The following is a 56112-nucleotide window of genomic DNA, read 5'->3' as shown; positions in this document are numbered from 1 at the left end:
ATGGCAGTTTTAGTATTTCAGGAATATTTATCTGGTGATAATGGTCAGGATTAACTGAAAATGACGAAAGACTGGGGGCAGGAGTAGAAACTATTCTGGGCAGGAACATGTCTGAAAATCTTCCCTGGTAAGATGTCACGGAAAAGCCCGAACGAACTTTTTGGCCAGCCCAATATTTTTGAGGGGAAGAGGTTTGTTTCCAGTTTTCCTTCTGTTATTACAGAGGACTCAAAATAAAGGAGATTTCTGCAAATGGTTCAGCAAGGGCACAAGTATGCAAGCTCTCCATATAGGCACTGTGCTAGGTACTAGGCTAGAGTGAAGAACACGACAGGATCCCAGTCTCTCAAGCATTCATGGTGTAGAACAGTGGTTCTTAACCCTCACCATATATTAGAACCACTGGGGAAAATTTCAAAATCACAGTTGCCCAGGCACCTCCCCAGGGATTCTGATTCACCTATCTAGGATGACATCAAGACATATTTATATTTTACATTGTTTTTTGCTCTAAATAATTTTTGAGGAATAATTTTAGAATTATATAAAAGTTGTAAAGGTAGTACAGAAGTTCCTATATAGCTCTCACCCAGTTTACCCTAATGTTAAGATCTCATATAACCACGGTCCATTTATCAAAACTTAAACTAAGATTGTTACATTACCATTAACTAAACTACAGATATTATTGGGATTTCATTAGTTTTTCTGCTAATGTCTTTTTTCTGCTTCTGGATCCAATCTAGGCTACAACATTGCATTTAGAGCAGTGGTCCCCAACCTTTTTGGCACCAGGGATGGGTTTCATGGAAGACAATTTTTCCACGGAGGGTGGGGGATGGTTCAGGAGGTAATGGGAGCAATGGTGAGTGATGGGGAGCTGCAGATGAAGCTTCACTGGCTCGCCTGCCCACTGCTCACCTCCTGCTGTGCGGCCTGGTTCCCAACAGGCTGAGGACCAGTACCGATCCATGGCCTGGGGGTTGGGGACCCCTGATTTAGAGTATTTTAATGGCTCTCCAGATGATTCTAATGTGCAGCTAGGGTCGAGGACCACTGGTATGATGGGAGGTTACAATGCTATTTCCCTCCTGTTTGCCACACCCTCTCCCACAATAAAATTTCCCCCCTCAGCATATATTAATTGAACAATGATTACTCATATCCCATTGTATTACTCAGGTAACAGTAGATATTGAGGACAGCACACCATATGATAGTCCCTTACATCTGGATGGCACTTCAGAACTTGTACTTTCAAATACACTTTTTAAAATTTGATCTGCACAAGAATCTTTGAAATAGGCTGGGCAGTGATTATCATTCCCATTTTACAGATGAGGGAATAACTGCAGAGAGGATGGGTACTCACCCAAAGTCTCATCTAACTTCCTCAGTGTTCTTTGTGATGGTTTTCAATCTTTGGAAATCTTGTCTCAATTTTACCTGCCAGGGTGGGTCAAGATTAGAGAAAAAAAGAGTAAACTGAAACCTCAAGTTCTAAAAGTGTTTCATTAAGATGAATCTTACGAGATTTGCATATGTACAATGTACAGGGGCACAAAGGTGAAAGAGATAAGGAAGTAGATGATATGAAGAAATATAGTACATTAGAGGAAGAGGGGTCTTCTCTTTCTACCTTTTAGGACCCTTTCTGCTTGCCTTCTTATCCCACTCCCTATATAGACATACAAACTCTGCTTTCTAACTATTCTCATTCAAACACGAGTGTGTATCTAAAAATGTTCCAGTTTTCTTCTTGGCTTAGAACCTTGATGTCATAGAATTAAAGTTTTGCAAGAATCCATCTAGCCCTACTTTGTGCTACCCTCCACTTGTGGGTAGAATAGTTGTTCTTTAAAATCCATGAATCTTATGATATTAAATCTAATATGATGTGTGAGAAGATCCAAAGCTTTAATTGATATTCAAAGGGATCCTTCACTCAGATGAAAGATTAAGAATCATTACACTGAGAAGTGTTTCTCAAAGTGTAGACAGATGACCACCTGCCTTGAATCATTCGGGTTTTTTTTAAGGCAGATTCCTAGGTCCTAGCTCCAGAGAAAGGGTTGTCTCATAAACTAAAAATAATCGTATATAATGGTTATTCATACAATCATATATACTCTAGACAGGATAATAGAAATTTCAAATCATATAATGAAAGGGCTACATATTTAAGTTCCTGTTTTCCATAAAGAGAAATTTTTCCTTTAAATGAAGTAGCAATCTACTTCATCAGTGTCTCCAATTCTGCTTTGCATTTCAGAACTTGTCACACTTGGTAATATATTTTTGGTGTGATTATCATTATATATGTTATCTTAAGCCAGGAGGGAAAATACCTCATTTTCTACAGGAGTCTGTCCACAAATTAAGCAAGACTATCACTTTTAGCAACACCCCCATCTAGTGGCAATTTGCAGCTATTACGGCCTCAGTTTTACAACGTGTATAGTAGCTCAGTGTTTCTCAAACTTGTTCTTGTTTCATCAGCTGCCCAGAATTGTTCCCTCCTCGAAAAAGAATAATGGTATTCTTTTCCAAATTTTCACGTGGAAAGAAACTATCAGAGAACGCGTAGGTGTATGAATTTTATCAATTTTAAGGTTTTTGTTTTAAAACCTACAATCTTCTCTATTTTTCTCATGATTTTAAATACACTGACACGCTACTGTTGGTTAAATTTAAACATGTTTTACCTGCAGAAATTCTCTCACAAATAACCTGCAATAAATTGAAATGCATACACTTTTGAACACTTCCTTTTCTCATGTATAAATTAAAATGTTTGCTGAATTTTGCAAAATGTCAAAACAAAAACCCATAATCTTCTCTTTAAATCTTTGGCTCCTTATGATGGTTACTTTCTGCTAGTGGTCTGTTAGTTCATGACAAATGAACAGGTTTAGGAACAGCTTTTCATGGTTGTTGAATCTTTTCAATCTGTGGAGTTTTACGGTTTTGAATAATTTATTTTTCAGGCAGTATGTCCCCCCTCTCCCCATGAAGCAACAGGATAAAATGCTCAGAAGTAGAATTATATATACAGAGGAACTTGATAAATACACAGGTGAGAGATGACGTTACAAGTAAGTGGGTAAAAGGCCAGGCTAGCTGTGCAGGGATAATTGGTCATCGCATGGGATGAAAACTGACTCTTGTTGGCCCTCAACTTTTTAGAGCTGCCCAGAAACAACGACTACAATTCCCTCAATGTGTATGGCATGTTGACTCAGTTTCATTCTCGCTTCATTTCTCGTGAGATATGGAGCACAAGGAACAGTCCCCACTTCTTACCCGTTAATTTGGTGTGGGGCTACCCATCCATTAGATTTGAAATAAGGTTTACTTGGGGTTCCTTTCTGACAAAACATCGTTTTTCTTGTGGAAAAATGGGAGCATACAGAGAAGTATAAATGACCATCTGTGTATTCCCACCATTCAAGAAGAATTAACGTTTAATAACATCCGATCATCTTGCTATGTGCTAATTGTATATACATATTCTTTTTATTTAAAAATTAGCGTCATGCACTGGATATGTAGGTTGCTTATTATTTCGAGAGAGACATCTTTATGCATAAATCTTCATCGACGTGCCCCCCTTGGAAAGGGTGGTAACTTGGAGCTTCTGACTGCCCTGGAAAGGCGGGCAACTGCAAGGGGTCCGCGCGATACAGCAGACACACGTTCAGAAGCAGAACGAGGGATCCAGGCCCTAATCGCCACCTAGCGGTGGCCTCCGGCTCCGCCCGCCGCGCACCGCACTTCTCCTGCACTGCGCAGGCGCCATGCATGGAGACCGGAAGCGGAAGGCTTGAACGCGTTGGGTGGGCACCTGTGAGACCACTAGCCATGCGCGACTTGGAGGAGACCGGCCCTCGACCCACAGCGACCTCGTGCGGGTGCGTGAAGCCGGCTCTGGAGACAGGTAACTTATAAGAGGCTGAAGGTTCCGCACTCCGAAGAGCCCTAAGTGCAGGGAGCCGACTTCACTGCAGGGAGGGACGGCAAATGCGAGACCTAGAATGGACGTGGGTCGTTTTTCCTGGTTATTGGAAGGCACGGGTCATGTGCTTAGGAGACCACGTGATGTGTCTTAGGCGAGCGGGATGACATCATCTCTCCTGTTCTGTTCTTGGTAGCTAAGGTGGCCTGGTCTTGGCAGAACAGCCACGTGCAGTGTAGCAGCCTTTGTCTTGGGGAGTTCTCACCCATAAATGAGAGATAGGATATATACATCAGGTGTTCTGCCGATTCGGGATTAATGCCACAAGAGAGAAGCAACCTGTGCTGCAGGAAGTGTAGGAAACAGTTTTAAACTGGGCATTGAAAGATGGCATGCGTTTGTTTCTCTTTATTTTCACCCCTATTTTTAGGGCAGAATATATTAACTTTAGAAATCCGAGGAAGCAAATGGAAAAAAAGATGAAAGTAGTTGGCCATTACCCAGAAAAAACCACTGTTAACATCTTGGTGTCTACTTTCCATAATAGTTTGAGTGCCTACATATTAGAAACATGAGGTGATATGCGACACCATTGTTTTATAACTTCAAAAAAAAACTTGAGGACTTCCCTGGTGGCGCAGTGGTTAAGAATCCACCTGCCAGTGCAGGGGACACGGGTTCGAGCCCTGGTCCTGGAAGATTCCTACATGTTGCAGAGCAGCTAAGCCCGTGCACCGCAACTACTGAGCCTGCGCTCTAGAGCCTGCGAGCCACAACTACTGAAGCCCTCGTGCCTAGAGCCCATGCTCCGCAGCAAGAGAAGCCACCGCAATGAGAAGCCTGTGCACCGCAATGGAGAGTTGCCCCCACTCACAGCAGCGAAGACCCAATGCAGCCAAAATTAAATAAATAAATTTAAAAGAATAAAACAAAACTTTGATTTGAATCCCAGCTCTACATTTATTAAAAACAAAACAAAACTTAAGATTCATGAAAATCTTTCCATGGCAGCAATTAATAATGTTAATTTTGAGAAGTTGCACACTATTTTGTTTTATAGATGTGCTCTTATTTAACCAGTTCCCTATTGTTGGGCATTTAGGTTATTGCTGGTTTTCATTGTTCTAAATGAAAGTTTTGAAACTAAAATCTTTGTGTATGTTCTAAATGTTTAACTTGAATTTCTAAAAGGTATTGTTATGTGGTCAACGGTTGTGCCTGTTAAAAAAAAATTGTTGCATACTGCCAGATTGTAGGTCTGATAGTTTTTTTAAAATTAATTATTTATATTTTGGGCTGCTTTGGGTCTTTGTTGTTGCACGTGGGCTTTCTCTAGTTGTGGCGAGTGGGCTGCTCTTTGTTGCGGTGTGTGGACTTCTTGTTGCGATGGCTTCTCTTGTTGCAGAGCACAGGCTCTAGGCACGTGGGCTTCAGTAGTTGTGTCATGCAGGCTCAGTAGTTGTGGCACATGGGCTTAGTTGCTCTGCGGCATGTGGGATCTTCCCGGACCAGGGCTGGAGCCCGTGCCCCTGCATTGGCAGGCAGATTCTTAATCACTGAACCACCAGGGAAGCCCCAGGTCTGATATTTTGACAGGCAGGAAAGAGCAGGACTCAGAGGTCTACAGAGCATGGGGTCCGGGAGCTGTAAGTCAGAAGTGTTGGATGGGGGACTTCCCTGGTGGCCCATTGGTTAAGACTCTGTGGTCCCAGTGCAGGGGGCCAGGGTTCAATCCCTGGCCAGGGACTAGATCCCGCATGCATGCCGCGACTAAGATCCCGCACATGGCAACAAAGATCCCGCATGTGGCAACAAAGCTCCCACATGCCACAACTAAGACACGGCACAGCCAAATAATAAATAAATAAATAAACAAACACAAGGAAGAGTAGCCCCCGCTCGCCGCAGCTAGAGAAAAGCCTGTGCGCAGCAACAAAGACCCAACCTAGCCAAAAATAAATAAATAAATAAATTTAAATAAATAAATAATAAAAATTAAAAAAAAGAAATATGACACTGTTAATAGTGGGAAACAAAAAGTTTAGAGAGTAGCGAGACATAAGGAACTCAGAATCTGGAGGACTGGTGTAGTGTGTTTTCAGGAGGGGAGGGACTGGCAGAGGGAAGACAAATTATAACAAGGGTAATTTAATAGTCTGGGCAAGAGGTGGAAAGGACCTGGACATTTCTGTCTGCACAAGACTTGTTGATAAGACTTGTGTACAGAAAGCCTCTGCGTTAATAACTTGTGGGTTTTTTTAAATTATATGGTTAGTACAGTTGTAATATTGTTAAATTGAGGGAAAAGCCTGTGTAAGGGCTTTAAAAATCTCTCCTTGCTGAGCACCTTCTGTTGTACTAGGTACTTTACATATTTTAGTCATCTTTCCAAGATAGGATGATTATCCTTGTTTTATAGCTGAGAAAACTGGATTTAGAGAGGTAGGCAGTTTTGCCCAAGGTCACACAGCTAGTGTTACGGCCCTGTGTTGTTTTTGTCCTTTTTCTCTTTTCATACCAGCCATAGGCCCCAGGGAAACTTCTCCCTCTTTCCATGTGGTTCTCATGCCAGTACTACTCTGGCATACCTGTGCTCTCCCTATTCTGCATGTATGTAAGGCAGTTTGATTTAATTGTTGATTTACTTGTCCACTCTGTCAATGTACTGCACACGTTGATGGTGAGAACTGGTTCTTGTTTATGCCTGTTCCCAGGCACTCAGCACAGTGCTTACCAAATGGTAGGTGCTTAATGTTTTCTTTTTGTTTGTTTTTTGAAATATGAGGCAAGAGGAAGAAGATCAGAATTCCCTTGGGTGGACGTTCTCAGGCCTCCACTTCAAGGAGAGCATTCAAGCAGAATTTATATTTGGAAATTATTGAGCATTTATATTTCATAGCATTTAATATCCCAAGAACCGGGGCACAGAGAATAAATAAGTTCCAGACGTATTAGAATATGGTTAAGTTCCGACGTTTATTAGATGGATAGTTGATATGTTGAGAGTTGTCCCAAACATTTGAGAGTGACATAGCTGAGGGACTCCTTCCAATGTAGCTCGTTCAGTTTATTGCTTACCCAGTATTATCTTGCTTATGTTCTTACAGAGGTGAACAAACAGGGTTGGAATAAATCTAACTGGTTACAACTTATATTTATCATAGCATATGTATAGCCTGTGAAAAACAGGTATAGACTGATTCAATGAAATGATAGCTCAAGTTAGTTATAAACTTGTAGACCCCCAATCAGATAGTCAAAGGCAAAAGTCTTTGATCATTACTACAGATAAGACATTTCCCATGATATTGAAGCATATTGTGAGTTTCTCTCAATCAACTGTTAACTCCACTGTGAAAAGAGTTCTTGTTTTGTATTTTTTCCCAAAACTTAGCACAATGTCTGGCAATTGTAGACACTTGGAAAGTGTTTGTTAAATAAAACAGAACATAACTGACTAGGGTAGGAGCCCTTTTTGGCCATTTTTCTTCATGATATTTTTATGAACACCAGAGAATTGTTTGACTTCAGTTCCTTCACCTTTAAGATGTTTACTATATCAATTCCACAGAGCATAGGTGAAGGTTTAAAAAAAAGAGTGCCTGTAAATGTAGTTGGAAAGAAATGTAAAGTCATCAAAAACGGACGCAGTGTCGATGGATCTTAGAATCATAATATTGAGAGAGAGAAAGCAAGTCTGAGAACATACCAGTTTTTATAGAACTCAAAGACAAAATAAATGAAACGTTGTTTAAGCATGCATATGCATGTGATAAAATCATATTTAAGAAAAGAAATGAATGATAAAGACCACATTCAGGCTCTTGTTCAGGCACATTCAGGGGAAAGGTAGGGAGAGAGGCAACATAAAAAGATGCAAGTTGTTGGTAAAGCACTAGTTTTTGGGCTGGGTGGTGGTACACAGGATTTCATTTTAACCTTATGCTTTATTATATATATGTTGCATGTAATATTTTATATGTATCACGTAATTTAGTTTTTATAAGTGAAAAGTCACAAAAGGTGCTATGAAGGACAGGCCTATAGTCTCACTGCCCACCTGTGCTGATAGGATAGATTTAATGGAAACTGGAAATAAAATGAGGTTCTAGAATGTCTTTATATCATCTCTTAAAAGAAGCTAATACAGCCTTCATGAAATGTGGAAAAAAAAGTTATCTATAAATTCAAAATGCTAGTTGCAGATACCTACTTTAAACCTATATTGATGTTGCCTGGCCAGTTTTTTCTTCTTTTGAGTTACTGGTTTAAAACATTTTAAAAATGATTTGTAATTATTGTAAAATTTTCAAATATTATAGAAATTACAGAGTTGAATATAAAAATAATCCAACAATCCCTCCACCAGTTTTTTTTTTAACTCACAGTTCCATCTTTATTACTTCTAACAAAAGATACTAGGATGATACTTTTGTCTCTTCCTTGGTATTTGTCTACTGTATTAACTTCGACCATCCCAATAGAAGAATGTGCCAATAAATTATTGATGACTTTTTACTGTTGCCTGTATGGTGCAGTGATACCAATATCAGAGAGATTACAACCAGCCTAAACAGAAAAGGACACAGTTTAAAGTCTCCACCAGTTTTAACCAATGTTAAAATTTTGGTGAATATCCTTCTAGATAGCTTTCTAGACATACATATGTACATGTTTAGTTAGGTAAATACATAAAATTTTCATAAATAGGATTATGTTACACACATTCTTCTTTCACTTTTTCACTTTCCATTTTAATCAGTTTAGACTTACATAATCCTTTTCTCCATGTAGCATGAATTTTTAAAGTACCTATCCTCTTGTAGGCAAGTACTAGACAATGAGAACGTAGCAATCAGTAGGACAGAAAAACTCCTGCCCACATGGAGTTTACATTCTAGTGGGGCAGAGAGCTGCTGGAGCAAGCCTAACCTGAAATCTATACTGCCTCTAGATATTTTAGTACTGTGATCCCATACACTCCCTTTATTGCTTAATTAAACTAGTTTTTTTCGTGTGTTCTGTTGTTTTCAATTGAAAGCATTTTAACCTATATACAGTCTCTGTCTCCTTATCTTTCATTATTCTTTGCCTTGTATTTTCATACTCCAGGCAATCAAAATGGCTTGTTCCCTGCTTATGCTATAAAATTTCTCGTTTAACTTTGTGCAGCTTATTCCCTCTGTTTGATATACCCTCTTAGCCCTAACCAAGGTCACATAATGTAGTAATGGTTGCATAGAATTTGAATTATAGTCATAGTAGTTCTTCTAAAAATGAATTTTTCCTTTCATTCTTTCTTAGACCAATACTCTTTCCAGTTTATTATCTAAAGGGATGTATTGATAACAATGATATATGTAATGATAAGGATATTTATATGTATTTTTGAATACTATAAGAATCTTATTTTATAGTTGTATAACATCTAATAGATTTTAGAACTATGAAATTGATGCATTAAAGAAAACATGTCTTCCTACATCTTTGCTTGACCTTTTCATTAATGATTTCTTATCTAATTTTCTTCTGTAGGGAATCTTTTAACTGAGCCAATTGGTTACTTGGAATCCTGTTTCTCGGCCAAGAATGGTACTCCAAGGCAGCCATCCATTTGTAGTCATTCACGGGCTTGTTTGAGGATTAGAAAAAGCATCTTTAATAATCCTGAACATTCCTTGATGGGCTTAGAACAGTTTTCTCATGTTTGGTAAGTTGTTTTATAGTTAGAAATGGTACTTTGGACCATAACTTGCCCTTGAGTAAAGTACTCCAGTTGGAGGCAACCCTGGAGACTGCCATCCAGACCACCCTTGTCTATTGCATGGGATTTTTGTACTATATTCATGCATGTGATTGTCTGCATAACTTGGACACCCTCGGGGAAGCTTGGGATCCACTGAGGGGCACATTCCATCTGCAGTTGGTTCCAGTTTTGTTGAATGACTTCTGTTGAGCTGAAATCTGTAGACCTTCTCGATTCTGTCCGTGGGTCATTATTCTGTCCTCTAGACCACAGGTCAGCAAGCTATGGCCTGTGGACCAAACCCATCGCATCTTCTGTTTTTGTAAGTAAGTTTATGGGAACATAACCACGTGCATTCATTTATGTGTTGGCCGTGGCTGCTTTTGTGTTACAACAGCAGAGTTGAATTATTTATAGCAGAGACTTGTTGACCTGCAAACCCTAAAATATTTACCGCCTGGTCCTTTACAGAAAAGGTTTGTGGACCCTGCTCTAGACCCATGAAATATTGTTTATTCAGGTACTTGACAAAAGCCTGTTAAGGTCCTAGCATGTGCCAGTCATTGTGTTACGGGCAGTGGATATAGAGATAAGACTGTCTTCTTTCAAAAAACGGGAATGATATTACTCTTTTTTCCCCCACTGATTATATTTTAGTATCATTAGAAGCATTCTTTCTGTTTTAATTTGTGGGGAATTAAAGTTTTTTTTCTCGCTCAAATCATTATGATAGATTGACTGTGTTCTTTTCTTACTCAGTGGTTTGGTTTATTTTCAATAGGATTTTGTTTGTTTTTCACAAAAATGGTCATTTGAGCTGTAAGGCAAAAGTGCAGCCTCCTAGGCTGAATGGTGTGAAGACTGGCGTTTTCTCTACAAGGAGCCCACATCGTCCCAATGCGATAGGACTGACCCTGGCCAAACTGGAAAAGGTCGAAGGTAATTTGTACTTTTACCACTTTTTCCTTAACCAAAAGAAGTCTTATAAAATCAACATAGTATTCAGCACTGGCTGTTATTGAGACAAGTACCAATGGTGTTAGCCCCTGTGAACCACCAGACATTGAGGAAAATGAAACGATTAAAAGAATGTCAGCATTGAAACACTTTGGAATAAGCTCTCATAGGATGCTCAGAGTTAGTTTATATCATTATATTTATCAGAAGTTATTAAATTATTTAAAAGTAACTCTTAAGATTTTATAATCATTAAATTAGTAACCAAATTTTTTCTGACTTGGAATGCAGTAAATATAAAATGATCTAAAAATTACTGGACACTCTCAAAATTTAACGCACAGTAACTGGTTGCACATGCATATATGGTCAGCACATCTGACCACAGTGTGGTGGATCATTTCTTCCTTGCAGCCCTGAGGAAATGAACGTGCATCGTGGCTGCAGTGCCGCTGTCCACTGTGATGTGAGGCAGAGGGTCTGGGATGAATACACCATAGGTTGAACATTTGTCAGATTGTGGGAGAACCTGTGTAGAATACCAGATTTAACTACGTGTTCATATATAAACACGTTACTGAGCCGTTCATTTCTGAAAGCCTCCCATTCTTGAATCCCTTGGACCTGATCAGCGCATTTGGGTGTGCTGGGTAACACACAACTTGGGTAACAGTACTGGAACGTTTTATGATCGTTCGTGCAACCCACACGTATTTTCTGAGCACTGAATATGTGCCAACCATTGTTCTAGGTGCTGGGGATATAGTGGCAAGCAGATTAGATAAAAATCCCAGCCCTGCAGAGGATCTTAGCATTCTAATGGGGAAGATCAAATCAGAAAGGTGAAAGGCAAACACAGTAGCGCTGTAGACACTCTTATAAATAAGCGTTATGAGGATGACTAGTGCTTGTGTGGTGCTTTGCAGTTTATAAAGAGTGTTCATGTATGGTATCTCACAGTGGCTCGTGGGCTTGATAAGGTAGCAGTCTCCATGTTATGGATGAGGGCACTGAGGCTCTTTGATGTTTGATAATTTACCGAATAGCATCCAGCCAGGGGGTTGTCTGACTTCAAATCCCATGAACTCTCACCTGTGCCCCAGTGCTTTTCTTTCTTTTGCAGACATTATTAGGCATAATCCATCACTTAGAAAGTCCAAAATCTTCTTTCCAAAGTTCCAGATTCATTCCCAATAAGCATGTTTTAGAAATCAGATTCCTTTGTTAGTCATGTTTTTCTCAAATGGAGATAGGATCAAATGTGATCACATGCAGTTTTTGATTCTCACTGGGCCAGTTTTCCAAGGATCAAGTTAGTAGACTTTACCCCAGTAGAAGGAACTGAACAGCAGCTGTATAAGTGGGACAACAGGGGACCTTTCCTTAATATTTGGTAATGGTGATTTATGTTCTGTTTAATTTTTTTTTTTTGGCTGCATTGGGTCTTTGTTGCTGTGCGCGGGCTTTCTGTAGTTGCGATGAGTGGGGTTTCTCATTGCCTCTCGTGTTGTGGAGCATGGGCTCTAGGCACGCTGGCTTCAGTAGTTGCAGCACATGGGCTCAGTAGTTGCGGCACGTGGGCTCTAGAGCGTGTGGGTTTCAGTAGTTGTGGTGTGTGGGCTCAGTAGTTGTGGCATATGGGCTCTAGGGCATGTGGGCTTCAGTAGTTGTGGTGCATGGGCTCAGTAGTTATGGCTTGTGGGTTCTAGAGTATAGGCTCAGTAGTTGTGGCACACAGACTTGGTTGCTCAGCAGCATGTGGGATCTTCCCGGACCAGGGATCAAACCCATGTCCCCTGCATTGGCAGGCGGGTTCTTAACCACTGCGCCACAGGGAAGTGCCCTGTTTAATTATTCAGTGGAGTATTAGATTCCTGTTGCTGTGTAACAAATTAGCATGCACTATCAGTTTAAACAGCACACATTTATTATGTGTTTAAAACATTACAATGTTTCTATAGGTTAGGAGTATGGGCACAGCTTAGCTGGGTCCTCACTTAAGAGTCTCACCAAGCTGCAGTGAAGTGGAATGAGTTCTTTTCTGGAGGTTTGACTGTAGAAGAATCCATTTCCAAGCCCTCTCTGGTCATAGGCAGAATTCACTTCCTTGCAGTTGTGGTTCTGAGGGTCCTGGCCTCTTGCTGGTTGTTGGCTGGTGGCTGCTCCCAGCTCCTAGAGGTGGCCCCCAGTGCCTAGAGACCTCTCGCAGTGCCTTGCCACACAGGCTTTCCCAGCAAGGCAGCTTGCTTCTTCAAGCCCACAGGGAGAGTCTCTCAAGTGAACCTGCCAGCAAACACAGGAGTCTTAGATAACATAGCGTAGTCACTGAAGTGATATCAAGTCATACTCAAGAAGAGGGGATTATACACCAGGAGGTGACATCATGGGGCCACCTTAGACTCTGTTTGACACATTGGAAACCATCATCAGTCCCACAGAGATATATTGAGGACTCTGATGTGTCTGGAACAGAGTTAGAAGCCCCCAGTGATGCAAAGGTGAGATGGCCCCACCTAGTGCTCGAGGACCTACTTACTGTCTAGGGGGAGAGACTCTAAGCAGGTCATTGCTAGACCATGTGATGAGGGCTTCAGGAGAGGTTCAGGCACAGGTACCTCTGTGGAACCCAGAGGAAAGAATGCTTATGTCTGGAAGAGCCAGAAAGGCTCTGTAAAGGAGGTGTTTCGTGAGAGCCTTGAAGAGCAAGTAGGAGTTTGACAGATAAAGAAGAGAATGGGTTTCTAGGTAGAAAGAAAACTGTATGTTGGCACCAGGTATAAGAGGGCCTGGTGCGTAAGAGAATTGTGAGTAAGCTTGGTGGGCTTTAAGCAGATGTTGTTGATTCTCCTGTTGTTTGCGCTGTTCTTCATTGTTAATATTTCTAAGAGGATGTTTTTCACATTACAGGTGGAGCCATATACCTTTCTGGAATTGACATGATTCATGGCACACCTGTACTAGACATAAAGCCCTACATAGCTGATTATGACTCGCCACAAAATTTGATTGAGCCTTTAGGGGACGTTAATTTACAGAATAACCAATGTAAACCAAATACCGTGTCCCAGTGTGACGGCAAGACTGACAGCTGTGACCAACAGCTCTCAGGGTACGAGGAACCACAGCTCTACAGTTGTACTAAGGAGAAACCTAAATGTCCTGAAGATAGAACTTCGGGAGAAAACAACGCAAAACACGACAACTCAGCAAAAATCCAGCAAAGCTCACCTGAGCCCAGGGAGAGAGCAGCAGATTTGGGTGAAGAATCAGGAAGTGGTCCGAGTCCTAGGGTAGCAGAAGAGCAAAGTGGCCCACGTTGCCTGGAGAAGAGCGTTTCAGAGGAACAAGCAGACAGCAGGCTGAGGAGAGGGGAAGCAGCGGTGGTCGCACAAGGACACAGCACGGAGATGCCGCCCGAGGCTCTTCTCTGTCCTTCCAGGGCGGCCGGTGCAGCCCACTGCAGTGCAGTCCCCACCTGGGTGAGAGAGGCTCCCGTGGCCACCTTGGGAGTCCGGTTTACTCCTCACGCGGAGATGGACCTTGAGCACCTCAGCTCAGGTGAACCAGGTACTTTCCATTTCTTGTTTCTGAATGAGAGATGAGCTTTTACTTGGAGGTTCAGGCAAACTTGCTATTTCTGAGGGCAGTTTTTTTTTTTTTTTTTTTTTTTTCCCCCGGTATGCAGGTCTCTCACTGTTGAGGCCTCTCCCGTTGCGGAGCATAGGCTCCGGACGCGCAGACTCAGCAGCCATGGCTCACGGGCCTAGCCGCTCCGCGGCATGTGGGATCTTCCCAGACCGGGGCACGAACCCGTGTCCCCTGCATCGGCAGGCGGACTCCCAACCACTGTGCCACCAGGGAAGCCCTGAGGGCAGTTTTATATAGAGTATTTGTGATTATGACTTGTAAAGAAACGTAGACGTATAAAATCATACTTGGGCAACGTCATCATCTGATGGCTTTCAATCAACAACTGTTTGTTCAGCACAGTGAATGCCAGGCACTCAGTCAAGTGTTCGCTGAGAACGGCTGCTGCCCAGGAATTGGGCCTCTTGTTTGCGTGTGGCAGTAGCTCTTGGAGTTCTCAAACAGCGTTCGGAAGCTAAATTGTGCTTGCTCTGTACCTGTGTAGATCGAGCTTTTTCATCTGTTTCACTATCTGAGTAGAGAAATGTCTCATCTTGTTTCACCTATTGGGTGATGGATAGCTCGACCTCTGTCACAGAGCCCAGGAGTAAGAAGGAAAGAGTGTCTTAGCAAAGAAATTGTCCCCATAAAGTCCCAGCACTAGAGGCACGCACTTCACTGCAGAAGAAAGAGGCCACAGGGCTTTTAACTTGGAGCCTGTTTACTCTAATACATGGTTGTTAAAAAACATTGTTATCTGGTTTTTCCAGCCCATAAGCAGATTCCAAGCAGCTGTCCAGAGTGAAGGAGAGGCCCATTAAAAAGTGGGTGCGGTGATTCCTGTAAGAAGTAGCCAGTTAGCTGCCAAGGAGATGTCAGATTTCACCTGCCCCTGGATGGTTGTTCTACTCATTCTTTCCTAAGGCTTTATGTTTAAACAGAACATTTGATTTTTAAATCAATCTCTTTATTTTCAAAGTTTTGTTTATGAAAGTTGTTTCATCACTGTGTACAGTTCATGGGAAGAGGAAGGTCAGTTTTTTTTTTTGTGTGGGGAGTGGGGTGCATCCCACACGGCTTGTGGGATCTTAGTTCACCGCCCAGGGATTGAACCCTTGCCCTCAGCAGTGAAAGCGTGGAGTCGTCGCCACTGGACCGCCAGGGGAATCCCCAAGTGGTGTTCTTCTTATTGCAGGTATTGGTCAGGCTTCATTTAACTATTTTCAGTCAGCGGAGGAAGCAAGGTGTGCCATCGAGGCTGTGCTGTCAGCCGACCCTCGGTCTGTATATCGACGGAAACTCTGCCAGGATCGTCTTTTCTACTTTACAGTAGACACAGCACATGTCACGTGCTGGTTTGGTGATGGCTTTGCAGAGGTCTTAAGGATCAAGCCGGCTTCTGAGCCTGTTCAGATGAGTGACCCTGCGGAGTCCTTGGTGCCTCTGGGATCGTGAGTAGCCTCCGTCGAGTCTTTAAGGCAGCCTAATTGACTTCGGTGTGGCTGTTGGATTTTCTGTACAAGCTAGTGATGTGCCTTCTTTGCAGAAAGAAGCAACACTCTGTGATCTCACTGCTTTGATTGATTTGGGTTGTTCAGAATATTTATTTGAAAAACATGTATTTTAATAAACTAAGAGATAAAGAATTTGGAGAAATCGCCATATCATGATCGTTTTTGATCAGTTAATATTGAAGAATCCAAAGGTGATGCTTTATCACTGTTTTCTGAAAGAAGTCAATTCTTCTTGGCACTTGATAAAACTAACTGGGCAGAAGCTGGGTGGATGTGTTGAACAATTCATGTTGGTTTTTTTGTCTGAAAAAGCCTGACCTCTCTGTTTTATTCTAAATCAAACTAAGTTATGATATCTTAAGAAACTTAACAAATCAAAAACCAAGTAGTTATAAAGATCTTTAGAGATTAAACCCCTGTGTTTCAGACTTTGCCATACACTCACGCATGCACACATGCACACACACTTATGTGTAATATTTAATCCTGATTCCAAAATTAGAGAGGCTAAGGTTTCTTTGGATGCCTTTGTATCAGAAAAGAAAGTCATTCTGAGAAGTCCAAGAAAATAACTTAATTACTGGTTTATTTCTTGTTTATTCTATGACTGTTTACTGAGAACTATCGTGAGTTAGGTTTTGGTGATAGAATGAAATGAACAGGATGCAATTCTTGTTGCAGGTCATAGTTGTGGAGGAAGAAGACACAAACACATTGTTGTATTACAGTTAGATAGAGTAATTAAGTCCATACATGATTCCTGTGTAAGCACCACACGGGAAGCAGTTGTAAGAATGTATTGCCTATAGGTGACTTTAAAGATGTGATCCCAGATAACTGAAGGTTTATGATCAGTGTAACCAAATTAGGCACCTGTCAACATGACGTAGGCTTTCCTAATCGCAACTGTAGATCTTAATAGCTGCTTGATCATGGTTTTGAAATGAGCCCTGCTGCCTGTGGATACTTGCACAGAGTCATTTGTGGCTGATGACACTGCACTCCTGAAACAAACTGGGTTTTATTTGAGTTTACTTAGAACCTCTTGGGGAGGTATATTTAATTTGACTTTTAAAAGCTTTTTATTTCTAGATAATTACAGATTCATAGGAAGTTGCAAAAAATAGGGCAAAGGTCCCGTGTACCCTTTACCTAGCTTCTTCCCATGGTAACATCTTACATAACTATGGTAAGGAAGTTGACATTGGTACAATCCACCCTTTTGGATTTTGAATTCTTTTCTCTTAAAATTACTTTGAGACTGAGTCAGGTCTTGAAGCACAAAATGTTGATATTTAATATGGAAAAAATAACTCTTAGGACCATACCAACTGGCCTTCTAGCAAGAGGACTGTTCTGTTGTTTGGGGTTTTAATATACATTCTCAGGATTTTAAAACTAAAATCCTGAATATAATCCAGCTTAGTTCTCTGCCAGCTCACCAGTCTTTTCATTATACCCAGTTTTTGGCCCTCTCCCCCTGCTTAAACCCCTCGGTGATGACCCTTCATGCCTGCCCTGTGTAGCTCATTATTAAAGTGTTCTTCCTTTATATGAGATCAGATCTGTTCTCTGATAACTCCACCCTCTGGCCAGGCCACATAGGGTAAAGCTGATCAGGCTTCCATGTTTTCTTCAGCTGTTTCTCATATAATGTGTCCTTGAGCCTCACCCCACCCTCAATCCTTGAGTCCCCCATGTGAGCTTTTGTCTCCAGGCAAGTGTCATATTGTGAGGAAATTTGTATCTCTGGGTTACGAACTTCCATCCCTCAGCAAGATTAATCATTTGAAGTAAATCTACTATTCCTTTTCATCTTGGAAACTTTTTCAAAAGAAAGGGACACAAATGACATCCACCTTAGAGTTTAGCCTTTGCTTTTTGGTGCCTGTTTGGGGAGCCCTGATAGCTGATTATTTTCACTAGCTTGGAGATAAACTCCAGGAGTTCAAGCTGTTTAGGTAATTCTGGCTTTCGGCCCACCTGCCCCAGCTTTCCAGAACAGTCACTTCCACAAGAAACACTGATACTTGTCAGTCACATATAGGAAGAGATTAGAAGGATGAGTGCCATTTATTACATTTTAAAATTGTATCCTGGCTTAAGGAGGGGGATGGATTATTCCAGCATGCGGAGGCTGTGCACAACCAGGTAGACTCATTAGCTAAACCCATGAGCTCTTGTTGGTAGTTTTCTTTTTATGATACAGTCCCAAAGGAGGCAGATGAGGACTCAGTAATAATGAAATGTGCATCAGTTACTGAACTTTTAGCACATCCTGGGCACTGGGCTACATGCTCTCCCTACATTGACCAGAGGTTAAGTGACGTGTTCAGGCTCACAGAGCTGGTCAGCCAAGCATCGAGGATTTCAGCCCACCCGCCTGGTCCCAGAGTTGGCTCCCTTCTTAGCTTGGCGCTCCTGCCTCCCCCAGTGCAGGTGCAGACGCTCAGCCAACCATGCTGCTTTATTTGAAGCAACTCCATATGCTTCATAAGCACAGGATGCTTCACTTAGAGTGATGCTGATGGAAATCTAATCACTAAACGAAGAACAGGGAGAGGAATAAGGGCAGAGATGTCCATTCCCACTAGATCTGCTTGGAACCTCCTGGGAAGCAGCATGGGAGATGTAGAGAGCACTGAGGCTGGCCTCAGAAAGTTCAAGCACTCTTTCTGCTCTGCCCTGTGCTTGCTGTGTGCCCGTGGGCGAGTCACTGAGCCCATCTCCACCTCCGTGACCTTACAGAGTTGTTGTTACAAGGATAATGCCTGGGAAAGTATTTTCTAAACTCTTCCATGGTCTGTAACTTAGGTCATTTTTTTATTGTGCCTGTCGTCATCAACACCCTTTCTCTGTCACTCTGCTCTGGCTTACCTGGCTGGACAAGCAGACTCAGGAGAATCAAGGGGTCCCTAAAATCCAGTGTATGGAAGGTCTTGTTTTATTATCATTACAGAATTTTTTTTAAAAAAAGAACTTCTTTTAGCAAGTTATAGGACGTTTTACTAAGGGAGCTGTCACAAAGTGCCCCACCTTAAGGACCCAGTTGACATTTTGCCACCTGCCCCCCCCCCCCCGGCTTTCCCTCCTGAGGTTGCACATGTACCAGGAACCGCCTTCACTGCCCATGCACACAGTCCCCAGCTCAGTCCCTTTCTCACGCACGATCCTCTTTAGGACCCTTTCTCTCTCACCTTCTTTCCTGATTCCAGCCCAGATATTTCAGGGTAAGTCTGCATTTCTTTTATTTATTTAGCTTTTTTTTTTTTACATTTCTTTTATAAGAAAATAGAATTAATCGTGATGTGAAATTATTAAGTTAAGTTCTACCTCTGTGACAGAGAAGAGACAAGTTGTAAGGATTAAAAAAGCTCAATGAAATATAATAGGGATTTTTGGTCATTGCTAAAAATAAGGTTCCTCATCTGGGTAGCCACCAAACGACGCTCCAGCATCCTCTCTGATCTGCTCTCTGCCCCCTCTCTGCCTCTGTGGGTTCCAGGAAGTGGGACTCACAGAGGGCTCAAGGTTTAGGTCAGTGCATGTGACTGTGAGTGACAAGCACAAGAAAAGCCTTTCCAGTACCCACAGTGACGGCAGGGGGTGGGGGGCAAAAACTCAGCGGTACCCTCTCTGTTTTCTGATGGAGGGTGCTACTTGGCCTATGAACTCAAGCCACACAGACCAATCAACTTTGAGTCAATGTATGTTTATGTTGTGCTGACAAAAACGGTAGGGTTGGATGTAATGCAGGGTTTCCTACTTTTTCTACTTTGTAGATAACTTGAGAAGTCTATTCAGATTCCTCACTAATGCTTCATGCAGTTCAAGATGTGTAAAACTTTTTTATTCAGTGTTAACTAATTTTATTTTTAAAAATCACCACATGCTAAACACTGAAGAAGTCTAATAATTCTTCACAGTGGTATAGACGTTATAGTTTACAAAGCCATTTAAAATATGTTGACTCATTTGGTATCTTAGCAACATTTTGGGTGGATTTTGCTTCTGGGCACTAAGCTGGGAACCTAACCGCTATTTAGAACAGGGCTCAGCAGACTATAGTCTGAAGGCCAAGTTTGGCCCACAGCCTGTTTTTGTGTCACCTAGGAGCTAAGATTGGTCTTTATATTTTTAAAAGATTGTAAACAAAAGCAAACAGCCCCCAAAGCTGAACCAGTGACAGAATATGGCATGCAAAGCTGAAGATTTTACCATCTGGCCCTTTACAGAAGACGTTTATGGACCCTGATTTAGAACATTATTTCTCTGAAAAGGTGTTGTGAGTTCCAGAAAGCTTATTTATAAAATAGGTTTTTGGGTTATTGCATGCTTTTAAGTCATGGACTCTCTAAATCCTTTTGAAAGGATTTAGTCATGTAGCCATGTGAGAAAGCTCACCAAATACAACATAAATAGTAAAGTATGTGTTATAATGTTCTATTCATACATGTCAAATGAAGTTATACAAATCCATGTTTATACATATGTAGAAGACTTCTAGAAGGATAAATACAAGTATGCTAATGATGGTTGCTTGGGGGTGGGGGCATGTTCTCTGGGGGCTTATTGGGGAAGGGAACTTTTCACTTTATTCTCTTCAGTATGCTGTGGATTTTTTTTCTAATCATGAGCACATGTTATTTTTATAGGTGGAACATAAGGAGAGTTAAATGTCCTAACTTGAATAAGTTCGATTTATATAAATATGTAACTTTGTCCTCGCGCCCCCACCCCCCCCAATCTGGTAAATATAGTTAGAGATATATTTTCCTGGAGCATCACATGTGGATCACAGAAACAGACATCACCCAGGTCACACATCAGCTGTGGAGCTGAGCCAGTTTGGAGCAGGTAAACTGGCTGGGCCTGGGCAGCTTGTCCCCAAGGATGCACTGACTTTTTCTCTTCTTCCCAGACAGGGTTTTGGATAAGGCACTGGGCCTCCAGGCAGAAGACAGGCGCCTGTGCGGGATGGTGTTGCTGGTAGAGGGCTGAGCTGCTGAGAGCACCTTAGCTCCGTACTTGCCAAACCTGTGCAGTTCGTCCAGGCTAGACAAAGGGATGGGTCTCTGCTTGCAGGATCATTTCACTCGTCAGCTTCTCCCACTGGGTCTCTGTCTGCTTGCATTTAGTGAGCTCACAGGCCATTTGACTGCTGGGGATTGCTCTCCCTGGATCCCCAGGGCTGGCCCTTACCCACTGTCACAAGCTGAGCTCAGTCAGCAGGAAAGGAGAGGCTCAGAGCTGGGGATCGACTATTCCCACTGGGTCAGGGGACTGTGCTGAGATGGAGGTGGGGCAGACTAGGAAGAAGGGCAGGCTGGCACGGTCACAGGTGGCAGAGCTGAGCTTGCGTTGGCGGTGGAGTAGGGCTGTCAACAGATTGGAGGCTCAGGCTCTGCCTGGGTTGGGGAGGAGTCAAGGTCAGAGAACTGGCAGAGCCAAGGCAGGACCGAGTCCCAGAGGGGTTAGGCTGGTTATCCAGGGACCTCAGGGACTTCAAGTCAGGGACCCCCTCATATTGGAGCTGGAGATTTCTCTTCCTTAGTTCTTTGCCCAGTATCCTGTCTTTGCCAAGATAAAAGGTCACATTCAAAGATACCGTCAATCTAGGAGGACAACATGAGTAAGAAGAGCTTGCAAACAAGGCAAGGAGAAATCAAGTGACATAAAATGGATTGATTAGTGAAGCCATGCACAGAATATCCGCTGGGTCCTCAGGTGGGAGGAGCTTGGTCATCAGAGCTTGCCCTCTCTTCCTCTTGGGACTCCTACTACCACACAAACAAGCCTGAGTTAGCCTGCTTGAGATCATGGCTGAGTCTCAGCTGATACTGAACCAGTCACCAGACATATAAGTGAAGCCATCCTGTATCATCCAGCTATATCTGAGTTGGCCTAGATGGCCAGCCAGCACAAAGAATCATGAGGGGAAAAAAATGTTTATTTTAAGCCACTAATTTTGGGATGATTTGCTATAAAACAAAAGCTAGCTTGTAACATTTAGCTACCACACTCTTGAGCAGTGGAAAGTGAGTTTATTTAACAGGAGGGGTTAACATGACAAAATCCTTAAATGATAAAGGGGTTTTTAGGGCAGGATGGATTTTTGTGATGAAAGTCATGAAAAAATAGTAATAAATAACAGCTAACATTTATTAAGCACTTCAGGTTAGGTACAGAGCTAAGAGTTTTAATTAACATGGATTATCTCATTATGAGGAAAGATACTGTTATTTCCATTATACAGTTGAGAAGCTGAGGATCAAGGACATTAAATTACTCTACAAGGTCTCATGGTTAGAAAGGGGGAAGAGTTAGGATGTAAATCCTGAGTCTGTAAAACTGCAGAACCAACATTTTTTTTATATTGATTTTGAAACTTAAAAAAAAATTATTTATTGGTTGCACTGGGTCTTCGTTGCTGCTGGCGGGCTCCTTAGTTGCAGCTCTCAGGGTCCTTAGTTGCGGCTTGCAGGCTCCTTAGTTGTGGCATGCGAACTGTTAGTTACGGCATGCATGTGGGATCTAGTTCCCTGACGGAGATTGAACCCGGGCCCCCTGCATTGGGAGCACGGAGTCTTATCCACTGCGCCACCAGGGAAGTCCCAGAACCAACATTCTTTTTTTTTTTTTTTTTGCGGTACGTGGCCCTCTCACTGTTGTGGCCTCTCCCGTTGTGGAGCACAGGCTCCGGACGCGCAGGCTCAGTGGCCGTGGCTCACGGGCCCAGCCGCTCCGCGGCATGTGGGATCTTCCCAGACCGGGGCATGAACCTGTGTCCCCTGCATCGGCAGGCGGACTCTCAACCACTGCGCCACCAGGGAAGCCCCGAGAACCAACATTCTTAAACACTAATAACTCTAGGGTTTCCAGCCTAGGAGAATCTACAAATGGCTATTCCATAAATTCAAATGGAAGAGCCATGAAGTGGAATTAAAACTGAGTTGACCAGGGAACTGAGGGGGAACTGAGTTCCCCTCAAATCACATCTCTGATTTCTGGATAAACATGGAGTGAACCCATGCATTTGTTTCTGTTGCTTGCTAAAATCCCAATAAATTGCAGCAAAAAGAGCAAATTAAACCCAAAGCAGGAATCAATGAAACAGAAAATTTTAAATAAATCAATAAAACCAAAAGCTGGTTATTTCAGATTAACTTGATAAACTTCTGGCTCAGACTGATTAGAAAAAAAGAAAAAACCAATTAATAGTATCAGGGAAGAGAGGTGACACCTCTATTAATTATACTAATATTTAAAAGGAATATTATGAACAACTTTGTGTCAATAAATTTTAAAAACTTAGATGAAATGAATAAAAAATATGAATATACAAATTACCAGAAGTCACTAAAGAAGAAGTAAATAACTTGAAGAGCCTTTATTAAAGAAATTGGAATTGTAGTTAAAAACCTTCTCTCACAGAAAACTTCAGGTGCAGATGACTTCCCTGGTGAATTCTATCAAACAAGGAAGAAAAAATAATTCTAAATAAACTCTTAAACTATTGAAAAGGAGGGAATACTTTCCAGCTCATTTTATGATCGCAACATTACCATGATACCAAAACCAGACAAAAATATTACAAGAAAGAAAACTACAAACCAATATCTCTTATTTGCAAAAATTCTAAAGAAAATTTTAGGAAGTTTAATCCAACAACATATTAAAGGATAATATATCATGACCAAGTATGATTTATCCCAGGAATGTGTAGTTGGTTTCACATTAAATAAATCAACATGATTCATCATATTTACAAACTGAAAAAGAAAAACGCTATGTTCATTTCAATAGATGCTGAGAAAGCATTTGACCAAATATAATATCCATTCCTGGTAAAAAAAACAAACAAACAAACTCAAAACCAGGAATAGAAGGAAACTTCCTCAATCTGATAAAGGCCATCTACAAAACAACCAGCCAGCATCATATTTAGTGGTGAAAGACTGAATACTTTCCAACCTAAGATCAAGAACAAGACAAGGATGTCTACATGTACCATTTCTATTCAATATTGTACTGGAGGTACTAGCTAATGCAGTAAGGCAAGAAAAAGAAAGAAAAAACACATGGATTGGAAAGGGAGACATATAATTTTCCTTATTTACAGATGACATGTCTATGTAGAAAATCCTAAAGAGTCAACAGAAAAAGCCACTCGAACTAATAAGTTTAACAAAGTTATGGAATATAAGGTCAAAAAACAAAAATTAATTTTATCTCTATATATTAGCAATGAACAATTGGAAACTTAAAAATAGCATTCATGTAAAAATATGAAATAGGGATAAAATTTATCAAGATATGTTTATCAAGATAAATTTATCAAGATAAATTTATCAAGATATAGCTGTACAAGGAAGGTTAAAGAACATTGCCAAGGGAAATTGAAGAAGGTCTAAGTACATGGAGAGATCTACAATGTTGTGAATTGAAGGGCATGGTGTTATTAAGATGTCAACTCTCCTCAAATTGATTTATAGATTTAAGGAAATGGAGTAGGCAGACTCTCTGAGGCAAGGAGCACTTCAGTGGGAAAATCCTGAGGCTGGCTCTGCATCTCTACCTCCAGTATGAGCCTCAGTCCATGAGCAAGCTGCTCTTTAAGGCTTGGCCTTTGCAGATCTTGGGCAACCAACACTCCTCAAGGGGGGAGGGAGATTCCTTGGTCACTGGACCCCTTGACCGCTCAGACAGCCATTTAGTTTCTGTACATCTTCCAGCTCACAGGCTCTCAGAACATCTTCCAGTTGTGGCTCAGGAGCTGCAGTCATCTTGAACTTCTTCCCTGGACTTTTTGGCCTTTGAAGGAATCCCTAAATTAATCTCCAACATCCTTTTCCTAAAATGGAAAGAAGATGCTTACCTCCAGACCCTCTCCTCCCTGTTCTCTGCCTCTGGGGTACTGCTTCTCTGTGACTAGAGTCTGTTGGGACATGACTCCACTCTCATCCCTTGGGTCATGTCCTGCCATTGTTTGACTTGGAGTGACTCTGGACTGCCTCTTTTGTCCCCCATACATTCCCACTCTGCCACAGTTTGTCCATGATGATGGTGGGAGGAGCTAAAAAGTTTGTTCTTCTCCTCCGACTGAAGGTCTTGTGTGAACAATAACCAACATCTCAGGGCTGTCTGGCCTTCCTTGTTTACAGCTGAGGAACCGGGAGAGGACTATCCAAGATGGAGACTGAACTTTTGTCGTCAGCTTCTCTCCTGACCTGCCTAAGGGTTTCTTTCAAAGAGCTAAGCAACCTCGGCTTAGCCATCCCTGAAACATGGGTGGCTGAGAGAGGAAGGTGGACTGAGGAAGGGGCCATGATTGAGTCTCTATCAGCTAAACGGTTTTATGGATTCAGGGAACTTGAGAGGTAAGCTCTACCTTTGCTGTACCCCAGACCATAAAATCTGGGCTTCTAGTGCTTGTCTAATGCCTAGATCAAGGAAGGAAAGCTTCCAAGAGGTATTCAGGCAGTGTTCCTGATTCATTGAAGGTGCTGAATTTCCAGTTTCCAAGTGGCCATAAGACTACCCAGGAGGGGGCAGTGTATAGGTGGCAACAAGCCATGAACTACACACACATACAGGGCTCCTGCTGGAGACATCTACCCAAGTTCTTGTCCAAATGAATCTTTAGGGTGTTTTCCAGTTGCCTCTGGTCTAGGTTTTCTGTTGAGCCCCCTGAGTGACATACCAGGTCACTTTCTGTCTCCTCAGAGTCAGACCCTAGACTCCTCCCAGGATAGCTTTCTAAATACCTGGGTTATTTGGGGGCTCTTCCTCAGGCTATGCACCAGACTCTTTGTGGGTCACCTTGCCTGTCCCTTCACATGGAAATTTCCTGATTGCCTCAACGTCATGTGGCCTAGATTCTTCCTTGCTGCTTTGGCCCGTACCACAGAGGGCTGTGAAGGTTCATGTTTGCCCCGTGGCCAAGAATTCCCTGCTAGTTTGCCCTGAGGCTCTATCTGTGCCAGGTGGGCCCAGTGTTGGATGAAGCTCTTTCAAAGGTGGTGCTCCAGCTGCCGCCAGATCTCATTGATAATAGGAAATTCTCTAGCAAGGATGGAGCCTGGTACTTAGGACAGAGAGGCCATGTTGCACTGCGGAACGTTGGGAGCTAGAGGATGAAAGGTTTCCTGAGCTCTTTGGACCGGAAAGAGTTGCAGCTGCTTCTAGAATAAATGCCAGTCTCGGGGTTGAATTTCTTTTGGGATGAGAGACTGCACTTCTTCCTGGGGTTCAGAGAAGGACACTCCACAGGCCCTATATGGGGTGACAGAATGGGAGAGAGGTTGAAGGTGGGCCTGAGTTAGGGGCTGGGATTGGGGCAGGGTTCAAGATCAGAGGGGGCTGGGGCTGGGGCTGCAATGGGGATATTTTAGCCTGAATATGGACTGGGCCCATTAGGGAATCCACTGAATAAGGCAAAGGGAGACACTAGTGGGGGTCAGCCACCCAAGACCAGGACAGTAGCCCCAGGGACTCACTATGCAGAGAGGGAACACCCTGGAAGAGCTGGCTTCACTTCTGCAAAGAGTCCCTTCAAGTTTTGGGGTTTGGGAACTGCCGAGGACTGCAGCTGCTTTGGTTTGTCTATGATGCTCCACAAGGCTTGGGAGCCTGTGGTGTCCTGTGTGTCTGCAAGAGACTAAAGTAGCCCCAGCCCTGGTATGATTCCATCCTTCGCGGCTGTTCTCCGGAACAGTAGTCGTTTACCTCTGTCCGCTTTCTCTCCCACCTAAGTGCATGCCACCAACCCATGGAAGATTCGATGGACATGGACATGAGTCCCCTGAGGTCCCAGAACTATCTTTTCGGTTGTGAACTAAAGGCTGACAAAGATTATCACTTTAAGGTGGATAATGATGAAAATGAGCACCAGTTATCTTTAAGAACCCTCAGTTTAGGGGCTGGTGCAAAGGATGAATTGCACATTGTTGGAGCAGAGGCGATGAATTATGAAGGCAGTCCAATTCAGGTAACACTGGCAACTTCAAAGATGTCTGTACAGCCAATGGTTTCCCTTGGGGGCTTTGAAATGACACCAACTGTGGTCTGATGGTTGAAGTGTGGTTCAGGGCCTGTGCATTATTAGTGGACAGCATTTAGTAGCTGTGGAGGAAGATGCAGAGTGAGAAGATGAAGAGGAGGAGGATGTGACACTCCTAAGTATATCTGGAAAGTGTTCTGCCCCTGGAAGTGGTAGCAAGTTTCCACGGAAAAAAGTAAAACTTGCTGCTGATGAAGATGACGATGATGATGCAGATGACGATGATGATGACTTTGATGATGAGGAAGCTGAAGAAAAAGCTCCAGTAATCTGTACAAGATACTCCAGCCAAAAGTGCACAAAAATGAAACCAGAATGGAAAAGACTCAAAACCATCAACACCAAGATCAAAAGGTCAAGAATCCTTCAAAAAACAGGAAAAGACTGCTAAAACACAGAAAGGACCTAGCTCTGTAGAAGACATTAAAGTAAAAATGCAAGCAAGTATAGAAAAAGGTGGTTCCCTTCCCAGAGTGGAAGCCAAGTTCATCAGTTAAGTGAAGAATTGTTTCCGGAAGGCTATTCAAGATCTCTGGCAGTTGAGGAAGTCTCTTTAAGAAAATAGTTTAGGGACTTCCCTAGTGGTACAGTGGTTAAGAATCCGCCTGCCAATGCAGGGGACACGGGTTCAAGCCCTGGTCCGTGAAGATCCTACATGCCGCGGAGCAACTAAGCCCATGTGCCACAACTATTGAGCTCGTGCTCTAGAGCCCACGAGCCACAACTACTGAGCCTGCGTGCCTCGACTACTGAAGCCCACGCACCTAGAGCCCATGCTCTGCAACAAGAGAAGCCACCACAATGAGAAACCCATGCTCCGCAATGAAGAGTAGCCCACGCTCACGACAACTAGAGAAAGCCCGCACACAGCAACAAAGACCCAACGCAGCCAAAAACAGATGATAATAGATAGATAGATAGATAGATAGATAGATAGAAAGAAAATAGTTGATATCTGGCTGTCCTTTTTATAATGAAGAGTGAGAACTTTCCCTACCATGTCTGATAAATATTGTCCAGGTTCCATTGCCAAGAATATGTTGTCCAAAATGCATGTTTAGTTTTTAAAGATGGAACTCCACCCTTTGCTTGGTTTTAAGTATGTCTAGAATGTTATGATAGGACATAGTAGTAGTGGTGGTCAGACAAATGAAAATGGTGGGGAGATAAAAATATACATGTGAAATAAACTCAGTATTTTAATGAAGTAAAAAAAAAGTTCTAGAAGATTTCATTGGTAGTCTGCCTCAGTTGCTTAGGAAGTGTCCCTCCTCCTTTTCTCTCTGCTCCATAATTTGGAAATGCACTCTTTTTGTGACTTGTATCTCCTGGAGCTCCTGCAGATCAGGGCTGAGGAAGAGAAGCTACCTCCTCAGCGCACCTGCTTGCCAAGTCCCCCAGAGACAGGACTCTGAGGGAGGGGAGCGCTCAGGCGGAGGAGCTGTGGAAGGCAAAAGGACACAGAGGAAGCAGCAGCTTCCCAACCTCCCCAGACATCAGAAGATCAGCTTCTACAGTCACTCTATCATGATCCTCCCAGCAGGGATCTTGCCGCAAACTGTTATCATCAAGAAGCTTGTCCAGATGGCTGCAAAAGACAGGACGTGTGCTGCAGTTGGGAGCAGAATGAGGATAGGAGGGCCCAGCAGGCCTGGCAGGAGTCACGTTCCCTACATCACTGACTTCAAGATGCTTCTTTTTTTCTTCAAGGAGGGTGCTTCTTTCAACTTCCCTTCCCTATAGGATTACCCTCTCATGTCAACCTCGGTTGCACAGGGGCCCTGCAGTCACAGAAGCCATATGCTAGGAAGAGGGGGAAGGAAAGAAGGAGAAGAGCTTCATCAATACCCGTTTTTCCAACGAGTCAACAGGTCCCATGTCACATGTGCTCCTTTCTGGCAAACTCTCCAAGCTGGGAAAGAAGGAGACTTGGTCACATGCGGTGAAGGTAGGAGCAAAGGATCTTATAGGAGGCTGAGCAAAACTGTCCTCTGGGGGAGGCTTTTGGGAGACTAGACTTCAAGAGCCCCAAGCATTATTGTACAAGGTCAAACAGTCAGTGACAACAATAGACAGGCTCAGGGATGGAATAGCATTTTATACTTTATCCCATCTGATCCTCATAACCACGGTGTGAGGGATGAAGGTCAAATGTATCTCAAGGAGGAATCTGAACCTTAGGAAAATTAAACAATTTGTCCCAAAACAGGACCCAAAAGGTCTGCCTCCAGATATCCATTCCACCGTGTCTCACACTGCCACCTAGTGGTCAAGACCCACAGGCCCGCTCCACCATTCCTCCATTCCCAGGGATGGACCTAGCAGGGAACTGGAGAAGTGTTCTTGGTTCTGACTCCTTCCTATGACTCTCCCTGCTGAGAGCTTTGTTTTCTAAGAGTGATGAGCTCTAGCAGCTGACATCCTTAGAGACTGTGGATGTGGACCTGGGTCTTACGGAAAGGAGAGATTAAGGTTAACCCTTGAGAGCTCTGGACTGAATAGGCAGAACCTTACCCACAAAATGCTCCCTCTTTGCTCCTCTTCTTCCCTGCACTGATGCTGCAAAACAAAAAAGGAATGAGGGGCTTGGCCTCAATTCTTATTCTCCTCTCTTTAGGCAGATCATAATTCACGACTAAATCTTTCTACTTTGCATTAACAGAGCTCTAATTTACTTCTCTTTTATTCATTCATAAAGTGGATAAAAATATTATTTTCTTGAAAACCTTGCAGAAAGGTCTTCTGTGTGGGATCCACAGTTGCATTTCTTCAGTTAGTAGACTGACCTCTCCTGAGGAAGGGGACAAAATCTCAGATAGGATTTGCTCCAGAAGGTGAGGTTCTGCTCCCTGAGGACAGCACTGGGGCTCCAGCATCTGATTAGAAGCTTTCAGAAGCTCAGCATTGCTATTCAGATCAGCCCTAACACAGAGGAAAGGCTTGGCCAAGACACCTGGATGGGGGGTGGGGCTGGGGAATGACTGATGAACCAGTGTTGAGGACTCCGTTCTTCGTCAGTTTTTCTGAACTCTCTTAATAATCCAATCCATGGCTCCTGAATTGCGTGATTGGGTTTCTTTTTTCCCAGACCTCGCTACAGCACCAAACAGATGGTCTGTGGGTATTGGATAAAGTTCCTAGACGCTATACTCTAGCCCCCCCTGCCCACAAAGATGATATTCTCTTCTTTCCTCAGAGTTCCCATCTCAGTTGTCTCTCTGGGCCAACATAACTTAATTTAGAAAACTGGGAAGAGGGGCAGGAAAAAAATAAAACTCAGTTACTGCTGGGGGCTCATCTTCAGTTTCTCTAGGGTGGTGGTTGGGGGGCTGGGGGGACAAAGAGTGTAGGTGAACTATAGCCTCTCAGCCTAGCAGGTCCCTCAATGCTTTCTAAATCCCTCTACCCTTCTCTGGGCCTTTTTTATTTTCTACTCCATCTTTTCATCATATCACATATATATCTTATGCTATTTCCTGTTTCTTCCGCCTAAAACCTAGATATTATCTGGGTCCTTCTTTACCCCTGGGAGATCTCAACTTGAATCTCACCAGTTCCACAGCTTTTGAAACTCTGAAGTTCTCCTATAATTTTTTGTTCATTTCCAGGGATTTACGCTGAAGTCTTTAGCTCCAGCTTCTCCGCATAATCTGTTTTTGCCTTGCATCAACACAGACATACAACTCATCCCTGTCCCCTTCAACATTTCCCGAAAAATCCATTTTCATATAAAAGAATTAGTGAGCAATGCAGCCTTTTTAAAAGATAGTGTGGGAGTGGCCCGAGGGAGAGAGGCCCATGGCATACACCATGGTAAACAACTTAAAAATCCTCTCTGATTAATTCCTTTTCTCTCGAAGTCCCTTTTGTGTTGCTCTGCCCCTGAGGGCTCTCAACTCACCCTAATTCACCCCTGCAGTGTCCCACCCTGCTGGTCCTGGTTCCTCTCTCCTCTCTCCCAGGCGCCTCCCCTTTCCCCAGCATTATAATGCTTCTCCTTTATTACACAGAGCAATTCCCCTCTCCTAAAGCCCTGCCCCAACCTGCACATTCAAACCCATCCTGGTTTGAAGAGTAGGAGAGGCCTTCTCTTTAAGCTGCTCCAGCTGTTAAAGAGAGCAGTTGGAGTTGCATGTGAAAATATACTGTATTAATTTTGAATCATGCCTATGGTTACTTCTTCTGTGAAGGAGTTCTTGATTTTTCTATCTACTTGTTGTATTTCTACCAAACTCTCTATTGAAATCTCAGTATTTTTTTTTTCATTTGAGATCAGGCATTTCACGTAACTTCTCAAATTTTCTATTTTTTTACAGCGTTACTGAGGTACAGTTGTTTAAAATGTACAATTTGATGAGTTTTAACATACAAATATACCAGTGAAACCACCACAACAATCAAGAAGTTGAGAAGATCAACCAATTTTCTACAAAACAAGTAAGTTCCAGTCAAGAAGTCCAACTGATAAGCCATAGTATATATTCCCATACTGGTGGATTCATATGAGATTGAGCAGGTGTGACCCTGCAGAGGCCAGAGGTGCAGAGATGGGAAGCACAAAGTTACACAGTGGACATTGGGACTGACGGTTAGTGGGCCCACTGCTGCTTCCACCCCTCGGTTCTCAGGCCATCTATCCTTCCTGCTGGGGCACATGCACCTATAGGGGGTCTCTGATTTAACAAATGCACTGCATCCTGAAGAATGGCACTCTATTCTTACAGAGTGCCTAGTACATTGGTTGTGCCTTTAGAAGGGCATTTCAGCATTCTGTGAGGCTGGCCGCCTCCAGGTGCATTATGTGATATCAAGCTGTGCATCCCACGACCATGGGCTATTCCCATACCTTGTTTACTGGTCATATGCTGTGCTTGGTGGGATTCCATGCCTATGGATTGGGCAAGTGTCACGACCATAGGGGGTCAAAAGTAATAGGATGAAGATAATGGGAATCGTCTTGAGAAAATAGAGGATGTCAGTGTACAATAATAGGCAAGATGAGTGGTAAAGCAAAGGGAAAGAAAAAGGATTCTGTAGAACCAGAAAGCTAATCTTGTTCTGTCATCTTGGATAGACGCTAACTACTTCCGAAGTCTGCAAATTTTGGAAAATTCCTAAGAATCCTCAGTCTGAGGTCTAATGGAATGGATGGCTTGTAGTCCAGAGAACGTGATGTATGTCTTTTCAGTTGGCAAACACGTATCCAAGGATTAACACTTTGGAGTTTCATGCTGTGTCAGTTGTTAATAGTGGCTGATGAGACCCTTTCTATTGAGGCTCAAGGGCAGTTTTCCTCTGTGATGCCTTCCCAGATATCAAACCTCCATATTTCAGATCATGCAGAGGCTACGTAGGTGGGTGTTTTGGAAATTGCTAAAAACAAAGCCAAAAAAAAAAGAAGTTTCAGCTACTACCTTTCCTTCTTGTATGCCTGTTTCTTTCACAAATCTCCCCAAGGCGGCGAGTGGGGGCGAGCCATTTCTTAATCATATCTGTCTTCCTTCTTCTTCTCCAGAGATCCACAAAGGGCGGGTGCAGGTAAATATTTAGTAAAGACGTTGAATCTCATGGCATCGTGCCCGCCTTACTAGCAGTGGGCTCGCTCTCAGCCAGCCGCTGCTCGTTCTTTCCGCGTGTCCAGCCTGGTGGATCTGTGCCGTGGCATGCACTGCCTCAGTCCTGAGAGCCTGGCCACATTCCAGGGCAGGACTCACTGCTTGATGAAGCCAGAAGAATGCCTGCAGCAGATGAGCACGTCCCCAGCCAGGGTGCGAACGGTAGTGAAATCACTGCCGCTTCCTGTGAGGGGTCAAGTGCCATGACCCCAACAGGAAGATGCTCGTGGCTACGTTAGTAGAATCAGAGTTTCCAGAATGCAGAGGCCTAGCATCTTACTCTATCCAGGGTCATCACCATTGGAGGGTCGATTTTTTCTCTTCGTTTGACTTCTAACATCGTGAGACTGCATTTGTAAGGAAAGGTTTTCTTGTAGCCTCACTCACTCAACAGTGGAATGGACCGCCATGGGGAGTTTGAATTCCCTGCCTGGGGTGCTGGATACCATCTTCGCAGAGATGTGTGGAGGTGGGGAAGAGGACTCCCAGCCCCCAAGATGCTATGAGTCTCTGGTGCCCATTGTCCCTAGGGTGCTGCCAGAGGTACGCAGTCTGATGCAGATTTTGCAATGCAGCTTTGAGGTTAGTGATGCAAGTTCATTGAGTAGAAAACGTGGCTGGTGAGATGGACCCCAGGCTGCTGCTTGGGCTCCAAGGGTCTGACTCACGCCTCACAGCCCCTGTGAGCGTTTCAGACTGAAGCAATGTTGTCTCTCGTTCCTCTTCCTCCGCTCATCCCGTCAAGGTGGGCGGCTGGTCTTCAGCCCTCCTCTCCTTGATTCCACACAACGCCCCTGGGAAACCTCAGCTTCAACCCCTGCCTCTGTGATGATAAATCCTAATGCTGTGTCTCCAGCCTTGACCTCATCCCTTAGCGAACAGACCCACGTAACCAGCAATTTATTGGACATCTTCATATTGTCTGTCCTACATCTCAAACTCGATGTGTCCCAAACTAAGATGTTTTCTCCTGCCTTCAAACCTGACAACCCTCACCGAGCCAGCCACCATACAGGAACCTTCCTCCACCTCCCTCTCAAGTCCACTTCTCCCTTGTGTCCACAGCCTATGTGTTCCACCCTACAGTGCCTCTTTTTATCAGCCTTTTTTATTCCAGTTCTGTTGCCACTGATTTCATTATCTCTTTCCTGGGCTTTATTGCATGGCCTCGTGGCTGGTCCCTTTGTCCCAGCTCCCTCTTTTCTAAGCACCACACTCTATGTTAGGTGGGTCTGTAAATGGACAAAACAACTTTAGAAAACTAGCACTGTCTATTCAAGTAGATATATGCATACCCTGTGACCCAACAATTCCACTCCTAGATAGGTACACAACAGATGGATAAAAGCACCCATAAAAGCACCAGAGTCATGTGCAAGAAGGTTTATAGCCCCAAACTGGAAACTAAATATTGCCCATTAATAATTGTGATACCTTCATACAATGGGATATTAACATAAAGATAACTAACAAACTACTTTTATGTATAGCAACATGGATGAGTCTTGAAAACATTGCTTTGAGTGAAAGAAGCCAAATGCAAGAAAATAGGGGAAAATAATTTATGGTGTTAAAATCAGGATAGTTCTTTCTCTTGTGATTGGGTAGTTCCTGAAAGGGGGCCAAAAGGGATTTCTGGAGTTTTTAGTAATGATTTCTTTCTTTAGCTGGGTGCTATTTACATAGGTGTGGTCAGTTAGTGAAAATGTTTGCACTTTTCTATATGTATGCTATCCTTCAATAAAAAGTTTACTAACGCCCTCCCACCCACCTACACGCCGAAACAAAATTCCTTCCATGTTCCTCATAACCAGCAGAAACATTTCCAAACCCTGGCAGTACATTCAGTATTCTCTGTGGTATGACCCAGGGCATCTCCTTCCCGTCTATGGCATGTGTGCCGTCTACACTAGGCCACGCCCCGTTTTCCTTGCACATCTCTGTGCCCTTGCTTTTGTAGTTCCTTCAGCCTGGAATTCCTCTCTCTATCTGTCCCTGTGCTGCAAGTGCCATCTCTGCGAGGCCTCCCTTGATTTCTCAGGCCAAACATCTCTCCTGGGCTTGCATTCCCATGGCATGCTGCTTTTCCCTCTCTCAGGGCCCTTAGCTCTCTCTGCTTACATGTGTTTCCTTGACTGGTGGTAAACCTCCGAGGTAGTAGGAACAGTGTCTCCTTCACCTTTGTAAAATTTCCTGGAGTCAGTGCTGTGCTTGCTACAGTGCTTGAGCTATCGAATATTGAATGCGTGCTCTGAGTTAAGCCTCAGAGCCTCAGTCTGCGTGCTCTGAGTTAAGCCTCGCTGCCAGAAAGCCAAGACATCCAGCTTGCCTGCAAAAATATTTTGCCAAGAGCCAAGTCCCTTTGCAAGTAAGCACATCCTGCCGTCCTTTATTGGCTGCTGACAGCCGAGCAGATGTAAATGTGTTGTGCAGCGTTGTGGGCGTGTCCAATTAGACTCGGTGAGACTGAGCAGCCCCACTAACATGAATGAGCCATGCACCATATGTGGTTAATGACCATGTCGCTCCGTGTCAATTCTTAATCCCAGATAATTAGTAGATAGATAATTGGTGGAAGAATGGGAGGTGCTGATGGATGTCCCATCACTTGGGTGAAGCTAATGATCCTCTATGGATTAAGACCCACCCTCTGTAAGTGTTGCTGGTTCCTATTTGAAATGCTCCTTTTGAAAGGGCCTAGATCCAAGACGAGGTGTCAGGAACTCCAGAGTGGGGCATTAGCATCAGTACTAATTACCTGGGTTGCTTCCATGGAAGGTGGGTGGATGGGCCCCACGGCCACCAGCCTAGTGCAGGCAGCTCAGAGTCCTGTACTAACCCTGACCTGTTGGGTAATCTTGAGTAGGTCCTTTCTCCTTTCTTGGTTCTGCCATTTGTCTAATGGCAAAGGGTGGAAGGAATGGGGTGGACATGCGGACTCGAGAACCCATTGTAGACGAGAGTCTCCCTACTCTGCTCCTTCTTGGCTATGTCAGAGGCATGGTTAGTTGGTCTGGATGTCAGGGTGCTGCGAAAGGGACGTTCTGGGGGTGAAAGCAGACATCTAAGATGTGTGCTGACAGTATCTTACTGTGTGCATGGTGACCCTGGAGTTGCATATCCTGACAGCCCTGGGTTCAACAACTGTTACGTGTAACATGTAACAAACCATTAATGCTCAAGAGAATGGAACTTAAAGGAAGCTCTGCCATGGAACTGGATGTAGAGGAATGAGCACTCGACTAGAAGTCAGGAGGCTACTTTTGAGGCTGTTACCGAAGGTGGTTAGATCACAATCTCTCTGAGCTTCAGTTAGTAAGAAATTTATATAGATATGGATCTAAGACTTCTGAATCCAAGTCCAGTCATCTTTAAAAACTGTTTTTGGTGAAATATATCATCCATATAAAAGAAGGAATTGATGCACTACACATCATCATCACCATCAAATGAGCATCCTTGAAGCCACCACCCAGCCTAAGAGATCAGAATATTGCCATAGACCCCTTAGGTTCCTCCCCGCCCAGGATAATCACTAACATAATTTTGTGCTAATCATCCCCATGTATTTCTTTAGTTACAACGTGATGGTATAGAGGACTGACATTCAGCCGTTTGCTCCGGTACAGTAGTTCCCATTGTTTACAGCTGGTGTCTGTTTTGGCTGGCTGGGCACCCACCCTGATCAGTTGGTGCCTGGCTGAATAGTCAGCAAATATTTCTAATATCACTCCTATATGTATAGATCCCTAAACAGGAAAGGTATTGTTTAGTTTCATCCATTTAGCACTTTCTATGACTGAAATAATAAGGCATATATTCCTCTGTGACTTTTCTTTTTTTATGTTAAATATTTTGTTTTTGAGATTCACCCATGTTGATGTTTGTAGCTGTAGTTCATTCATTTTCACTTGTAGTGAAATTTCACAAGTAGTATTGCATTGTATGAATAGACCACAATTTATTTATGCACTCTGATGTTGATAGACATTTGTGGGGTTTTTTTCAGTTATTTACAATTGATGAACACACTGTTGTGAAAATTCTTGTACATATCTTCTGGTGCACAATGGCAAGATGTGCTGCATCTATGTTTATGTCCTCTTTTTCCATAATTAATTGTATTTATTTGAGCCTTCTCTCTCAATCTCTTTCCCTTTTGATTAATCTCATCAGAAGTTTGTCTATTTTATTAAGCTTTTCAAAAATACAGATTTTACTTTGTTGATATCTCTATATTGTATTTTTATATTTTATTAATTCTTTCTCTTATCTTTATTATCTTCTCCTTTCTTTGGATTTATTATTTTATGATTTCTAATTTCTTATGTTAGATTGCTTAGCTAATTAATTTTGAAAATGTTCTTTTTAAGGTAAATATTAAGGCTATAATTTTCCCTCTAAATAGCACTTTAGCTCTCTCCCTCAGGTTTGATATGCCATATTTTATTTATGGTTTGATCTTAAATATCTTACTATTTCTATTAAGACTTCTTCTTTGAGTTGTTTAGAATTGTTTTAAATTTTCCAAACATGTAGGGTTCTTTAGTTTTCTTTTTTTTTATCTTTAGTTATTTTTGTTGTTGCTGTTATTGTTAACTTAAGTGCATGGTCAGAGTTTACGGTCTGACACCAATCTTTTGAGGCTTGTTTTATGGGTTAGCACCTGGTCAATACTTATAGATGTTCCATGTGTGCTAACAAAAATGTTTTCTTCTATTGCTGGGTTCCCTATTCCTTGAATGACGTTAGGCTTGTTAATTGAGCTGTTCAAATATTCCCTATGCTTATTGATATTTTTGTTTGTTTGATCTATTATTATTGAGAGAGATGTGTTTACTGTGATGGTGTATTTTATTTTATTATTTATTTATTTATTATTGAAGTATAGTTGAATTACAATGCTGTGTTAATTACTGCTGTACAGCAAAGCGACTCAGTTATACATATATATATACATATATATATATATATATATATATATATATATACATTTGTTTTAATATTCTTTTCCATTATGGGTTATCACAGGATATTGAGTATAGTTCCCTGTGCTATACAATAGGACAGTGTTGTTTTTCCATTCTATATAAACAAGTTTGCATCTGCTAATTCCAAACTCCCTATCCAACCCTCTCCCACCCCCTCCCCCTTGGCAATCACCAGTCTATTCTCTATGTCCCTGATTCTGTTTGTTTCATAGATAGCTTCATTTGTGTCATATTTTAGATTCCACATATACATGATATCATATGGTATTTGTCTTTCTCTTCCTGACTTACTTCGCTTAGTATGATAACCTCTAGTTGCATCTGTGTTGCTTCAAATAGCATCATTTCATTGTTTTTTATGGCTGAGAAATGTTCTGTTGTGTGTGTGTGTGTGTGTGTGTGTGTATATATATATATATATTACGTTTTCTTCATCCAATTCATCTGTCGATGGACATTTAGGTTGTTTTCATGTCTTGGCTATTGTGAATAGTGCTGCTATGAACATTGGAGTACATGTATCTTTTCAGATTATAGTTTTGTCTGGATATATACCCAGGAGTGGGATTGCTGGATCATAGGGTAATTCTATTTTTAGTTTTCTGAGGAACCGCCATACTGTTTTCCACAGTGACTGCACCAACTGACATTCCCACCAACAGTGTAGGAGGGTTCTGATGGTGTATTTTAATTCTGCCAACTTTTGTTCTATATATATATTTTTTTATTGGAGTATAGTTGCTTTGCACTGCTGTGTCAGTTTCTGCTGTACAGCAAAGTGAATCAGCCATATGTATACATATATCCCCTCTTTTTTGGATTTCCTTCCCATTTAGGTCACCACAGAGCACCGAGTAGAGTTCCCTGTGCTATACAGTAAGTTGTCATTAGTTATCTATTTTATACATACTAGTGTATATATGTCAATCACAATCTCCCAATTCATCCCACCCCTGCCCTTTCCCCCTTGGTATCCATATGTTTGTTCTCTATGTCTGTGTCTCTATTTCTGCTTTGCAAATAAGATAATCTATACCATTTTTCTAGATTCCACATATATGCATTAATATATGATATTTGTTTTTCTCTTTCTGACTTACTTCACTCTGTATGACAGTCTCTAGGTCCATCTACGTCTCTGCAAATGACAAAAATTCGTTCCTTTTTATGGCTGAGTAATATTCCATTGTGTATATGTACCACATCTTCTTTATCCATTCCTCTGTTGATGGATATTTAGGTTGCTTCCATGTCCTGGCTATTGTAAATAGAGCTACAATGAACATTGGGGTGCATATATCTTTTTAAATTATGGTTTTCTCTGGGTAAATGCCCAGTAGTGGAATTGCTGGGTCATATGATAGTACTATTTTTAGTTTTCTAAGGAACCTCCATACTGTTCTCCATAGTGGCTGTATCAATTTACATTCCCACCAACAGTGCAGGAGGGTTCCCTTTTCTCCACACCCTCTCCAGCATTTATTGTTTGTAGATTTTTTGATGATGGCCATTCTGACCAGTGTGAGGTGATACCTCATTGTAGTTTTGATTTGCATTTCTCTAATAATTAGTGATGTTGAACATCTTTTCATGTGCCTCTTGGCCATCTGTATGTCTTCTTTGGAGAAGTGTCTATTTATGTCTTCTGCCCATTTTTGGATTGGGTTTTTTTTTTTTGACATTGAGCTGTGTGAGCTGTTTGTGTATTTTGGAGATTAATCCCTTGTCAGTTGCTTCATTTGCAAATATTTTCTCCCATTCTGAGGGTTGTCTTTTCATCTTGTTTATGGTTTCCTTTGCTGTGCAAAAACTTTTAAGTTTCATTAGGTCCCATTTGTTTATTTTTGTTTTTATTTTCATTACTCTAGGAGGTGGGTCAAAAAAGATCTTGCTGCGATTTATGTCAAAGAGTGTTCTGCCTATGTTTTCCTCTAAGAGTTTTATAGTGTCTGGCCTTATATTTAGGTCTTTAATCCATTTTTAGTTTATTTTTGTGTATGGTGTTAGGGAGTGTTCTAATTTCATTCTTTTACATGTAGCTGTCCAGTTTTCCCGTCACTATTTATTGAAGAGGCTGTCTTTTCTCCATTGTATATCCTTGCCTCCTTTGTCATAGATTAGTTGACCATAGGTGCGTGGGTTTATCTCTGGGCCTTCTATGCTGTTCCATTGATCTGTATTTCTGTTTTTGTGCCAGTACCATACTGTCTTGATTACTGTAGCTTTGTAGTATAGTCTGAAGTCAGGGAGCCTGATTCCTCCAGCTCCATTTTTCTTTCTCAAGATGGCTTTGGCTATTTACGGTGCGCGGGCCTCTTACTGTTGTGGCCTCTCCCGTTGTGGAGCACAGGCTCCGGACGCGCAGGCCTGGCGGCCATGGCACATGGGCCAAGCCGCTCTGCGGCATGTGGGATCTTCCCAGACCGGGGCATGAACCCTTGTCTCCTGCATCGGCAGGCGGACTCTCAACCACTGCGCCACCAGGGAAGCCCCTATTCGGTGTCTTTTGTGTTTCCATACAAATTGTAAAATTTTTTATTCTTATTCTGTGAAAAATGCCATTGATAATTTGATAGGGATTGCATTGAATCTGTGGATTGCTTTGGGTAGTATAGTCATTTTCACAGTATTGATTCCTCCAATCCAAGAACATGGTATATCTCTCCAATTCTGTGTGTCATCTTTGATTTCTGTCATCTTTGATTTCTTTTGTCAGTATCTTATAGTTTTCTGGATACAGAAAACTTTCTTTTGCCTCCGTAGGTGGGTTTATTCCTAGGTATTTTACTCTTTTTGTTGAAATGGTAAATGGGGTTGTTTCCTTAATTTCCCTTTCTGATCTTTCATTGCTAGTATATAGGAATGCAAAAGATTTCTGTGTATTAATTTTGTATACTGCAACTTTACTAAATTCATTGATTAGCTCTAGTAGTTTTCTGGTGACATCTTTAGGATTTACTATGTATAGTATCATGTCATCTGCAAACAGTGACAGTTGTACTTCTTCTTTTCCAAATTGGATTCCTTGCTCTGTATATTTTAAAGCTAAGTTGTTAGGTGCAGACAAGTTTAGAATGTTATTATGTTCTTGGTGAACTGAAAGTGTTATTATTATAAAGTGACCCACATTATCTCTAGTGAGGTTTAGTTTGTTTGTTTTGGGCCATAAAAGATTTTGTCTGATATTATCACAGCTAGAGAGGGTTTATTTTATTAACCTGATTTTTTTTTTTTTTTTGTCTCTCACTGTGGCTTATGGGATCTTAGTTCCCCAACCAGGGATTGAACCTGGGGCCACAGCAGTGAAAGCGTGGAGTCCTAACCACTGGACCACCAGGGAACTCCCTAACCTGATTTATTTTTATGTCAAAACTTAATACTTTAAAATAATTGTAGATTCACTTTTAAGAAATACAGAAAAAAAAAAAAGACAAAGAAATAAGAGAGATCCTATGTACCCTTTACTCAATTTCCCCCAATAGTAACATCTTATAAAACAATAGTATAATAACACAACTAGGATAGCAACGTTCATATACTCAAGATACACAACATGCCAATCACCACAAGGATCTCTCCTGTTTCCTTATTTATTTATTTATTTTTGCGGTACGCGGGCCTCTCACTGCTGTGGCCTCTCCCATTGCAGAGCACAGGCTCCGGACGCGCAGGCCCAGTGGCCATGGCTCACGGGCTCAGCCGCTCTGCGGCATGTGGGATCCTCCCAGACCGGGGCACAAACCCGTGTCCCCTGCATCGGCAGGCGGACTCTCAACCACTGTGCCACCAGGGAAGCCCTCCTGTTTCCTTTCATATTCACACCCACTTCACTCCCAACTGCACCCTCTCCTTAACCCTTGGCAATCTCTGAGCTGTTGTTCTCCATTACTATATTTTTTTCATTTCAATAATGTTATATAAATGCAATCGTACAACATGTTACCTGTTGGAATTGGCTTTTTTCACTCAGCATAATTCTCTGGAGGTTATTCCAAGTTGTTGTGTGTATTGGTAGTTTATTCCTTTTTATTACTAAGTATTATTCCATGATACAGGTGTACCAAAGTTTAACTATTTACCCATTGAAAGACATCTGTTTTTTTTTCAGAAGTTTCGCTATTACGAATAAGCTGCTATAAATATTCATATACAGGTTTTAGTGTGAACATAATCTTTATTTCTCTGGGATAAATGCCCAGGAGTGCAATTGCTGAGTCACATTGTTGTTATATGTTTAGCTTTATAAGAAACCGCCAAACTGTTTTCTAGAGTGGCAGTACCATTTTACATTCCTGTCAGCATTTTATGAATGATCCAGTTTCTTTGACTCCTTGCCAACATTTGGTGTTGTCGCTGTTTTTTTTTTTTATTATAGCCGTTGTGATAGGTATGCAGTGATATTTCATTGTGGTTTTAATTTGCATTTCCCTAATGGCTAATGATGTTGAACATCTTTTCATGTGTTTATTTGTCACCTATGTATCTATCCTCTTTGGTGCAATATCTCTTTTGTCCATTTTCTAGTTGGATTGTTTTCTTACTGTTGAGTTTGAGAGTTGTATATGTACTACATATGAATCTTTTGTCAAATATGTGATTTGAAAATATTTTCTTCTGGTTTGTGGCTTGTCTTTTCTTCCTTTTAACAGGATCTTTCCTAGACAAATGTTTTTAACTTTAACAAAGTCCTATTTAGCAATTTTTTTTTCTCTTATGCATTGTGCTTTGATGTCAAGTCTAAGAACTTTTTGCTTGCCTAGTCCTACATCCCAAAGATTTTCTCCCATGTTTTTTTCTAAAAGTTCTGTAGTTTTACATTTTATGTTTAAGTCCATTATCCATTTAAAGTTAATTTTTGCATAAAGTATGAGATTTAGGTTGAGGGTTTTTTTTTGTGTTTTGACTGTGGATGTCCAGTTGCTCCAGCACCATTTGTTGAAAAGGGTATCTTTCCTCTGTTGGATTGCTTTTTTTTTTTTGCGGTACGCGGGCCTCTCACTGTTGTGGCCTCTCCCGTTGCGGAGCACAGGCTCCAGACGCGCAGGCTCAGCGGCCATGGCTTACGGACCCAGCTGCTCTGCGGCATGTGGGATCTTCTTGGACCGGGGCCCGAACCCGTGTCCCCTGCATCGGCAGATGGACTCTCAACCACTGCACCACCAAGGAAGCCCCGATATTTCTATATATTACAAAATGATGACCATGATAAGACTAGTTACCATCTGTCACCATACAGAGTTATAATATTATTGACGCTATTATCTTTTTTTCTGTTTTCTTGAGGTGGAAGCTTAGGTCATTGATTTGAGATTTTTCCTTTTTTCTAATGTATGCCTTTAGTGATATAAATTTCCCTCTTAGCAGTTCTTTTGCTATTTCCCACAAGTTTTGACATGTTGTATTTTCATTTTCATTCACTTCCATTGGTAATTTTTTTTTTCCCTGAGACTTTCTCTTTTACCCGTGGACTATTTAGAAATGTGCTGTGCAGTTTCCAAGTATTTGGAGATCTTCTTGTTATCTCTCTCAGAGAACTTTGGAGAGCTAAGTCTGTATGATATCAATTCTCTTAAATTTATTGAGGTTTGTTTTTATGGCCCAGGAGATGGTCTGTTCTGGCACATCTTCCATAGGCATTTGAATAGCAGGTGTATTCTGCTGTTATTGGGTGGAGTGTTCTACAAATGTTGACTACATCCTCTTGTATGATGGTATCACTGAGTTGTTCTATATCTTTGCCAATTTTCTGTCTACTTGTTCTATCAATTATTGAGAGAGGGTTGTTGAAGTCTCCAGTTATAATTGTGAATTTGTTTCTTTCTCATTTCAGTTCTATCAGTTTTGCTTCACATATTTTGTAGCTCGGTTGTTTGGTGCATACACATTTAGGATTGCTAAATGTTGTTGGTGGGTTTACCCTTTTGTCATTAGGTAAAGTCCTTCTCTGTTCCTAGGAATTTTCTTTGTTCTGAAGCCTACTTTACCTGATATTAATATAGCCCTCCTGTTTTGTTTGATTAATGTTTTTATGATATATATTTTTGATCCTTTTACTTTCAACTTGCCTATATTGCTATATTAGAAGTAAGTTTCTGATAGATAGCTATGTTAACTTCCTATAGCTGCTAAAACAAATTACCACAAACTTGGTGAGCTAAAACACCACATATTTATTCTCTCGCAGTTCTGGAGGTCAGAAGTCCAAAATCAGTTTCACTGGGCTAAAATCAAGGTGTTGGCAAGGCTAGCACCGTCTTGAGGCTCCAGGAGAGAATCTATTCTTTGTCTCTTCCAACTTCTAGAGGTTGCTAGTATTCCTTGGCTCATGGCCACATCATTCTGATCTCATGCTCTCGTTGTCACATCTCCTATTTCTGTGTTAAATCTCCCTCTCCCCCTCTCTTATAAGGACATTGGTGATTACATTTAGGACCTACCTGGACAATCCAGGATAATCTCCCCATTTCAAGATTCTTAACTTAATCACATTAAAGACCCCTTTGCCATAAGGTAATATTTGCAGGTTCCAGGGATTAGGACCTGGGTGTCTTTGTGGACCGTCATTCATTTTACCACAACAGCATGTAATTGGGTCCGTGCTCCCCACTTGGCCATTGTTGGTGTGGGTGTGGGTGGGTCACAGTTTTTCTGTGGTGTTTGACTGGAGTAGTCTTCTGTCTTGCTGGGCTGCCCTTTTCCTGCTTGTTTGGCTGAGGAGAGCAGGCTTTTGGGAGGCATTTTTGTCTGTGCCCTTTGGTGTTTTCAGGTTGCCAGTTTCTTCAGCTTCAAGTCTGGGATATAAGGCAAAAAGAAAATGCGTTAAAAAAAAAGAAACAAAAAAAAAAAGAAACGAAAAACAAACAAAAAAGAAATAGAAAATGCATTTTATTCACCCTTATCCTGAGTATGTATACCTTTGGAAATCCCAACTTTTGTATAGTCTCCTTGTACATTCTCAACCTAAAATAGGCCCTAGATTTTTTTTTTCTTTGGCTGCGTTGGGTCTTCGTTGCTGCGCATGGGCTTTCTCTAGTTGCAGCAAGCGGGGCTACTTTTCGTTGCGGTGTGTGGGCTTCTCATTGCGGTGGCTTCTCTTGCTGCAGAGCATGGGCTCTAGGCGCGCAGGCTCAGTAGTTGTGGCTCGTGGGCTCAGTAGTTGTGGTGCACGGGCTTAGTTCCTCTGCAGCATGTGGGATCTTCCCGGACCAGGGCTCAAACCGGAGTCCCCTGCATTGACAGGCAGATTCTTTACCACTGCACTACCAGGGAAGCCCCAGCAATGCATTTTAAAAGATATTTCATCCAGATATTTTAGTTGTTTCCATTGGAAAGTTCTTTAAGGGTGTTTGGTTCTCGTTGCTGATGGAAACAGACGTTCCAGTGTTTTTTCCACCAAGATGTCTGTACCCACATCTCAAAGTGTCAATGTTACCCAGGACCTTGATCTTGATACAGTTTGTGGGCCTTTTATAGGGTCAGGGAAATCATTACTCTCACTATAATGGAAAAGATCGGAGGAACGGATTTTTATTTTATTTCATTTTCCCCCCAGCTTCATTGAGATATAATTAACATATAATTGGAGGAACAGATTTTAGAGTCCCCTTGACAAGTCCTGTCGACTTATCCTGGCAAAAGCAAGACACAAATCCCTTTATTATGCTGGTACAGCATCCCTTTCTTTTGATAACATCTTCCTGATTTTGCTTTGTGGAAATCCCCACCCTCCTTCAATGTGTGTGGTCATGATTGGACTATCTGTTGGTCAATGTACCCTGTCCCCTGCTAGCCAAGAGGGGTGTGTGATACCAGAGGGATCAGTCAGGCAGTCTCCCTGGAGTTTGAATGTGAGTTCAAATTACTGACAACCTGATTCATCCTGACAGTGACACTCAGAAAAGCTCATCTATTAGCTGCTGCCCTGAATTCTGTCCTTTTTTTTATATATATATAAATTTATTTATTTATTTATTTATTTTGGGCTGTGTTGGGTCTTCGTTTCTGTGCGAGGGTTTTCTCTAGTTGCGGCGAGCGGGGGCCACTCTTCATCGCCGTGCACGGGCCTCTCACTGTCGCGGCCTCTCTTGTTGCGGAGCACAGGCTCCAGACACGCAGGCTCAGTAGTTGTGGCTCACGGGCCCAGTTGCTCCGCGGCATGTGGGATCCTCCCAGACCAGGGCTTGAACCCATGTCCCCTGCATCGGCAGGCAGATTCTCTACCACTGCGCCACCAGGGAAGCCCCAATTCTGTCCTTTTTAAGACCTGATTCCTCAGCTTTCCCTTCTGTTCTGTGAACCTCTCCATCTGTTTTTTCATCTGTGTTTGGACATCCCTCCAGAATGGGGAGTTTTTTATTGCCTGAGCCAGCCAGTATCACCCTTGTCTACCTCTGACTCTTTGAAGCTTCTTCCTTTTATTGACTGAAGTCTGTTGCTACACGGCATTGATGCTATCAGTGTGCCCCTCTTGCAGCATCTCTGTCCTGGAAACTACTCAGGGACTTGAAGAAAGGACATTGTGCTGCAGTCTGACTTTCTTCAGGCTACACAAGCCTAATTCTTCCAAGTGGTCCTCCCAGGACACAGGCTGCAGCCCCTTCCCCATCCTGATTGTCTTCTCATGATACATTCCAGTTGATCAATGTCCCTCAAAAAATGTGAAGCTCAGGGCCAATCCAGACACCCTGAACAGGGCAAAGTCAGGCGGGGCCATCACCTCCTTGCTCTGAGCACTCTACTTCTTTTAATACAGTCTCCAAGTTCATTATTTTGGCAGCTTCATGACACTCCTGACTCATAGTGAGCATAGTATTGGCTAAGCTGTCTTCACACATGCTGCTACCCATCCTGGATTTCCTGGCTGACCCATGTGCTGTTGGTTTGTTTTTAACTCACAGCCCTGCTTAAAAACATGGCCGATCTTGCCTAAGTTTTCCATGGCACAGTCCGAAAGATCTTGCCATGGCGTCATGTAGTTTCTGGATTCCCCTTGGAATCTAAATAATCCAGAAGAAGGGAGTGTTAGGAAACACTGCCTTTCTCTCAAACAGCACCCAGACCCAGCGTGGAACAGAAATCATGGATGTAATTCTGAGAAAAGCCCAGCCCAGACTGGGGTTGGCTGAGGTCTCCAAAGGTAAGCCTCTCGCTTAAGGTTGTAACATGTGTTACTCATTTCCTTTTGGGAGCAATTAATTCTAATCTTAATGTCAGACTTAAAGGCCAAAAGAAAGTAGGTTGAATCTGCATTTATTGACACTGTACATATTCATTGTTCCAAAGGCTGCAGGGTGGACTCAGATATTGTGAAACTTGGCTGGGCAAGCAGGGGTCCTAAGGATAGGCCTAGGCTCCTTGGGGGCAGCTCTCCTGGCCCTCCTTCCCTTTGTCATCTCAAGGGGGCTCCCCAGTCTCTTTGCTTCCTCTGAATGTCAGGAGTGCACAAGAAAAAAAAACGGACTTCCCTGGCAGTCCAGTGGTTAAGACTCCGTGCTCCCAATGCAAGGGGGCATGAGTTTAATCCCTGGTTGGGGAACTAAAATCCCACATGCCGCATGTTGAAGCCAAAAAAAAAAAAAAAAAAGGAGTGCACAAGGCTGGGGGGATCCCCAGGCTTCAGAGTCCCCTCAACAAGTCTAGGCTGACCTAGCAGAAATATTCAAATCTTCCACCCCAAGGAGAAGAGGCATTCGTATATGTGTGTGTATGTGTGTCTTCTGGTTGAGGTGGGGCAGCCTGGCTGGAGACTATAGTGGAAGTGAGAGTGCTTCCCATGTACCAGTTATCTGCTGCATAACAAATTATCCCAAAGCTTAGGGGCTTAAAATCATAACATTTCTGATCTCAGTTTCTCTGCTCCTCTGCTTCAGGGTATCTCAGAAGCCTGCAGTCATCTCAAAATGTGATTGGGAAGGATTCGCTTCCTAGCTCATTCACGTAGTTTCTGGCAGGTTTAGTTCTTACAGGCTGTTGGACTAAGATCTCAGTTCCTCATAAGTCGCTTGGTTCCTTACCATCTTGGTCTCTCCGTACTGCATCTTACAACATGGCAGCCTGCTTCATTAGAGCACATAAGAGAGTGAGTGCCAGCAAGACGGAAGTCACAGTGTCTTGTAACCTAATCATGGAAGGGACATCTTATAACTTTTCCCATATCCTGTTTATTAGAAGCAAGTCACTAGACTCAGTGGGAGGGGCTTACACAGGCTGTGAATACCAGGAGGGATGATCACTGGAAGCCGTAGTGTGAGACCCTGCGGGGCAGGTGGGAGGGACAGGTGGGGTGTGAGGCACATCAGGCCTGGGATAACCGCCAGCTATCTAGAAGGTGAACCTAATAGGTTGTGGACGGAGGGCAGGGACTTGGGGACCCAGGCTATGTCTGAGAACTCTGGGTCTGAGCAGCCTGTAAGATTGGGCCCAGATCTGGGTGTGTACTAATCCTAAGCACCCCTGGACCCAGGCTGAGTAATCAAGGTGGGGGTTGGCTCTCATACTTCGTACTACCAAGCCACTTTCCTAGGTCTGCATGCTGTGAGCACCCACTACTGCAGGCAAGGCACCATGCCAGGCACAGCATTAAAATGCTGTGGGAATCCATTCATTTGTAATAATTCACACAGTGTAACTGCAAGAGCACTGGGTCAGAGCCTGGTGTCCCAAGTCTAGTGTGGGCTCCATCGAAATTGCTGGTGACCCCTCTTTGGGCTTTAGCTCCCCATGCTATAAACACTATTGCAGTAAAACTTCCCCCATTTCACTTCACCCCCAATCACTTTGAGGTTGTTTTGAGAACTTCATGAGATAAAGACATGGAAGGGCTTGGAAATAAACTATCACACTACAGTTTACAGAAACTTTCATATTATGCTATTCCATTCTCATGTTTGTGTTCAGAGGAGGGGGACTCAGATTCACCAAAGGTTATGTTAAAGGGACACCAGAGTCCATCTGAAAACCCCCAGGCACACACATGTACCCAGTGTATAGATGGGACTGCCAAAGGCAAGGGACTCATTCAAGGTCACACACAAAGTTGGTGGCTGTGGAGGGATGAGGCCCCGAATCTTCTTCTTTTTTTTAATTTTAAATATTTTATTATCTAAAGTTATACCCAAAATTGTGCTTCATTTTTTCCTATACTACACTATACACTTTAACTCGAGGACATTTTAAAAAGCAATACATTTCAGAAATCCTGGAAAGAATTCTACCAGCTATAAGTTATTTAAATATTGCTTATAGAAAGTATTAAAGAACCATGTAAACAGCATACAACTAAAGAGATGAACGCTTAACCTGAGTACAGTGTTTTTCATTCACTGATAATCTAAGGGTCAATTTCTAGATGTTTCTTTGTCTTGTATGCTTCATTTGTTTTATCAGCAAGCAAAGGCCTATAAGGGATGGCTTCACTGCCCCTCAGACTCAGATCCACCTTCATCTTGACTAATCTGGAAGTAACGAAGTTCGTAAGTCTCCTCATCAGATGCAACCCCCGAAGCTGATCACCAAGATTATTCTTTTTAAGGTATTTCTTGGTAAGATATTTCAAATACCTTTTAGAGAATTGTTCCTCAGAAACAACCATGATTTTATTCTTGAAGGCTTTAATGTGAACAACATTCCCAAGATTTCCAGTTTTTCCTGGAAAAACTTTAACTTTCTCAACGTAGAAACTGTTCAGAATTTCCAGAATCAAAAATTCCATCTTCTCCTGGATGAGTAAGATCCAAACTAAACTTCCAGGTTGACTTCTTAGGCCTCTTGTCTTTCTCCGGCACCATCTTGAAGGCCGGCCGTGCAATCAGAGAGCAGCCCTGAGTCTTTTGACTTCTAGCCTAGTGCTTCTGTGAACCAGGAGCCTCATGATGCAAAGTGTTATCACCTAGAAGCTCTGGTGCCCAACTGCCTGGTTTCAAACTGCTCCTACCATTTCTTATAGTTCATGGTCACTATCTCCAGGGGATTTTGTGGAGACTGAAAAGCACTAGGTAGTGCCTGCCCTGCCAGCTCACTGAATGTTAGCCATTGTGACTGGTATCACAGAGGGAAGGCACTGTTGCACCCATGTTATTGCTGGGGAAGTTTAGGCTGAGACTTGCCCTGGTACCAGAGCCAGGACTTGAACCAGTGCTTTTCTCACGAAGGCAGGCAGCCTCTCAGAAAATAGGAAAGTACCAAACAGTGTTCAGATTTGACCATTACTGACAGTGTATCAGACTCCAGGTTCATTTTGTGCATTTGTGTGTAGCCTACAGGGAGTAGTGGGGGCACAGCCCAGGTTTCCTGAGGATGGATTCAGGAGGGAATCTTCAAAATGAGACCTGAAAGCCCCTTGCTGAGAAGTGAGGTGTCTACCAGGGCGCATAATTCTCCGGCCAGCCAACCTTGCAGTAGCGTTTCGGGAAAGTCGTTTCTATTCATTATAGTTTGGGATTTGGGTGGAAAGCCTGTTTCAGTTCTGGGGTTTCGCTCTCCTATCAGGCCGCTGCAGGCCCGGACGGGCCCCTGCTGGAAGGAAGTCAGCCCTCCTCCCGCCAAGGAGGAAGGGCCCTCCCGCCTGTGGTCGGTGCATTGTACTTGCTGGATTCCAGGCTGTCAGTCTCATGGAGAGCTCTGGGGATGCTTAGCCTGCAGATTGTTTTGTTAGGTTTCTCCTACAACTAATTTGGAAATTACCCAGCTACCCACAGCCTCTCCCAGGTGTTCTGCAAACTACGGGCCTGCTCCTGCAGCTTTCGCCTTGGTGGGACCAATGCTGGCTGAAGCTGGGAGGGTCAGGGTGGGGTGATAGGAGGGTGAAAAGAGGCCCACAATGGTAGAGCTCGTTTTAAGCAACAGCCAGTCCCCTTCAGCTTTGGCACTAACCATCCTACTTGGTAGGATCTGACGCAAGCAGATCCACACACTTTGCAGACATTATCTTTAAGCCTCACACGCCCTGTGGAGGTAAGTCAGGGGCGTGTGGAGGATCCACCCTACTTAGAGGCCCAAAGAGACAGGATTTCCCCAGAGCTGCAGTCAAAACCAACACGCAAGTCTCCTGATCCCCATATCCAGGAAGGAAAAATCCTCACGTTTGATTCATTTTGCTGTGAACTTTGTTACACCTGGGTTGAATCCCTCTCAGGCAAAGGTCTGTGACCTTGAGCTTGTCCTCTTTTCTTGGACCTCAGTTTTCTCATCTGAAAAAAAAAATACACCTGAAACCTGCTACTTCCCAGGGCAGTTGTGAAGATCCAAAGGACAGCATATGTGGAAGCGCTTGGTACACCCTGAACACAGCCTCTCTTGGGTAACGTCAGGGTTACCTTAGTCAGCTGTGCCACGGCTGAGCCACTTGAAGCTGGGGAAGAGCAATGGTGTAGTGAGAGCCCTGGACAAGGGCCTAAGATGTTAGCTCACTGTACAACCGTTACCTTCTCTGGTCCTTGGTTTCTCCTTCTATAAAACAAGGGTGGGACTAGATAACCTTTCAGCTGTACTCTTTTTTTTAATAAGAATGGCAAAGGAAATCTCAAAGGGAAAACCAAGAATCAATTTTTTCCTGCCCCATAAGGGTCACCTTTATTAGTTAGGATACATTTGGCTGCAAGTAACACAGAGCCCAAAGAAAAGAGGGTTAAACTTAGAGGACATTTGTTATCGCCCACAGGTATAAAGAATGGTTCCAGGGTTGGTTCTTTCAGCAGCTCATTGATATCATCAGGCCCCCAGGTTATTCCCACCTTTTGGCTCTGCCATCCTCAGCAGGTTGGCTTGTTCTCTTAGGCTGGTACCCTCCGAGCCCAACATGTCTGTCACACTTCCAGGAGTCACACTCTAACAACATTAAGAGGAAGAAAATGGCTATTTCTCTCCCACTGTCTCTTTAAGAACAAAGAACTATTTCCCAGAAGCCCTGAGCAGGCTTTTCTGGACATCTCATTGGCCTGGAAAGTATCCTGTGCCTGTTTCTCAATAATCACTGGCAAGAGTGATGGAATCATCACCACGTTTACCTTAGACAAGTCCAGATTGAGCCGGTGGATACTCCAAGGGGTAAGACTTCCCCTAAAACACATGACCAACTGCAACCTGAACAAAATCAGGGTCTTGTGAGCAGAGAAGAAGGGGGGGGGAAATGGCTGGGTAGACAACTAGCAGTCTGGCACAACTAGCAGTCTGGCACTTCTTCTTGAATATGCCAGAGAGGGTATTGCTTTACTTCTGTCCAGAGTTGTCCACTATATGGCTGTCCTCAAGATGCTCCATCTGAGCTCTACCATCAAGACCCCTGTGCCCAGTCCCCATGATAAGACATTGTTCTTTCTTTTGAGCACGGGTGCAGGAAAAATGCCCACTTCACACAAGGTTAATTATGAAGCTTTGATGAAATTTAGGATAAAAGGAAAGTGTTACATGGGAGGGGGACATTTTGAAAGTGCTCATATTAAGTATAATTTTCTCATAGTGTAAGAAACCCTTCACGGGGCTGCTCACGAACATGCCATGCTCCTAATCTCACTCCCTTGTCCTGAGGTCTGGACCTCTGCGAGAGAGTGACATGATCTGTTGATGTTTGAGCTGAATCACACATTGGCTGCTGTGGGGAATGACTGAGGAGAGCAGTGGAGGGAGCAGGGAGCCCCGTTAGGAGGCTGATGCTGTGATCCAGGAGAGAGATGATGGGGCCTCCTACTGGGTTGGTGGCCTTAGATGTGTAAGATGGGGTTAGGGGGTTCCTAGAGAGGTAATGGTCAGAGCAAATTCATGGTGACAGGAACACACAGGGGTGTCTGGGAACAGCAAGTGGGGTGTTGGCTGGAGCCTAGATGCGTAGGAAGGGCAACTATGGGAGATGAGGCTGGGAAGAGGGTTGGCATAAGGATAATGGAGGGTCCCAAGTGCCAGGTGAGGAGTTTGGGCTTTCTGTTGCAGACAGCAGGGAGCCTGCTCCCATAGGACTGGAGCTCAGCTTCAGGAAGTGAGGCTGGCAGTGGGGGCAGAACGGAGGGAGGAGGCAGGAGCATCCATGGGGAGGGCTCGGCCAGCTGCTTGGGGTTGAGAGCAGAGGCAAGAGTTAGGCTCTATGAGGCTGTGCTTCTCACACGTTATCTCTGGTTGTTGAGTGCCTCCACGCCTGAAAAAATCATAGCTGGGGCTCTGCTCTGCCCACACTCCTGGGAGAAGCCGCTCCAGGTTCTCAGATAGTGAGATAAGCTGGTGCTCTGCACCAGGGCTGAGATCCACCCTGATTCCGCCTCTCAATCCCTTCCTCACCCTGGGAGGGGCTGACAGTTGATCCCCAGGGCCTCTCTGACTACATGCTTCTGCACCAGGTTAACCCTTCTGGGCTGAGCTGGAAATTTGAGCCTCAGCTGTCAGAAGAGGGGGTGTGAGGCTGGCAGAGGGGCATGGGGAGCTCCATAGGGAGCAGTCATCCTTTCCACCCCAGGAGCTCTGCAAAGGCTGGCTTTGGCCTCAGCCTGGAAAGAAGACGCTGGAAGGAGGGTAGGGACAGGCACCAAACTTGTTAAAGACCTCCTATCCTTACTGCACCCAACCTGTGGGCCCTGCTTTTCCTTTAGTTCACTGCTCAGTTTGGGCTGAAAAGCACTAGTCACACTGCTTTCCCTTGGGTGGTTCTAAGCTATTTATTTAACTGATCCCAGGCTCAGTTTACCCATCCGTACAATGGAGGGCCCTCCCGCAGCTGCACTCCTTCCCCCTCCCTCAACCCCCACCTTCACCACCTGCCCCCCGTCTGATTACTTCCATTTCCACGCTGCCTTTTATGAGGGTGATAATCAAATGCAGTCTCCCTTAGGGAGGCGTAAGTTCTAGCCAGGCTTGGACACTATGCGATGTTGGGTAAGTCCTGTGCCCCTTTAGCTCTATAGAAGCTCTATACGCACGCATGGTATTCCTATTTATTCCTATTATTGAAAACTCACGTGAGCACTGAGATGAGAGTCCTGGTTCTTCCACTGAGTTGCTGTGTGATCCTGGGAAGAGAGCCCAGTCTGGTACATGCTCCTTATCATCAGGGCCTTTTTCCCCCGGTTGTCCTGTCATGCCAACCCCCACCCAGGAGTCCGCACTTCTCAGGAGCAGGGTGAGCACAGAGACCACATTCTCCAGGAAGGCGTGGACGTTTGGGGTGGGGGAGGATGCATTAGGATGCCCAGGATCATACGAGGGGTACTTAAATGCTCTACTGGAGGATCCTTCAGCCCAGATGGACTCAGAGGTGGGGGCCTCTTCCTGCTGAGAAGAGAGCTTTATTTTTCTCCTGAACTCCAACAAGCCCAGACTTGGGGTTGAAGTTGCCAAGTTTCATCCGTCCTTGGGCAAATGACTGCTGCTTACGGAGGGCACAGAGACCAGAACCCAAGGTCCCCACAGTGGCTCAGCAGGGAGTCAGGAGTTTGGGTTCCTGCTCTGGCTCTGACAGTCCAGCTTTCAAGATGGTTTCAGATACACTCTCAGTGAATGTCATTGTCATGGTCACCTATCAGACAGGGAACATGAGGTGAGATGCATTCCAAGGGTTAGGATTCCAAGACTGCAAAGCACACCCAAGGAAGGAGGTGAAGGGCTGCACCCTAGCCATCTCTTCTCTCTGCAGCCATCTCTGGTTGGGGTTCTTGCTGAGAAACAGGAGCCTTCTGGAAGTTATTCTGGGGTCTCTGATTTCAACAGCATAACACATCCCCCACCCCCACCCTGCTTCTCTAAAGCTCTGCCTTTCTGCCCAGGGTATATGAATCGCTTGAGGTCTTGTTGAATTGCAGGTTCTGGTTCAGTAGATCTGGGTAGAGCCTGAGAGTCTGCATTTCTAGCAAGCTCTCAGGGGGTGCCCATGCAGCTAGTCTGTGGCCCACACTTAGAGCTTCAAGGCCTCAGGGCCTTAATGTCTTGTGCAAAACAGCAGGGAGGGCAAGCCTCCTGCTCTCAGCTTCTCTACTGGCGCTTGGAGAGGTGCATCCTGGATTTAAATGACCAAAAAACGGGAGTTTGTGAGGGTGAAAGGGGACCTGCCACCCAGCTTTGTAGATGGTGAAACTGAGGCCTACGCAGTGCAGGAAGAAGCTTGTTCAAGACCTCACAGCATTTTAGTGACAGAGTTGAGACTCAGGCCTCTTGCAAAGGAAAAACAAAAACGAAAACTAGAAAAGATACTCACTGAGGTGTTTGCTGTGCTTTCTCTGGGCGAACTATGGGTTCCTTTGATTCTTCTTTCTAAGTTGTATTTTTTGTTTGTTTTTACAATGAACGTGTACCAATTTTTTAATAAGAAAAAAATTAATTTTGAAAAAATTCTCACAGAGTTCTTAGTAAATGAGATTATGTTTATGAACGTGCTGGATGAACTCTAACTACGTACAGCAGCTTCAAGTCAAGGGTGTGTAATTCAGCCCAAACCCTCCTGAATTCCTTTCAGCGAGGTTACCCTCACTCTGGCGCACGAATCACCGCGATGAGGAGGAAGGCCAATGCCGTCACCAACCGCCGCAAGCCGATTCCTACTCCCACTTGGCCTCAGCTGTGGGAACTCTTCCCCCAAAGCTCTGGCCGCAGGAATATTTCCCCTTAAACTGGGGAAGAAATTTCCCTAATCCGTTTTCGTAGTAAACGACCTCGGGCCAAGTCTGCTTTTGTTGCTGGTTTCCTAAGCTTAATTGCGAGCAAAGTTAATTTGAAAGAAAATGTTACAGCTCTGGGGCGAATTCTAACGAGCCTTGGGCAATTAGGGAGGAACGCATCTAATTACTCACAGACCTGGGGCGGCGGTGGGGCGGGGGGCGTGCAGGGCTCAGAGAGGGGCAAACGATTTCTCTGGATTCAAGATAGGAAGAAAAAAAAGAGAAACGCACCTCCGGTCTCTGAACCCCTAGACGGGGAGCCGGGGAGGTTCTATTTCACAGTTCGGGGATTCGGAGAGTTGGATTGTCCCAAGACGCAGCAGTGAATGTTCTCAATGTCCTAGAGCCACGCGGACTGGAGGGCCCGCCCGGCCCGGCTGTGGATGAAGGGCGGCGCTCCCTCGCCTGCGCAGCGTCCTTTCTGGCTCGGCCGGGTGGCGCACTAGCTTTGGGTGTCGCCGGCCGGCAGGAGGCCGAGAAGGGCCTCTCTTCAACACCTCGAGGGTCTCGCTGTCTCTCCTGGCTCCTGCTGTATACCCAGTTCCCTCCTCGCAGCGTCCTCTCTCTCAGGGCACAGACCCTGGTCGATCTCACTTGTCGTCCCAGTTGACAAGGAGAGTTGGGGGCGAAGACGCGTGCGCTTTCCCTCCCTGTCTTTCTTGTTCCCCCGGCTTTACCGCGACGCTCCAGGAGACTTCCGGATAAGGCGGCGCTTAAATGTTAAAACCTTCTTCCCTCCTGTGCCCAGCGCTTTACAGTTTACAAAGCGTTTCTATCCCTCTTAACTCGTTTAACTTTAGGTGGACTCTGAGGGAGGGGTCACAAATTCCCATTCACAAATGAGGACACTAGGGAAAGGACTGGATTAACGTTAATGGCGCTGTCAAAGCATTGGACTTGGTAATTAAAACACGGAGAAAGGCTCAACCGCTGCATTAACTGGGCGCATAGACTGCCCTTTTCCAGCCCCAATCCCCCTGCCGGGCTTTAGGAAGACAAGGACAAAACCCCTGGG

The 56112-nt window shown here is 43.5% G+C and overlaps 1 protein-coding gene and 2 pseudogenes across 3 annotated transcripts; 2 read left to right on the top strand and 1 right to left on the bottom strand.

The window, feature by feature from the left end:
- Nucleotides 1–3622: 3622 nt before the first annotated feature.
- On the top strand, nucleotides 3623–16197 carry TRMO (tRNA methyltransferase O). Of its 3 annotated transcripts, XM_004271468.4 has the most exons (5): nucleotides 3627–3937; nucleotides 9491–9665; nucleotides 10483–10640; nucleotides 13566–14225; nucleotides 15481–16197. In XM_004271468.4, exons 1-5 carry the CDS (start codon nucleotides 3802–3804, stop codon nucleotides 15738–15740), a joined length of 1389 nt encoding a protein of 462 aa, XP_004271516.2. In that variant the 5' UTR covers nucleotides 3627–3801; the 3' UTR covers nucleotides 15741–16197. The 3 variants fall into 3 exon arrangements, with proteins under 3 accessions (XP_033287069.2, XP_004271516.2, XP_033287070.1); XM_033431179.2 differs by lacking the exon at nucleotides 10483–10640 and having other exon boundaries at nucleotides 3633–3937; XM_033431178.2 differs by lacking the exons at nucleotides 9491–9665; nucleotides 10483–10640 and having other exon boundaries at nucleotides 3623–3937.
- A 7609-nt stretch (nucleotides 16198–23806) lies between these two features.
- On the top strand, nucleotides 23807–29592 carry LOC117201893 (nucleophosmin-like; annotated as a pseudogene).
- Nucleotides 29593–48878: 19286 nt separating this feature from the next.
- Nucleotides 48879–49274, bottom strand: LOC101282653 (60S ribosomal protein L22-like 1; annotated as a pseudogene).
- Between the last annotated feature and the right edge of the window lie 6838 nt (nucleotides 49275–56112).

This window comes from Orcinus orca, chromosome 6 (genome assembly GCF_937001465.1).
Source record: "Orcinus orca chromosome 6, mOrcOrc1.1, whole genome shotgun sequence".
Taxonomy (NCBI): domain Eukaryota; kingdom Metazoa; phylum Chordata; class Mammalia; order Artiodactyla; family Delphinidae; genus Orcinus; species Orcinus orca.
The sequence above is the reverse complement of the archived record's forward strand: the minus strand, read 5'-3'. Positions and strand labels throughout refer to the sequence as shown.

Coding starts and splice junctions, on each gene's coding strand:
- TRMO (XM_004271468.4), top strand. CDS start 3,802: ATGGAGACCGGAAGCGGAAGGCTTGAACGCGTTGGGTGGGCACCTGTG. Junction 9,666..10,482: donor GAACAGTTTTCTCATGTTTG/GTAAGTTGTTTT, acceptor TATTTTCAATAG/GATTTTGTTTGTTTTTCACA. Junction 10,641..13,565: donor CAAACTGGAAAAGGTCGAAG/GTAATTTGTACT, acceptor TTCACATTACAG/GTGGAGCCATATACCTTTCT.